The 71,400-nt window shown below is 47.1% G+C and overlaps 2 protein-coding genes and 1 long non-coding RNA gene across 3 annotated transcripts; all 3 read right to left on the bottom strand.

The window, feature by feature from the left end:
* Window positions 1-2,529: 2,529 nt before the first annotated feature.
* LOC112852289 (uncharacterized) lies at window positions 2,530-8,721 on the bottom strand. Its single transcript, XM_086699001.1, has 5 exons — window positions 7,514-8,721; window positions 6,792-6,918; window positions 6,312-6,372; window positions 3,934-5,513; window positions 2,530-3,139 (listed from the first exon to the last, which is right to left on the bottom strand). The coding sequence occupies exons 1-4, from the start codon at window positions 7,514-7,516 to the stop codon at window positions 3,947-3,949; spliced, it is 1,758 nt and encodes a 585-aa protein (XP_086555127.1). The 5' UTR covers window positions 7,517-8,721; the 3' UTR covers window positions 2,530-3,139; window positions 3,934-3,946.
* A 28,945-nt stretch (window positions 8,722-37,666) lies between these two features.
* Window positions 37,667-54,262, bottom strand: LOC147583766 (uncharacterized). The gene is made up of 3 exons (XR_015248522.1): window positions 48,161-54,262; window positions 47,045-47,098; window positions 37,667-40,083 (listed from the first exon to the last, which is right to left on the bottom strand). It is a non-coding gene; the product is annotated as an uncharacterized LOC147583766 (long non-coding RNA).
* Window positions 54,263-54,713: 451 nt separating this feature from the next.
* LOC112852290 (uncharacterized) lies at window positions 54,714-61,051 on the bottom strand. The gene is given in 3 exon segments (XM_086699000.1): window positions 54,714-58,129; window positions 59,063-59,120; window positions 59,343-61,051. Coding segments are annotated over 3 exon segments (1,992 nt in total). The 5' UTR covers window positions 59,488-61,051; the 3' UTR covers window positions 54,714-56,340.
* Between the last annotated feature and the right edge of the window lie 10,349 nt (window positions 61,052-71,400).

Raw genomic sequence — 71,400 nt, 5'->3', positions numbered from 1 at the left:
TGGGGCACCTGGGTGGCTCAGTCGGTTAGGCGTCCGACTCTTGGTTCTGGCTCAGGTCATGATCTCCCGGTTCATGAGATCAAGCCCTGCTCTAGGCTCTGTGCTGACAGTTCTCGCTCTCTCTCTCTCTCTCTACCCCCCTCCCCTGCTTGCGCTCTCTCCCTCTGAAAACATTTTAAAAAAAAAAGCGCCTAGGCGGCTCAGTCGGTTAAGCGTCCAACTTCGGCCCAGGTCGTGATCCTGGGCTTTGTGGGTTCGAGCCCCCCATCGTCGGACTCTGTGCTGATAGCTCAGAGCCTGGAGCCTGCTTCAGAGTCCGTGTCTCCCTCTCTCTCTGCCCCTCCCCTGCTTCCAGTCTGTCTCCCCCAAATAAACAAACATTTAAAAAAGTAATAGAAAAAAAAAAAAAAGATGAGGGATCTTTGAAAAAGCATTGGAATCTAGTCATCCCAAGGTTTTGGGAGAGATCCGGGCATATCAGTAGGCTTCTGGGGCTCTGGTTATTTTAGTAGTGCTGTCGGTTATCGTCATCTGTTGTCTCCTTTGTTGTTATTGGTGGCACTTTGCCAGTGTTGTGTACCCACGTGCAGCAAGCAGCCCCTTCAAGGGAACAGAACTCTCCCTGCCTGGCCAGTAAACCGCCCAAAGCCAAGCAGTCGGCTGCCACAGCTATCAGTTTTCCTCCACCCAAAGCCTCTAAAGCATTAGCTGTCCGCGGTAGGTGCTTAGAGCGTTTGGACACTTTTTCATCGGGACCCGTGATGAGCTTCTGTTGAATGACACCATACGTGCCCCGGACATGGACAGTGACTCCCCTGACAATGACTGCACGAGTGCCGTTGGCATGAAGACATCCCGTCCGTGTTGCGGTGGCCCTGAGGTCGTTGTGGAAAAGGGAGCCCAAAATGTTGACACGCGGGGTACAGAGTGCGGGTGATGCTAGGAGGAAGGTCCCGGGGTGGGATGTGAGAGTGGGCGCTATTGTAACTGCACAGGCCCGTGAAAATGACCATTTTCACATGAAGGTCATGTACCGAAAGGCCTCTAGTCACAAGGTGCCGGCACACATGAGGACAAAAACGAGGTCATGGGCCCCAAAACCGAGGGTGGAGTCTAAGGCCTTGAGCAGCAGGAAGACCCATTTAGAAGACAGCAAGGTTTGTCTAAATGAGCCTTTCTGGCTTCCGTGAGGGCTGTGGCCTGAGCTTATAGGAGGCAAGCCCCACACCTGATGGCTGGAGGGGAGGTGGGCAGGGGGATGGGCAAATAAATAAATAGGCAAGCACCAATGAATGCCTTTTGCAAGGGTCCGGTGGTCCGGGGTTTTTTCCTTCCTCCCCTTTTTTTTTTGAGAAAGGAGTTGATCACATCAGTGCCTGGAGTGAATGAGTCCTTGCGTTTTGGTGTCATCAGTGGCATGTGTGTTAGGGTGAGTGAGTCACGTCTCAATACCTAACACGGTCTGGTCATAGGAAGCAGCCCTGCATAGGAGATAAGGGGCCGCATACAGTCCATTTTCCACTGGCTAAACCCCCTCCTTGGCCTGGGAATTCCGTCCACTGTTTATATTACCAGTGGTGTGATTTTTTTCACAACAGGTGCTCTGGTCGGTCACTGTTTCAGCCATGTCAGAGGAAGTCCTGTGCCTTCTGCCTAGAGCTTTAGGGTAGAGGGGGTCTCCGTGGCTTCATATTTCATGGGCACACGGGGCCAAGTTTAATATTAGTATGCCTGAGATGTCAGCAGGAGCCTCAGAAACTGGAGTTAATTTATTGCCCTGAGTATCGAAAAAGCCTCTGTAGTTTGAAGTTTACGTACAGAGTTAGCAGGGACCCTGACTTGTACTTGCGTCGTTGTGATTCAGGATATTCCTAGCGTTCTTTATCCCAAAGGGGGCAACCTTGGATAAGGAGTGGTTTCTGGTGGTGGGACCAGACAGAAGGTCACTGGCGACGGTCAAAGGATGTATAAAAACGGGCGGGTGAGTTGCGCTCCTGGCCAGCGCGTCCTGTAGCGCTAGCGTGACCGCCTGGAATCGATCTGCGCGGTCTTTGATCAGGGACGGCCTCTCTGATCTGGGGACAAAGTATTTCTGCAGTTGACTTCCTTCATCAGGTGTGATGGCGGCACAAGGTCCATCAAGTACACGAACTCTCCCGGTCATTCACGTGGTCCCAGGGGCCTCCCCAAATGGCCAGTGAGTCTAGAAAAGGGGTGGCCTCCTCGAGAACGATTACATCATTTGGAGCACAGGGGAACACACCTTCTCCCGGAGGTGGGATATGCGAGAAGGCCCATTTCTTCCTGTCCCGTAGGTACCGAGATCTTTTCAACGAGGAGGTCTCTGTGGGAAAGCAGGCCTGGACTCGGGCCCCAAGGCAAAATGAAAGCCTGGCTGCGTGGGACCGTCAGCTCAGGGCCTGCGAGAGCCTCCGTGTCCAGGAAGACTGTGTACTGCCCGCAGGGGCTGTTCTATTCTGTTAGCATATAGACTGTATTAAAACAGTTAATAACACGTTTTCAGAAACATTTCGACAGATGCACTGCTTTTAATCACATACGCCCGAACATACTCGAAACCATACCGAGGAATTACGCACAGCTGCGAGCAAAGGGAACCCTCCTCCATAACCTGCCTGACGGGAGGAAGGCGCCAGTCCTCCAGGGAAGGGCAGGGTCAGGGCAGGTGCAGGAGCAGCGTCACCTGTGGTTCTATGGACTGCGTCACCGTAGTGGAGTCAGGAATACACGGTCACTCGTGGTATTAGCAGAACAAGGTGTTCACTGTGCAAATAAGAGCTTGTATGACTATAATCTGGAGAGGAGAGGAGAGTCTGAGCATCAGAGAATACTCCCAACCACGAAAGTTCAAATTAGTTGCCTGGTGGGCACATCCCCACAGTCCCCTAGACTGTGACGGACCTTTTATGTGGAGCGTGGGGAGGTATCTGTGGAAACCTATACCTCTGGGAAGATGAAGTCAAGCAGTGAACTGGCTCTGAGGGCACTCTCGATCGGCAGGGCAGGGAACCGGGAACACAGGCTGCAAGCGGGTAGCCTCAAAGCTCCTGCGCATCCGTCCGTCTCTCTGTATGGTGGCTCTCAAACCTGATGCCTCCTGTACCACCTTCGAGATCTCCTACAAGTGAGGCGACAGGTGAATTCTGACATGGAATCACAGAGGACACAGATTGTAGAAAATGTCTCATTCCCTAGGTGACAGAACGTGAGAGAGCCATCTCCCAATTCTGCATTTTATTATCCAGTGATAGGTCTGTCTTAATGCAAAGTGGATTATTCAGATTCCAGCCAGAAGGAATGACAAAGGGAACAGACATCAGGCTACAAGATAAACTCTGCAAATTTGCAAACTTATGCCGTCTTTTTACTAACAGGGAAAACGGGATAAGGCTCTTTTGGCCAAAACAAGAATGATGGAATACGTGATGGGTAAGGGATATCTGGCGGCTGACACAGGTGGCCAGCAGGAAAATCCCAACAAATGCCTCAATGTCATTGATCCATGATTCAGTTGAAACATTGTATAACAATTAAACCTGTTTAGAAACCACTTCACTTCACCCTTGGATCAAACAAGCTCAAGAATGGAAAGAGGTAAGTGTTACCGATTTATGGAGAAAACAATCATCTATTGCTTAAAGAAGTGAGTATTTGCAGAATTCTCTCACCTCAGTGTTCATTGCTGGAAGCAAGCAGTAAATACCCGGAGTCCAGAGGTCTGCCGTAAGAATGAGGCGCTGATCAAGACAATATATTTATAGCTTTTATAATGATTCTTTCACGTTACAGTTTTCTGGAACACTATACACGGACTGATTTGTGTCAGGCCTTCTTAGATTTACCGTGTTTCTTTCCAGCGGGGGTTTTCACACGTAAGGATGAAGAGCAAACGTTTCTCCCCGCACGGCTTACCTTCAGGAGGTTTCTACTCGGTGTGAGATCTTTCATGCCTTCGAAAGGAATTGGGACGACTGAAGGCTTTCCCGCATTCTTTACATTTGTAGGGTTTCTCTCCCGTGTGCATTCTCACGTGTCCTCGAAAGGTAGTGCGATAAATGAAGGCTTTCCCGCATTCCTTACACTCATAGGGTTTCTCTCCAGTGTGAGTTTTTTCATGTGTCCGGAAGGACGTGTAACAACTGAAGGCTCTTCCACACTGTTTACACTCGTAGGGCTTCTCTCCCGTGTGAGTCCTTTCATGGATGCGAAAGGAACTGGGGAAATTGAAGGCTTTTCCGCACTCCTTACACTTATAAGGCCCATCTCCCGTGTGCATGATCATGTGCGTTCGAACGCTCGAGGGAGAAATGAAGGCTTTCCCACACTCTTTACACTTATAGGGTTTCTCTCCAGTGTGCTTTCTCACGTGTCCCTGAAAGGTGGTGCGATAAATGAAGGTTTTCCCACACTCCTTACACGCGTAGGGTTTCTCCCCTGTGTGAGTCCTCTCGTGGATTCGAAAGGAACTGGGCCAACTGAAGGTTTTCCCACACTGTTTACACTCATAGGGCTTCTCTCCGGTGTGTGTCCTTTCGTGGGAGCGAAAGGAACTGGGGCAAATGAAGGCCTTCCCGCATTCCTTGCATTTGTAAGGCCCGTCGCCGGTGTGCGTGATCATGTGCGTTCGAATGCTTGACAGAGAGACGAAGGCTTTCCCGCATTCCTTACATTCATACGGTTTCTCCCCGGTGTGAATTCTTTCATGTATTCGCAAACCCAGAGGAGAACTGAAGGTTTTCTCACACTGCTTACATTCGTACTGTTTCTCGGCGGTGTGAGTCCTTTCGTGTCTTCGAAAGGAGCTGGGGCAACTGAGGGCTTTTCCGCACTGCTGACACTCATAGGGCTTCTCCCCGCTGTGATTCCTTTCGTGTATTCGCAAACCTAGCGGGGACCTGAGGGATTTCCCACACTGTTTACACTGATAGGGTTTCTCTCCAGTGTGCGTCCTTCCATGTGTCCGCAATGACGTGGAGCAACTGAAAGCCTTCCCGCAGTCTTTACACTTAAAAGGTCCATCTCCCGTGTGAGTTATCATGTGTCTTCGAAAAGTTGTGAGCCACGTGAAAGCCTTCCCACATTCCTGACACCCGTAGGGTTTCTCTCCAGTGTGAGTCCTTTCGTGTCTGTGAACAGATTTGCGGTAACTGAAGGCTTTCCCACATTCCTTGCACTTATATGGCTTCTCTTCGTACTCATGGTACTCATATGGCCTGTGCCCACTGTGCGATCTGACGTGCCTAGTAAGGGATGAATGAGTCACAAAGACTTTTCCACACACGCCACAGTCACAGGGTTTTACTCCAGAAGGAGTTTTCGTGCTCAGATTAAGATCTGGAGTCTGGCCGGTGGTTTCTCCACACTGAAGACCTTCAGGTGCTTTTACCCCAGACGGAGTTTTCTTGTTCAGATTAACATCTGGAATCTGGCTGGTGGTTTCTTCCCACTGACGACCCTCTTTGCTTTCACAAGGTTTTCCTACTGTAGGACTTCTGCAAAAATCGAGAAGCATATTATTAATGATGTCTTTGTTAATAACTCAGTAGGGTATTGGAATTATTTTTAAAAAACTTATTTCTGAGTGGGAGCGGGAGCAGGGGAGGGGTAAGGAGATGGGGCGACAGGGGTTCTGAAGTAGGCTCTGTGCTGACAGCAGAGAGCCTGACGTGGGGCTCGAACTCACGAACTGTAAGATCATGACCTGAGCTGAAGTCAGACACTTAACCAACTGAGCCACCCAGGTGTCCCTATCGGAATAACATTTTTATAATTTACAGCAAAATGAAGGTTTCCTGCCCTTTCTGAATAGACTGAGAAGTTGATATACTGAATGCTTTGTAAAGAGGACTTGACCACAGCTATTATGTAAACAGTGATTATTAACATACAGGGATTCTTTATGCTGTTTCCAAGTGCACCATTCTGCAAACACTGAACCCCTATGTCACATTTAAGTAAATGTTTTCAGTGAAAAAAAATTTAAGGATAAATCTGAAGCTGAATAATTTGGTTTTTAAAAAACCATGACAGGGGCACCTGAGTGGCTCAGTAGGTTAAGCATATGACTTTGGCTCAGGTCATGATCTCGCGGTTCATGAGTTCGAGCCCCACGTCGGGCTATGTGCTAATAGCTCGGAGCCTGGAATCTGCTTTGGATACTGTGTCTCCCTCTCTATCTTCCCCTCCTCCGCTCATACTCTGTCTCTGTCTCAAACTAAATAAACATTAAAAAAAAATCATGACATAGTAGGATTCTCGTGTGGGACACTGCTGTCTATTGTGCGACTCACCCTGTTTTTCTCCCCTGGGTTTTGCACCTGTATTCAGTGTCATGATCCTTCCATTTTTTCTCTAAAATGCAGACAGAAAAAAAAAGTCCAAATTATTAGAAATTATATAAAAATTACCAGATTTTATATCTATGGTGAGCTTAGCCTGACCAATGTACTCTTTTTCCACATGTCAGAACAAGATTGATAAGCAAGAAATACTTGTTCTCTAATGCTAAAGTTAAGTAAGAAAAAATATCATCAGGGTGCCTGGGCGGCTCAGTCGGTTGAGCGTCCGACTTCGGCTCAGGTCATGATCTCATGGTCTGTGAGTTCAAGCCCCGCTTCGGGCTCTGTGCTGACAGCTCAGAGCCTGGAGCCTACTTCAAATTCTGTGTCTCCCTTTCTCTCTGCCCCTCCCCCACTCATGCTCTGTCTCCCTCTCTCTCTGTCAAAAATAAATAAACATTAAAAAAAAGAAAAAAATATCATCATCTTTACCTACTGAGGCCACGTTTCTGAAGGTTTCCCGCATCACATCTCTATAAAGTTTCTTCTGTGAAGAATCCAGTAAAGCCCACTCTTCCAGGGTGAAGTTCACAGCCACATCCTCAAAGGTCACTGAGTCCTAAAACATCACAAATGTGTTTACAGCAGTATGCGTGGAGTCTGACAGCACTGGGGATTTATACTCAATTTACAGGAAGGTTATGTACGATTCTGCGATCTCCAAACATTTATGTCTTGCTCACGAGACACTTATTCTCTGTTCACACTTCCTCAGGAATTTAACAGCATCATGAACACATGCAAATTAGTTATGCATTTTTACTGTGATCACTTTATTTTTTTTTTAATTTTTTTTTAACCTTTATTTATTTTTTTGAGACAGAGAGAGACGGAGCATGAACGGGGGAGGGTCAGAGAGAGAGGGAGACACAGAATCCGAAACAGGCTCCAGGCTCTGAGCCGTCGGCACAGAGCCCGACGCGGGGCTCGAACTCACAGACCCTGAGATCATGACCTGAGCTGAAGTCGGACGCTCAACCGACTGAGCCACCCAGGTGCCCCTACTGTGATCACTTTAAATGTTACTGTTCTCTAATGGCAGGGTCTAGAAGCACCTTGGAGAAATGAGAGAAAGGCTATACACATGAAACAAGTATTATTTTAAGCACACCAACTCCTTTTGAGAAAAACTCCTCTCCTTCCTTTTTACCTACCATTTAACTCAGCACTCCATGATGCACGGGGTCAGATCTGCAGGAGGTTTTAATGAATAAAACACAGTGAAGAACCGGAAGCTGTTTCTTCTAGTCCCATCACCAAACCTGACAGTCCAGGAGGCCTGTGGAAATCCAACGTGTAATAAGGATCAGTTTGTCACATCGGCCTGAGGCACTCCAGGCCATCAGAAGGAGCCAGAGGTAGCTGGATAAATGAACATATTCTCATCAAGAAGCAGCACTTTTAACTTGCGTAATATTTATTACACTTGGTTTTTCCATTCTCTCCCCGACCCATTTCCTGGAGCCAGTAAGTTACTCAGAAGTTAGGGGCTAGATAACCCAGCACGACAGGACATGCTCAAAAGGCATGACAATTTAGATCTCCCCGAAGACCCTATACACATGAGCCTCGGGGCTGCTTCTCAATTTTTAGGACACATCCTGAGATGAGAAGGTGCCAGAAGAGCTCTTTCTGGCCAAACCATAACCGTGTACTCTGGCCCACGGTGACCTCGAGGAACAGGCTAAGAACTACAGGTCGCGAGGGAGTCCATGGGCGTCCACGATGGTTTGACTGTGAATCTGTTGATGATTATCAAGTAGGTAAAGGATTCTGCGGTGCTTTCCTCCAAAAGAACATAAAATCTCCATTGTCCAACTTCGGGAGGAAGTTTCCCGACCGGCCACACGAGAGGCAGCGCCCGCGGCGTCTCTCATTTATGCGCTCCAGTGTGATGCGCAGAGGCGGAACAGCCCGGACCCAAGCATAGGAGTCCCTACGCTGATGGCAGTACATCCTGCCTATAGGGTATGAAAGAGTCGATTTCATAATTGGCACCTGTGGGGAGGAAGGCAGGCCTCTCAAGCAGGATGAAGTGGCTTGAGGGCGCAAGGAAAGCACGTGGACTTTTTTTTTTTTTTTAATCAGGTTACGGGGGGACTAAAAGTTCACACACAAGGGTAGGGGCTCCTGTGGACTGAATCTCTTGCCATTGCCAAAGCAGGAAGCACTAAGGCTTTCTTACTGCCTTGGATAGATGTGGACCACAAGAGGAAGAAGGAGGGATGAGCTTCCAAGTTGGGAGCAAGCATCAAAAACTGGAGTCAGAATGCAGAAAAATGAACCTGGACCACTTCCTTACACCAGACACAAAAATAAACTCAAAATGGATGAAAGATCTAAATGTAAGACAGGAAGCCATCAAAATCCTCGAGGAGAAAGCAAGCAAAAACCTCTTTGACCTCGGCCACAGCAACTTTTTACTCAACACGTCTCTCGGAGGCAAGGGAAACCAAAGCAAAAATGAACTACTGGGACCTCATCAAAATAAAAATCTGCACGGCAAAGGAAACAATCAGCAAGACTAAAAGGCAACCGATGGAATGGGAGAAGATCTCTGCAAATGACACATCAGATAAAGGGTTAGTATCCAAAATCTATAAAGAACTTCTCAGACTCGGCACCCCCCAAAAAACAAATAATCTAGTGAAGAAATGGGCAAACGACATGAATAGACACTTTTCCAAAGAAGACATCCAGATGGCTAACAGACACATGAAAAACTGTTCAACATCACTATCAGGGAAATACAAATCAAAAGCACAATGAGATACCACCTCATGCCTGTGAGAATGGCTAACGTTAACAACTCAGGCCACAACAGATGTTGGCAAAGATGCGGAGAAAGAGGCTCTCTTTTGCACTGCTGGTGGGAATGCAAGCTGGTGCAGCCACTCTGGAAAACAGCATGGAGGTTCCTCAAAAAGTTAAAAATAGAACTACCCTCGACCCAGCAATTGCACTTCTAGGTATTTATCCAAGGGGATACAGTTGTGCTGTTTTGAAGGGGCACATGCACCCCAGTGTTTAGTGGCAGCACTATCGACAACAGCCAAAGTATGGAAAGAGTCCAAATGTCCAGCAATAGGTGAATGGATTAAGAAGATGTGGTGTGGGGCGCCTTGGTGGCTCAGTCGGTTAAGCGGCCGACTTCGGCTCAGGTCATGATCTCACGGTCTGTGGGTTTGAGCCCCGCGTCGGGCTCTGTGCTGACAGCTCAGAGCCTGGAGCCTGTTTCGGATTCTGTGTCTCCCTCTCTCTGACCCTCCCCTGTTCATGCTCTGTCTCTCCCTGTCTCAAAAATAAATAAAACGTTAAAAAAATTTTTTTTAAAAGAGGATGTGGTGTATATATATACAATGGAGTATTACTCGGCAATCAAAAAGAATGAAATCTTGCCATTTGCAACTATGTGGATGGAACTAGAAGGTGTTATGCTAAAGGAAATTAGAGGAAGACAAATACATGACTTCACACATATGAGGACTTTAAGACACAGAACAGATGAACATAAGGGAAGGGAAGCAAAAATAATACAAAAACAGGGAGGGGGACAAAAACATAAGAGACTCTTAAACATGGAGAACAAACAGAGGGTTGCTGGAGGGGTTGTGGGTAGGGGGATGGGCTAAATGAAATGGGGAAGGGGTATTAAGGAAGACACTTGTTGTGATGAGCACTGGGTGTTATACATAGAGGATGAATCACTGGAATCTACTCCTGAAATCATTATTGCATTATGTGCTAACTAACTTGGATGTAAATTTAAAAATTTTTTAAAAATTGGAGTCATGGGACGCCTGGGTGGCTCAGTCGGTTAAGCGTCTGACTTCGGCTCAGGTCACGATCTCATGGTTCATGAGTTCGAGCCCCGCATCGGGCTCTGTGCTGACAGCTCGGAGCCTGGAGCCTGTTTCGGATTCTGTGTCTCCCTCTCTCTCTGACCCTCCCCCATTCATGCTCTGTCTCTCTCTGTCTCAAAAATAAATAAATGTTAAAAAATACTTAAAAAAATTGGAGTCAGGCTTTTTTTTCATTTTTGGTCATATATGACGAACTAAGAAGCAGTAACTCCCTCACAAGGAAAAAGCAAAAAACTTAAAATGAACAACTCTTCTTAAATCTGTTACAGAACTGAGGACACAGGGCAAACCACTGTCTTCAAAACTGGAGACAGAAAAGAAGCTATTTTCAAATATGCCTGGGATATTCTATCTTTTTTTTTTTTAAGTTTATTTATTTACTTCGAGAGCGAGCGAGTCCGATGCGGTGCTCAAACTCCCGAACCGTGAGACCACGACCTGAGCCGAAATCAAGGGTTGGAGGCTTAACTGACTGAGCCACCCAGGTGCTCCCAGAATATTCTTAATAAGGCCTGTCCTCAAAAGAATCTGTTTCACTGGGGCAGAAAAAACAACAGAGAAAAATAACACAACATCCCAGAACTTTGGGACGACAGGTGTAAAACACACACAATGGAAATAACTGACGGAAAAGAAAGGCAGAAAGGAACAGAAGAAAATCAGTGAAGCAAGAATCACCGGATCTTCCTAACATCCGTGACAGCAAACTGCACACCCAGGAAGCTAAGAGAACACGAGACATCGGGGTGGGGGGGGGAACCCCACAACAAAAATGCACGTTCAAGCATCCTATCCAAACTGGAGAAAAATCAAAGAGAATAGTGAAAGAAGCCAGAGGGAAAAACAAATCAGTTACACTGGAAAAGGGTTAAGAATTAAACTGGACTTCTTTCCAAAACTATTTAAGCAAGAGACGAGTGACAAACACGCCACTGTCCGACAAATGCTGTGTTAGACAAAATTCTTCTTCAAAAACGAGGGAGACATAAAGACTCTGAGATAAAAATGGAGGAATCTGACAGGAGTACACCTGTTCGGCAAGAAACGTCACAAGAAATTCATCTAGGGGGTGCTTGGGTGGCTCGGTCGGGTGCCTGACTTCGGCTCAGGTCACGATCTCCCAGTCCGTGAGTTCGAGCCCCGCGTCAGGCTCTGTGCTGACAGTTCGGAGCCTGGAGCTGCTTCAGATCCTCTATCCCCCTCTCCCTGCCCCTCCCCCGCTTGCACATACTCTCTCTCTCTCAAAAATAAACATTAAAAAAATTATTTAAAGGAAAGGGGAGGGGCGCCTGGGTGGCTCAGTCAGTTAAGCGTTCGACTTCCGCTCAGGCCATGATCTCACAGTCCGTGAGTTCGAGCCCCGCGTCGGGCTCTGGGCTGATGGCTCAGAGCCTGGAGCCTGCTTCCGATTCTGTGTCTCCCTCTCTCTCTGCTCCTCCCCCGTTCATGCTCTGTCTCTGTCTCAAAAATAAATAAAAACGTTAAAAAAAATTAAAAAAAAAAAAAAGAAATAGGTGGATATTTTTAGAAAAGGAAGACCATTCTCTATGATACAGAAAATGATGGACACAGGTCATCATACCTTTAATTGTATAATTAAATTGTATAATTGTATAACCCATTAATTAATTGTATACCATTAACTGTATAACACAAAATATCTATGTTCATATAAAGAATGGACTTCAGTGCCTCACTATTGGTCTATCAATTGTAACAAATATATCACAATAATCAGAGACGTTAAAAATAGTGCAGACTGTGGATGTAGAAGGGTCAAGTGGGAACCCTGTACTTCGTGATCAGTTTTTCTGTAAACATAAAATGCTCTAAAAAAAACCAAACAAACCCTGAACTCTCATCATTTTATCTGAAATTTTTTTTTCTGGGGGCACCTGGGTAGCTCAGTTGGTTATAAGTCTCACTCTTGGTTTTGGCTCAGGTCATGATCTCACAGTTCATGAGATCGAGCCCCATGTCAGGCTCTGTGCTGACAGCTAAACAAACCTAATTTTTTTTCTGAAGTCTACTAGTTTATGAATTTTTATCCTTAGCATGCAATATAAAATAAACTTTTATACACTATATCTCACTACATAGTAGTGTTTTTAACTTTTGCTACTTTAATTTTAAATTAATTTAAACTTTTCTACATAGGAAATCATTTTAAGATTTTTTTTTTTTTAGGTTTATTTATTCTGAGAGAGAGAGCGAGCAAGCAAGCAAGAGTGAGTGCACAAGCTGGGGAGGGGCAGAGAGGAGTAGAGACAGGATCCCAAGCAGGCTCCACACCATCAGCGCAGAGCCCGATGTGGGGCTCAAACTCACAAACCGTGAGATCTGGACCTGAGCCAAGATCAAGAGTACGACGCTTAACGGACCGTGCCACCCAGGCACCCCAAGATTTAACTCTTTAACCACTAATGGATATAAAACCGCAACCCATAAAAAGTGGAAAATTTCATATCTCTAACTAAAAGGGAAAGGGATATCAGAGTTTGTCCCTCCACTATATTTCACACTTGGGGATACTGTCAGGAATGAGTTATGCATGTTGCACTGCATTAGGGGTTGCATTTAATCCCTGAAAACTAAAAACTTTTTAAAAGATTTACACAAGATGAGGGGCACGTGGATGGCTCAGTCGGTTAAGCACCTGACTTCAGCTTAGGTCATGATCTCACTGCTCGTGAGTTCGAGCCCCGCGTCAGGCTCTGTGCTGAAAGCTCGGAGCCTGCTTCCAGTTTTGTGTCTCCCCCTCTCTCTGCCCCTTCTTGGCTCGCACTCTGTGTCGCTCTCTTTCTCAAAAACAAATACACGTTAAAAAAAATTTTTAAGATTTACATAAGATTAGGTAGTTTTTCTCACCTCAATTAAAATAGAAATTCATCTGCCTTAATATAGACTTTTAAATGTCAAAGTTCTCTGGGGACATGCACATGCAAACACTGATCTAAAAATGAAAAATGGGGAACGCCTGGACGGCTCAGTGGGTTAACTGTCTGACTCTTGATTTTGGCTCAGATTATGATCTTACGGTTTGGGAGATCAGGCCCGCATTTGGGCTCTGCACTGGCAGCGAGGAGCCCGCCTGGGATTCTCTCTCTCCCTCTCTTACCCCCCCCCCCCCACCACTCACATTTGCTCTCTCAATATAAATTAAAAATAAAAATGAAAACATGAGGGTGCCTGGGTGGCTCAGTCGGTTAAGCGCCCGACTCTTGATCTCAAGGTCTGGAGTTCAGGGTCCACTTTGGGCTCCGCACTGAGCATGAAGCCTACTTAAATTAAATTAAATTAAATTAAATTAAATTAAATTAAATTAAATTAAATGAAAATGAAAAATAAGGGGCACCTGGCTGGTTCAGTCAGTGGAGCATCTAACTCTTGATCTCAGGGTTGTAAATTGGAGTCCCGTGTTGGGTGTAGAGATTACTTAAAAATAAAATCCTGGGGCGCCTGGGTGGCGCAGTCGGTTAAGCGTCCGACTTCAGCCAGGTCACGATCTCGCGGTCCGTGAGTTCGAGCCCCGCGTCAGGCTCTGGGCTGATGGCTCGGAGCCTGGAGCCTGTTTCCGATTCTGTGTCTCCCTCTCTCTCTGCCCCTCCCCCGTTCATGCTCTGTCTCTCTCTGTCCCCAAAATAAATAAAAAACGTTGAAAAAAAATTAAAAAAAAAATCCTTTTTGTTCGTTTGTTTGCTTTAATTTTAGAATGCACAAAGTGGGGGGAGGGGCAGAGGGAAAGACAGAGAATCCCAAGCAGGCTCCAAAGCTCAGTGCAGAGCCCTACACGGGGCTTGATCCCCCAACCCTGGGATCACGGCCTGAGCCAAAATCAAACCGTCGGACGCTCAACTGAGCCACCCAGGCGCCCTCAAAATAAAATCTTTACAGAAAATAAAAATGAAAACTGTGCCTGAGGACACAAATGTACCCATCTTACCACTTGAGAGTCTGTTGCCTGAAATGAATTAAAAACTGGTTTCAAGATTTTCTTGCCTCATACGTATTTCTCAATCACCTTACATTTTCAAAGCCCAAGAAAGAAAAACATCTTGCCCACTCGGACAGAAATAAAACTGTAAACTGCGAAGGGAAGCCATAGTGGAAGGGCTGAAATAGTCAACAGAGAGAAGAATGCTAAGGAAAGAAATGCAAACACTCACATCCGCTCAGGTAAGCAGCCTGCTAACCCAGAACTCAGGAAAACCCACGTTCAGAAGGTTAAACACGTCCAGGCCGGGGTCCACACATGCCCGTTGAGACAGCAGCCCCACAGCGGGTCAGTCCCCAGGGAGGGAGGGTAGGGACACCTGAGCGGCCACGGACGTGAACTCCGAGAGCCCTGCACACCCTCCCCTCTCCCGGAAGCTTAGAAGAACCCCCCCCTCCAAACTCAAGCAGATTCAGTTTAAACTCCCAAGTTCATCAACATTTTGTCCCGGAGACAGAGCTCTGGACCTTCACAGAGTTTCTCAATACATATATTATACTCTCAGGGCATCCGTATCATGGATGCAAAACACGAACATGTAAAAATATCTAGACCTAAGGAGACTCCCTTGGTCAGCTTTGAGCTGGCCGTAGCTTGGAGTCACTGGCCATGAGCCTCTGCTCCCCAGTCATGCTTTGGACCACCATGAATAATTAAAAAAAAAAAAAAAATTTTTTTAGCGTTTATTTTTGAGAGAAAGAGAGAGAGCGGGAGCAGGAGAGAGCCAGAGAGAGAGGGAGACAGAGAATCCGAAGCAGGCTCCAGAAACTGAGCTGTCAGCACAGAGCCCGATGCGGGGCTCGAACCCGCCAATCGCGAATCACGACCTGAGTGGAAAGTTGGAGCCTCAACCGCCTGAGCCACCTCCCTCCCCCCTTCCCCCCCCATGACAAATTTAAATGACAGAAATCCAGTAATTCCTGAATCCGGTGAAACCACCCCGTGTTTTGTACGTTAAGGAGGAAAGAAAAATTTCAGGAATTTTACCAGTTCAACAAGAAAACCAACAGATTTCTACTATCAGAAGATGAAGATGTGATTAGTCCCAAGAAAAGAAACAGATTTGTATGCAACTGGACTGGAAGGCTTGGAAATGTTACAAGTCCACGCCCTGATAAGCCACTTGAAATCACCTGCAAGAAGGAACACACCTCGGAATATTACTATAGCCACTTGGTAGAAAAAGGGAACAGATTTTAACGAATGGAAAGTAATATTTTTTTTCCCCTGAAATTCACCTTTTTGGAAATACTTTTGGAGTGTCTTCCAAGCCCGAACTAAGTCTCACGTGAAAAAATCTTTTCAAAGTGACAAATGCAAGGAGGGGGTGTGCGGGCAGATCACCCAGCAAAGTTTTAGAGAACTTCCACTCAGAGGGCTTCCCCCCCAGGATGTCTGTGCCCAGGAGAGATCCTGAGCGGGGAGGCGCAGGATTTCATAAAACATAGCTCCGTGGTTATGCTTCGCTTTCTTCTGGTGTAAAATATCCCCCCCCCCCCAATCTTTAAAAAGGGCCATTCGCGGCTCTGTGGATAAACGATAAAATACTGCGTAATTTGAAATGCATCACGGAGAACAAACAGTTAATAATGATGCTGTGAACCGGAGAGGGAAGATGGCGTTTCGGAATGCAGGGAAGGATCTGGAAATTGAGGCATTTATTTCCAGTCTTACGAAGAGCTAGCCTGGGGCACAGGGTCGTGGCTTTGAGACCCCACTCCCCCGACATCTGGAAAAGTGAGGGGAAAACGGGTGCCCCCCCTCCCTCCCGGGAGAGAGGGACTGGGGACCCCACAGACCACAGCTCCTCCCGCGCACGGACCCCGGAGACCGAGGCGTGACCGTCCCCCGATGACCCTCCGGTGGTCATCGCCCAGTCTACGGGAGGCGCGGCCGCGCACAGCGACGGGACAGGACGCCCGGGTCCCGGCTGCCGCCCGGCCCCGCACTGCGTGCCGCGCCGACAGCGGACTCGGGTCCCCACACTCCGGGGGTCACGGCCGCGAGCCCAGGTCCCGCCGCCCCCGGTTCCCGACTCCCGGCCCCGCACACTCACCATCGCTCGGTTTCCGGGGTGCCGGGTCGCCCACCATCCGGCTGCCGCGGCCAGCGCAGGTCGCGGCGACCCAGGACGCGGCGGAACCTCCCGAAGCCCTTAAGGACGGCGCCAGCGGGTGCGAGGCTCGGACGCACAGCAGCCACCGCACACAGCCCTCGCCGTCCACGGCGTCCACGGCGTCCACGGCGCGTCGCCCGCACGTACGGCTCCGGCGGCTCCCCTGATTGGACGGTTCGCACGGCCCCGCCCCCTCCCGCCTGAGCGACAGCGGGCCGGAGGTCACGTCTTTGAGCCGACCTTGCTAGGGCAGGGGGCTGCCGCCTGTTGTCTCCAAGGCCGTCGCTGGGAAGCGCGAGGCCGCCAGGCCACTCACGGAACCGTGACCCTTCCTCACAAGCGCACGCGCAAGTGACCTCACCATTCGTAAGCAGGAGTCCGGTTCCATGTTGGTCTTTCTAGCAAATCCTACCACAAAACATTTTGTACGTTCTTTTCTCAGTATGTTGGATGATCAAAGACTTTAACAAGTTATTAAGGTCGAAAAAGAACAATTTGTAAGTTTGTTTCTTCTGTAACGGGGCAGTGTGAGTTTTCATTCTCGGGTGTGGCAGAAAAGAAATTGGTTAACAACTGGCTGTTTAGAAAGAATTGGTTGGGGTGCCTGGGTGGTCCAGTCGGTTAAACAGCAGCTGACTTGGGGCTCGGGTCATGACCTCCATGCTGGTGAGTTCCAGCCCCGCGTCTAAGCTGTCTAAGCTGACAGTTTGGAACCTAGAGCCTGCTTCAGATTCTGTGTCTCCCTCTCTCTCTCTGACCCTCCCCCGTCCATGCTCTGTCTCTCTCTGTCTCGAAAGTAAATAAACATTAAAGAAAGAAAGAAAGAAAGAAAATCAGCAGGGCTTAACTCCGGGAGCTGTGAAAGGCAGTGGGGCTTACCTCCAGGCAAGCTGGAGGGCTACAGGAAACCGAGACTCTGCTCTTAAAGGACCAATGCCCAGGCTCACTCAGAGACCCAGCACAGCGACGGCAGTTTGAAAGGCACTGAGGTACTGGTGGGGGCAAATTTTCTTGTGCTCCTTCAGCCCAGTTGCCAGGTCTGACACTCTCCATCTACCTTTTGCTAGCACTGTTCACCTCACCCTGGTGTTCCCCTGCAGACCCGCCCTGCTTGAACCTGCCCACCCCAGCAGGTGCCGCTCCAGAGCAGTTCCCACCCTGACACACCTGGCCGGTGGCCTTGGCCAGGACCAGAGCTCCCCCAAAGCAGCTACTGCCCTGTCACATCCAGCAGGTGGCCTTGGCCAGGACCCGCACAAGCCTGGTGGCTCCTGCCCCCATCCCCACCACCACACACGGCAGGCAGCCCTGTCCGGGACTGGTGCCCCTCCAGACACCTCCTATACCAGTGGGGGAGGGAGGCTCCACCCACCAGTGTGCCCACAATTATAGCAGGGCCTTCCCACAAGCGTGCCCGCAGCAGTCGTGGTCCATACACCACAGGAGGACATAGGCAGCCCATCCAAGTAACACCACTGGAATGCCTGGTTCCGGTGACCAGAGGAATTGCACTTCTGGGCCCCAAAGGATGTCTTGTACATAACACCAGGAGACGTAGCTGATCTAACACCTAGACACAAACACAGAGTCGGGCAAAATAAGGAGACAGAAGAACATGTTCTAAATGATAGGACAAGAGAAAACCTCAGAAAAAGAAATAAATGAAATGGAGATAATCTCCCCGACGAAGTAGACCAAATTAAGGGTCATATGCTCATCAAACGCAGGAGAAGAACGTGAATACAGTGAGATCTTCAACAAGGAGAAAGGAAATATTCAGAGCTGAAGAATACAAGTAGGAAATGAAAAATACACTAGAGGGAAATGGCAGCAGATTAGACAATGCAGAAAAATGGATCAGCAATCTGGAGGACAAGGTGGTGAAAATCATCCCGACTGAACAGCAAAAACAAAAAATAATAATAGATTTGAGAGGATAGTTTAAGGGACCCTTAGGACAACATCGAGCATGCTATAGGGGTCCCAGGAAAAGAGAGAGGGAAAGGGACAGAAAACATATTTGAAGAAATAATGGCCGAAAACTTCCCTATCCTGGGGAAGGAAACAGACATTCATGTCTAGGAAGCAAAGAAAGTCCTAAACAAGATAAACCCAAAGTCCACACCAAGACACATATTAATTAAAAGGTTAAGGGGCGCCTGGGTGGCTTGGTCGGTTAAGCGTCCGACTTCGGCTCAGGTCATGATCTCACGGTCTGTGAGTTCCAGCCCCGCATCGGGCTCTGTGCTGACAGCTCAGAGCCTGGAGCCTGTTTCAGATTCTGTGTCTCCCTCTCTCTCTGCCCCTCCCCTGTTCATGCTCTGTCTCTCTGTGTCTCAAAAATAAAAATAAAAAAAACGTTAAAAAAAATTTGTTTTAAAAAGGTTAAAAATTAAAGATAAAATCTTAAAAGCAGCAAGAGAAGAACAGCTAGTTACATATAAGGGAAAACCCATAAGACCATCAGCTGATCTTTTTTAGCAGAAACTTAGGCCAGAAGCAAGTGTCATTATCTGTTCAAAGTGCTAAAAGGAAAAAAGGAAAGAGAAAAAAACTATAACCAAGAATACTCTACCTAGCAAGATTATCATTCAGAACTGAAAGAGAGATAGTTTCCCCAGACAAACAAAAGTGAAAAGACCACTAAACTGGTCTAACAAGAAATGATCAAGGAATTTCTTTTGAGTATGGCCATTTCTTTCCCACTTAAATTTGGAAAATTATGAAAGAAGAAATCTCACTGGTAAAAGCAAACATGTAGTAAAGATAGTGGATCAATTACTTATAAAGCTAGTACAAAGGATAAACTACTAAAATATTAAAACCAACTATATCTACAATAATTAGTTAAGGAGTACCCAAAATAAAAAGAGGTAAAATATGGCATCAAACACATAAAGCATGAGGAGAGGGGGAATATACTTTAGAATGTGTTTGAGGGGCGCCTGGGTGGCTCAGTCGGTTGAGCCTCCGACTTCGGCTCAGGTCCTGATCTCACACTCCGTGAGTTCGAGCCCCACATCGGGCTCCGTGCTGACAGCTCAGAGCCTGGAGCCTGTTTCTGATTCTGTGTCTCCCTCTCTCTCTGACCCTCCCCTGTTCATGCTCTGTCTCTTTCTGTCTCAAAAATAAATAAACGTTAAAAAAAATTTTTTTAAATAAATAAATAAAAAGAAGGTGAAAGGCCTGTATTCTGAAAACTATAAGAAACTGATGAAAGAAGTTTAAGATGATGCAAATAAATGGAATGATATACCATGTTCATGGATTGGAACAATAATATTAAAATGTCTATGCTACCGAAAGCAATCTACAGCTTAAATGCAATTTCTGTCATAATAGCAATAGCATTTTTAGCAGAACTAGAACTAGAACAAATCATCCTAAAATTTGTATGGAACTGAAAAGACTCTGAATAGCCAAGGCAATCTTGAGAAAGAACAAATCTGGAGGTATCATGCTCCCAGATTTCAAATAATACTATAGAGCTATACTAAACAAGACAGTACGGTACCAGCATGAAAACAGACACAGAACTCAATGGAACAGAATACAGCCCAGAAATAAACTCATACTTATATGGTCAATTAATCTATGACAAAGGAAGCAAAAATATACAGCGAGGAAAAGACAATAAATTTTGGGAGAACTGGACAGCAACATGCAAAAGAATGAAACCAGACTACTTTCTTATACCACATACAAAAATAAACCCCAAATGGATTAAAGACCTAAATGTAAGGCCTGAAACTATAAAACTCCTAAAAGAAAACATGGGCAGTAAACCTTGGACATTGGTCTCAGCAATATCTTTTTGGATGTCTTCTCAAATAAAAGCAAAAATCTACAAGTAGGACTATCTGAAACTGAAAACAAGAGATTTTTACAGCAAAGCAAACCGTCAACAAAACAAAAAGGCAAATTATTGAGTTAGAGAAGATATTTGCAAATAACATATCCAAGAAGGAGCTAATATCCAAAATACAAAAAGAACCCATACAACTCAACACTAAAAAAGTCTGATTTAAAAATGGGCAGAGGACCTGAAGAGATATTTGTCCAAAGAAGACATACAGATGGCCAACAGATGCTGGAAGAGATACTCAACATCACTAATCATCAGGGAAATGCAAATCAAAACCACGATGAGATATCACATCACAACTGTCAGAAGGGCCATTATCAAAAAGACGAAAAGGAATATTCCTCAGCCCCCAAAGAGGATAAAATTTCTCCATGTGTGACAACATGAGTGGACCCAGAGCATATTATACTAAGTGAAGTAAGTCCGACAGAGAAAAACAAATACCACGTGATTTCACTTATACGTGGAACCTAAAAAACAAAACAAAGAAAATAAAACAGAATCATACTTAGAAATACAAAGATCAAACCGGTGGTTGACAGAGAAGGGGGTAGGGGGACTCATGAAACAGTAAAGGGGATTAAGAGATACAAACTTCCAGTTATAAAATAAATAAGTCACAGGGATGTAAAGTAAAGCCTAGGGAATGTAGTCATTAATTCTGTAATAATTTTTTAAAGTTTATTTATTTGAGGGAGAGAGAGGGAGGGAGCGAGCACAAGCAGGGGAAGGGGAGAGAGAAGGAGAGACAGATTCCTAAGCAGGCTGTGCGCCATCAGCACAGAGCCCCATGCAGGGCTCCAACTCACGACTGTGAGATCATGGCCTGGGCCTAGATCAAGAGTCAGACGCTTAACCGACTGAGCCAACCAGGCGCCCCATACTGTAATAATTTTGTATGGTGACAGATGGCAACTAGACTCCCATTTTATACCTGTCACATCTTCTTTATCTATTCGTCTATCAATGGATACTTACATTGCTTCCATATCTTGGCTATTGCCCATAATGCTGCAATGAACACAGGAGCACATCTATCTTTCCAAATTAGTGTTTTCATTTCCTTTGGGTAAATACCCAGAAATGAAATTGCTAGATTGTATCGTAGTTCTATTTTCCATTTTTTGAGAAACCTCTACACTATCTTCCAATGGCAGCACCAATTTACATTCCTACCAACAGTGCATGAGGATTCTCTCTTTTTTTTTTTTTTTTAATTTTTTTAAATGTTTGTTTATGTATTGGGGGGGGTGGGGGGACAGACAGAGAGGAGCGAGAGAATACCAAGTAGGATCTGTATTCTCAGCGCAGAGCCCAACACAGGGCTCAGTCCACAAACTGTGAGATCATGACCTGAGCCCAAACCAAGATTGGGATGCTTAACTGACTGAGCCACCCAGGCTCCCCAAGCGTTCTCTTTTCTCCACATCTTACCAACACTTGTTACTTCTCGAAAAGATGTCTGTATTCCCATGCTCACTGCAGTGTTATACACCATAGCCAAGATACGGAAACAACCCGAGTGTTGACAGATGACCGGATAAAGAAAATGGGGCGTCTACAGACAAAGGAATGGTATTCGGTCTCATAGAGCAAGGAAAATTCCGACATTTGTTAAAACCTGAATGAATCTGGAGGACGTTATGCCAGATGAAGTAAGTCAGGCACAGAAATAATACTTCATGAATTCGCTTAATGCAGAATCTATAAACGTTTCTTCAATACTAACTTTATGGAGAATTTTTTTTTTTAATTTTTTTTTCAACGTTTTTATTTATTTTTGAGACAGAGAGAGACAGAGCATGAACGGGGGAGGGGCAGAGAGAGAGGGAGACACAGAATCGGAAACAGGCTCCAGGCTCCGAGCCATCAGCCCAGAGCCCGACGCGGGGCTCGAACTCACGGACCGCGAGATCGTGACCTGGCTGAAGTCGGACGCTTAACCGACTGCGCCACCCAGGCGCCCCTATGGAGAATTTTTAACATGAAAGGGTGTTGAGTTTTGTCAAAGTTTTTTTTTCTCTGCACCTGTTAAGATGATCGTGTGCTTTTCACCCTTTATTCAGTTAATGTGGTGTATCTCATTGATTCGTCCAGCTTTGTCATCAGGGTAATGCTGGCCTGGTAAAAGAACTCTAGGAGGGTTCCCTCTGCTTCAGTTTTTTTTTGTAAGAGTTTACGAAGGATTTGTATTCTTTCGTCTTTGAATGATTACAATTCACCAGTGAGGCCATCCAGTCCTGGGCTTTTCTTTGTTGGGAGGCTTTATTGGGAATTCAATCTCCTTACTCACCATTGGTCGGTTCAGATTTTTCTGTTTCTTCATGATTCAGTCTTGGGAGGTTGTGTGCTTTGAGGAAGTCATCCAATTATTTTAGGTTACCCAATTGGTTTGCGTGTAATTGTTCACAGTAATCTCTAACAATCCCTTTGTATTTCTATGATGTCAGATATAGTTTCTCCTCTTTCATTTCGGATTTCAGTAATCTGAATCTCCTGTGTTTTTTTCTTAGCCTAGCCAAAGTTTTGTCAATTTGGTTTATCTTAAAAACAACAGTAGGGGTGCCTGGGTGGGTCAGTTGGAAGAGTGTGTGACTTGTGATGTCAGGGTTGTGATTTTGAGCCCCCCGTCGGATGTAGAGAGGACTTTAAAATAAAAACAAAGACAGTTTAACCCGTTAGTTTCAAACTTCCACATTTTTTGTCACGTTGTTCATCAGCATCCATTTATTTAAGCTTCCAGAATTCCCTCTTGCATCTCCTCTAAGGCAGGCCTACTGGTGATAAAACTCCCCCAACCAGAGATGCCTGGGTGGCTCAGTCAGTTATGCGTCAGACATCCCGACTTCAGCTCAGGTCATGATCTTACCGCTGGTGGGTTCCAGCCCTGTGTCGGGCTCTGTGCTGACAACCCAGAGCCTGGAGCCTGCTTCGGATTCTGTGTCTCCCTCTCTCTCTTTCCCTCGCCTGCTCATTCTCTGTCTCTCAAAAATAAATAAAAACTTTTTTTAAGGTTTAAAAAAAATAAAAATAAAATAAGAAAATAAACTCCCTCAACAGTTGTTTGTCTGGGGAAGTTTTTATATTTCCTTCGTTTCTGAAGGACAGCTTTACTAGGAAAAGCATTCTTGGTTGACAGTTTCTTCTCTCAGCACTCTGAATATAGGGATCCAATTCTGTTCTGGCTTGTAAGGTTTCTGCTGAGTAATCCACCGATAGTCTAATTGGGATTCCTTTGTGTGTGATGAGTCACTTTCCTCTTGTTACTTTCAGAATTCTTTGTCTTTGATTTTTGGTGACTTGATCATAATGTGTTTGTGAAGTGTTCTTTGGGTTGAACCCATTTGGTGACACTTGATTTCATTTACCTGGGTGTCCCTGCCTCTCCCAAGATTTGGGACGTCTCCAGCCATTATTTCTTTCCCCTCTCTCTCTCTTTTAGCTACAGGATAGATGTGTTAATTTGCTTGATTGTGATAATCATTTCACAATGTATGTATGTATGTATCATCACGTTGTACACCTTAAATATATGCACATTTTATTTGCCAATTATGTCGTAATGAAGCTAGAAGAAAAAGGGAAGCTGCCAAAGGAATATAAGTATATTACTGTTTTTAAGACAATTGAAAGACGTGGAAGCAATTTTTGTAAGGCAATATTCTGTTTCCATGACGACTGTCGTCAAGAGAACAGAACCTCAGAAGGGAACTTCTCTGATCATTATCAAAAAATTTTGGGGGCGCCTGGGTGGCTCAGTTGGTTAAGCATCCAGCTTTTATTCTTTTTAATGTTTATTTATTTTTGAGAGAGAGAGAGAGAGTGCAAGCAGGGGAGGGGCAGAGAGAGAGGGGGAGACCCAGAATCCAAAGCAGGCTGCAGGCTCTGAGCTGTCAGCACAGAGCCCGATGCGGGGCTCGAACCCACAAACCGTAAGATCGTGACCTGAGCCGAAGTCAGACACTTAACTGGCTAAGCCCCCCAGGTGCCCCTCCAATGCTCTTTTCAAAGAATTTCTGATTTTCAACTTAAGAGAGAGGAACAGCTTTTAATTCGCATCCCTTGCGAGCGGGATGTAGGACAGGCTAAACCAGGTCATTGACGAGAACTGCAACATGCAGAATAAGGCCGGTCCCCTCGTGTGCCACCAAAGAGCAGCACACGAGGTAAATATGAAACACAAAAAGCAGAATAATTGTTGCAAAGCCATCTTATTGTTTCAAGCATGTTCTTCAGCTGCTTCAGAGTCCCATTAAAAAGCACACACTGGCCAATGCAGCAACATTCCCAAGGGTATGAAATGCAGGAAAAGGCTTTATGCCGCCTGGAAGGCACAGTAATCCAGTTCCAAGGATAGCGAAGCCTATCACAGATCACTACGACCTGGTGTTGAAACCAGGGAGGAGGCATCAGGACCCACGTGGTCAGGCCCTGGCTCCCGCTTGCCTGCCCCCCCCCACCCCCCCACCCCCCCCACCCCCGGGAACCCGGAACCACCTAAGTGCCCGACTCTTGATTTCGGCTCAGGTCACGGTCTCCCGGTTTGTTGAGTGCAAGCCCCACGCCGGGCTCCATGCTGACAGTGCGGAGTCCGCTTGGGATCCTCTCTCTCTGCCCCTCCCATTCTCTCTCTCTGTCTCAAAATTAAGTAAAATAAAAAAATAAAAATTTCAAAAGCTACCGCAAATAAATCTTCAAAGAAATAAAATAAAATTTGCAAGTGCCGAAGACTTCATTTAAATTTAATTCATTCCTTGCTTGGTCAGAGTTGCTCTGCTTGGTGAAGGATATTTCAGGACACCATGGTATGACCACAGGGAAGTCAGGCGAGACAGTAGTTTTCTGATGATTAAGGTGAGTCATACTCTCTTGTCCTCTGTATGATATTCAGTAACTCCCCAAAGATGATCCGGGTATCTTGCTACAACTTAGTGGGGTCCCCGGGTGTCACTGCGAGTTGACCCTACCACTGATTAGGTGCAGGAGGGTTCCTAAATTAGCAAGATGAATTCAGAACCCACCTCTGAGAGGCCCCGAGGGCCAAGCAGGGTACTTTTCTCCTTTTTATTGCGTAAATTCTTTTATTACACGTTGCCTTTCCGGTTGGGCAAATTTTAGACCTTGGTTTCAACACTTGTTTCTTCTGCTTCCTTCTCTGTCTTGTTTTTTCCCATCGCTGGATATACTTCGGGGGAGGGGAGTGTCCTCTCTACCCGGGTATTTTTAACATTTTCCTCCAGAGAGCCTCAGGGTTCTCCAGAGCCTCTCCCGTGACCACTGGCTGCCCTACAAGGTTTAAGGGCCCTGGACTTAAATCAAGTGGAACCAATCCCTTTGCTGTGCCACAGGGGCACCTGAGTGTCGTGCCCTCTACCTGGAGGCTCAGGATCTTGGCTGCAGTAGAGGCAGGGGCAGCAGAGGTGCTTAAAGGTCCTGGTGAGTCCTCTGGGGTCAAGCAGCGTGGACTCAGGCCCCCATCTACTGGCTGCCTTTGACTCTCCCTTCTCTTTTTCTAGTTAAATGACTGCTGCTTCTGGGGTGCCTGGTTGAGCGTCCAACTTTGGCTCAGGTCATGATCTCACAGTTTGCGGGTTTGGGCCCCGCGCCAGGCTCTGTGCTGACAGCTCAGAGCCAGGAGCCTGCTTCGGATTCTGTGTCTTCCCCTCTCTCTGCCCCTCCCCGACTTATGCTCTGTCTCTCTCTCAAAAAATAAATACACATTAAAAAAAAAAAAAAAAAAGAATGACACCCACGTGGCACACAGGCACACACACAAACACACCCCGAGAGAGTAGGGGAAAGCTCAGGACTCACGTGACAGGCATCCCTGGGGGAGGAAGGGCCGGCCTCGCAGGCAGCTGTGAAATGGCTTCAGAAAGCCAGGAAAGGAGCTGCCTGGTTCGGGCTTTCCCTGGGGGTGGGGTGGGGCCGGAGCAAAGATTCTGCACACAGGCAGGCCGGGGTTTGTGCGATTTTGAGTCTGAAGTCAGCGCCAGAGAAGGGGGCTTCCAGACGTTCTCATCAGCTTTCCCAGTGAGGGGGGCACAGTTCAGAGGCCGGGGGCCGGTGTAAGCAGCCCGCAAACAACAAAAAAATGTCCAACTTCTCATTACAAGGCCAAATGTAGATAAGAAAAATATGCATTTGCAACGGCTGGGTTTTTTTTTTTAAGTTTATTCATTTATTTTGAGAGAGAGTGAGCATGAGTGCATGCAGGTGGGGGAAAGCGGGGAGGGAGAGATTGAGAGAGAGAGAGAGAGAGAGAGAGAGAGAGAGAGAATCCTAAGCAGGCTCCACACTACCAGCACGGAGCCGGACGCAGGACTCGAACCCACAAACTGCGAGATCATGACCTGAGCCGACGACAGACCCTTAACCCACGGAGGCACCCAGGCGCCCCCTGTGATGGCTGTTTTTATATAAAGAAACACTAACCAAAAGTTCAAGAAATGATAAACACCGTGTATTTGGGTGGGGCTGGTGTAACCGTGCTGGAGGGATCCAGGATCTATGGGCAGCAAGTTTTCTTAGGTTAGACTTTGCTATCTACAGATTTATTTAAAATAAACAGAGACATGTGGGGGTGCCTGGGCGGCTCGGTGGGTTAAGCATCTGACTCGGCTTCAGCTCAGGTCATGGTCTCACTGTTCATGATCTGCGCCGGAGGCGTGGAGCCTGCCTGGGATTCTCTTTCTCCCTCTGCCCCTCCCCAATGCTCGCTCGCTCTCCCTGTCTCTCAAAATAAATAAACTTTAAAAATTAAACAAAAACAATTTATAATGTTAAACTCTCTGCCCGAGAAGGAGCGCAAACCTCATTAACAACACGCTGTATGTATAATCACGCGTCCAGATGCATGTGCAACCTTCTGCCCACCTCTACATATGAGGAAAAAATTCCCCTTTCTGGATATTCATCCTAACCCTAAATATTTCAAAAAAAAATTTTTTTTAGTGTTTATTTATTTTTGAGAGAGAGAGAGAGACAGAGACAGAGCGTGAGCTGGGGAGGGGCAGAGAGAGAGGGAGACGCAGAATCGGAAGCAGGCTCCTGGCTCCGAGTTGTCAGCACGGAGCCCGACGCGGGGCTCGAATTCACCAAACCATAACCTGAGCCGAGGTCAGCCGCTTAACCGACTGAGCCACCCATCCTAACTCTAAATAAAAGGAACCCACTCTCACCCTTGCCGGGGAGTCCAGGCTTTGGAAGTTATTCCCTGTGATCTTATTCGCTCCAAATAGTTTCCATTGTGTGACAGCTCCCCCCGGATGAGCCTCTACCCCTATGACCCACCAAAGAGCAAACTCACATTCGTTGGGTTACAGCATTACCGAGGAGAGGGCTAAAAACAAGCTGAGGGCAAGACATGAGCTGACACCCCTTAACCACCACCCCCTCAACACACACACACACTCTCTCTCTCTCTCTCTCTCTCTATATATATATATATATATACACACATATATAGTTTGCAACTGTCTGAATGGTTTACAAGAAAAACACAGTCCTGGGGCGCCTGGGTGGCGCAGTCGGTTGAGCGTCCGACTTCAGCCAGGTCACGATCTCGCGGTCCGTGAGTTCGAGCCCCGCGTCGGGCTCTGGGCTGATGGCTCAGAGCCTGGAGCCTGTTTCCGATTCTGTGTCTCCCTCTCTCTCTGCCCCTCCCCCGTTCATGCTCTGTCTCTCTCTGTCCCAAAACTAAATAAACGTTGAAAAAAAAAAATTTAAATAAAAAAAAAAAGAAAAGAAAAACACAGTCCTAATAATAGACCTCCAAGAACTCCAGGAACCTATAGACCCAATTTCCTGAAGCCCTAACGTCACCTTAACCTGCATAGGATAGAAAGCCTCATATAAGGTGCACATGCACCCCAATGTTTATAGCAGCGCTTCCAACAATAGCCAGACAATGGAAAGAGCCTAAATGTCCATCAACTGATGAATGGATAAAGAAGATGTGGTTTATATATACAACGGAATACGACCTGGCAATCAGAAAGAATGAAACCCTGCCATTTGCAGCAACGTGGATGGAACTGGAAGGTACTATGCTGAGTGAAATAAGTCAATCAGAGAAAGACGGGTATCGTATGTCTGCACTCATATGTGGATCTTGAGAAACTTGACAGAAGACCAGGGAGGACGGGAAGGGGGAAAAAATAGTTACAAACAGAGAGGGAGGCAAACCATAAGAGACTCTTAAATGCAGAACACAAACTGAGGGTGGGGGCGGGGCAATGGGTGATGGGCACTTGAGGAGGGCACTTGTTGCCATGAGCACTGGGTGTTGTACGTAAGCCAATTTGACAATAAATTACATTTTTTTTTAACATTTATTTATTTTTGGGACAGAGAGAGACAGAGCATGAACGGGGGAGGGGCAGAGAGAGAGGGAGACACAGAATCGGAAACAGGCTCCAGGCTCTGAGCCATCAGCCCAGAGCCTGACGCGGGGCTCGAACTCACGGACCGCGAGATGGTGAGCTGGATGGTGACCTGGCTGAAGTCGGACGCTTAACCGACTGCGCCACCCAGGCGCCCCAATAAATTACATTTTTAAAAAACCTATGTAGGGGCGCCTGGGTGGCGCAGTCGGTTAAGCGTCCGACTTCAGCCAGGTCACGATCTCGCGGTCCGTGAGTTCGAGCCCCGCGTCAGGCTCTGGGCTGATGGCTCAGAGCCTGGAGCCTGTTTCCGATTCTGTGTCTCCCTCTCTCTCTGCCCCTCCCCCGTTCATGCTCTGTCTCTCTCTGTCCCTAAAATAAATAAACGTTGAAAAAAAAATTTAAAAAAAAAAAAAAAAAAAAAAAAATAAAAAACCTATGTAATCAGTCCCTGCTCACAACCCCAGTGCGGCTCTTTCTGCCCACAGGTCCTGTCCCCGCACTATAATAAAACCACCTTTTTGCACCACAGAATGTCTCAAGAATTCTTTTTGGGCCATTGTGCTCAAAGATCCCACATCATCAACAATCTGCCCTGCCCCTATGTCACCCTCAGGATATCTCTGGGAATGGGTAGCAGATTCTGATGCGTTAGGGGTTTGAGTTTAGCTCCTTAAATGCATCAGCTTTTCAAAGTTTTATGTAAGCTTTGGCCGGTTTTCCTCGCATCGATTAAAGTAAGAATTCAGTTGCTTTGGCCTGTTGGTGTCAGTGTTCTCCAGGGACTCATACAAACAAAAAGTGACCCAAGAATGAAAAATGACCCAAGAACTTAAACACATTCATCTCACGCCGTGAGGTTGTCTTGAGTAAAACGGAACACAAATCCTACTTGGGTCTCCCACAGTTTCCACCTTGCCTCACACCGTCTCTCTCCACCAGCTTACAGTTCAGGGGCCCAAGTTCCGGGGGGAAACCGGGGCCCAAGGGCTGCGCTGTTCCATCAATAAAGGAATCCAGGAAAGAAACTGGACTCAGCACGGACGAGAAGCCGCGTCCCACAGGACGCGAGGAAAGCCACCTTCAGAAGGTTCCCCAGTCTAGACTGTCCCGGTGGAGACAGAAGCCCTGGAGTGGGTCAGTCCCCGCGGAGGGAAGGGAGGGACACCGGAGCAGCCACAGGAATGCGCTCCGGGAGCCCTGCACACCCTCCCCTCCCCTCCCCTCCCCGGGGCAAAGGGAACCTCTCCCTGCCTCAGGGTTCCAGGCTCCCAAGTGAGGACACTCAGCAGGGTTCAGTTTAAGGTTCTGACCCAGATGACCTCCCCATTCACTGACACGGTTCCAGGACACAGAACTGGACTTTCACAGACTTTCTCAATGTAAACAATTTGCACTCTGGGTACACTTACTCTGTGCACATGCAAAACTCCAGTGTATGCTTAGAAAAGGCCCCGGGGCGGGGGTGGGGCGGGGCACCTGGGTGGCTCAGTCGGTTGAGTGGCCGACTTTGGATCAGATCATGATCTCACAGTCCGTGAGTTCGAGCCCCGCGTCGGGCTCTGTGCTGACAGCTCGGAGGCTGGAGCCTGCTTCGGATTCTGTGTCTCCCTCTCTCTCTGCCCCTCCCCCGCTTGTGCTCTGTCTCTCTCTCTGTCTCTCAAAAATGAATAGAAAGAAAGAAAGAAAGAAAGAAGCCCCAGGGAACAACAGTTATAACTTCAGAAAGAGTGTCACCTCCCCACCTGGTGTACTTCTATCCCCAGCTTTCCAGGGCTCTGTGCTTTCTCTCAGTAGAAAGGGGTACTTCTCAGGTGTGTGTGAGTAGGTAGGACACCTGCAGGAGAGACCCCCAGAAAGATCCGAGCCCCGAGGTACTTTGCAGGTTCCAGGAGGGGATCTTACCTTAAAGACACTGACTGCATGCCTGTGACCCCAGTAGAGTGGCTCTAGACCACCACTGATATATTTTTTTCATGTTTATTTATTTTTGAGAGAGAGAGACAGCACACATGGGTAGGAGCAGAGAGAGGGGGAAACACAGAATCCGAAAACAGGCTCCAGGCTCTGAGCTCTCAGCACAGAGCCTGATGCGGGGCTCGAACCTGTGAACCGTGAGATCATGACCTGAGCCGAAGTGGGATGCCCAGCCGAGTGAGCCACCCAGGCGCCCCCCCCACAGTGATATTTTAAGGGACACAAACCCAGTGTCCGAACACTCCAACAAAATCCCTCAAACCCAGTGATTACGTAAAAGTAGACAAGAAAATTGTAAGGTATTTTTCTAACAAGAAAACCCACAAGTGTCTCCCGCGTTCAGAAACTAATGATATTAATTCATTATTATTTGCACGGCAAGAAACTGTTCAACAGTCATTCTTGAACGCTCTGGTGTTGCCAGTCTAAACTCCCCGCCTAGGGGAAGAAAAAGAGAAAACCAGAAATTCTATTTTTATTATTTTTTTTAGAAAACAAGAAATTTTAACACATGCAATGTAATACTACTTTCGGAAACTCTCCTCTTTCTTGCCTCCTTGGACCTATTTTATACTGTTTTGCAAGACCCGTTGATTAAATACATCGTACATGTATTGTCAAACAGAGACTTTATTATTTTTTTTTTTTAATTTTTTTTTTCAACGTTTATTTTATTTTTGGGACAGAGAGAGACAGAGCATGAACGGGGGAGGGGCAGAGAGAGAGGGAGACACAGAATCGGAAACAGGCTCCAGGCTCTGAGCCATCAGCCCAGAGCCCGACGCGGGGCTCGAACTCACGGACCGCGAGATCGTGACCTGGCTGAAGTCGGACGCTTAACCGACTGCGCCACCCAGGCGCCCCATCAAACAGAGACTTTAAAAGAATGAATGTAATGTTTTCAATGGGACAGACCCAGGAAGGTGCGGGGCTGTGAGGACAGATCGCCCAGGAAAGTTTCAAAGGGTGTTCAAGGTTCCAAAAGATAGCTCAGCTCTGGAAAGATCCGGCCCGGAGGGGCACAAGGATTTCATACAGCTGTAGTTCCAGGTGGATAGACTCTGCTTCCCCTCATGCAAAATATCCATAAACAATAAATAAACCTTTTTCTTTAAAAAATTTTTTTTAATGTTTACTTATTTTTGAGACAGAGAGAGACAGAGCATGAGCAGGGGAGGGGCAGAGAGAGAGGGAGACAGAATCCGAAGCAGTCTCCAGGCTCTGAGCTGTCAGCACAGAGCCCCACGTAGGGCTTGAACCTGTCAACCGCGAGATCATGACCTGAGCGGAAGTCAGACGCTCAACCGACTAAGCCACCCAGGTGCCCCCCGTTAAAAAAAAAAAAAAAAAAAAAAAAAAGCTTATTTATTTATTTTTAGAGAAAGAGTGCGAGTGAGCACGGAGGGGCAGAGAGAGGGAGAGAGAAAATCCCAAGCAGGCTCCGCGCTGTCAGCGCAGAGCCCAACATGGGATTCGAACCTACAAACCATAAGATCATGACCTGAGCTGAAATCAAGAGCCAGTTAACCGACTGAGCCACCCAGGCGCCCCCCAAAATAAACCTTTTAAAAGAAGCCATCCACTGGCTGTGTGAAAACGATAAGCAATTAAAATACTGTTGTCTGTTTGAAATGCACCACGGAGGACACATAGTTGATACTGAGGCTGTGAACTGGAGGGGGGAAGGCGGAGCCGGATTTGGGAAATTAAGCATTTGTTGCCAGTTCAAGGAAAGGACAGGCTGGGGCACAGGGTCGTGGATTTGAGACTGTTTCCCCAACATCTGGAACACTCCGGAGAAAACGGGTGCCCCTGGGGAGACAGGAAGGGCTGGGGACCCCACAGACCACAGCACCTCCCGCGTACGAATCCCGGAGACGGAGTCACGACTGTCCCCTGACGACTCCCCCCCTCCCCCCGTGGTCACCGCACGGATCGGGAGAGACGCGGCCGCGCGCAGTGACGGGACAGGACGCCGCGGGGTCCCGGCTGCCCGCACAGCCCGCAGGCCGCGCGCGGAGGGGGACTGAGGTCGGAGCGGCGCCACCGGGGGCTCGGGGGACTCGGGGACTCCGCCCCGTCCTGGCACACCCGGCCCCGCACACTCACCATCTCCCGGCTTCTCGGGTCGCCCGGCGTCGTGCCCGCTGCTCCCGCGGCAGGTGCAGGTCACTGCGCGATTCACGCTGCGGCAGAGCCACCTGGGACCTTTTAAGCGCAGGTGAGAAGCGAACCGGGGCCAGGCCTCGAGCTTCCAGGGGGCTGCGGGGCGTCGCCACACCCACCTGCCCCTGCCGCGGCCCTCATTGGACCGCTCGCAAGGACCCGCCCCTCCGCTCCTGAGTGACAACAGGGCAGAAGGTCCGCTTGCTTGCGAAAACCAGTCTTTTAGGTGGTCGGGAACCTGTCCCCTCCTGGGACGTTTGCTTTTAAACAAAACTTGGTCCTGGCCCTAGGGGGACCGTGGCGTCTTCCTGCAGCTCCTTGTAAACGTGGGGACACAGGCGTCCAGAGTCCGTTCCGGTGGAGCGACTCCCTTGTTCAGAGGAAGAGGGGCCAGGCCAGGCGGGGTTTACACACAGGGTCTGAGGTCCTCCCTGGGTCGGGGCATTGGCATGAGGCTGCGAACCTACTCATGGACCTGTGACCCTTTCTTTACAAACATACTTTATTATTATTATTTTTATTTTATTTTTGTTTATTTTTGAGAGAGCGGAAGTGGGGGAAGGGGGGAGAGAGAGAGAGACAGACAAACTCAGAATCCGAAGCAGGCTCCAGGCTCTGAGCTGTCAGCACAGAGCCCAACGTGGGGCTCGAACCCACCAGCGGTGAGATCATGACCTGAGCCTAATTAACCGACTGAGCCACCCAGGCGCCCCCAGAAGATTGCCATAGGCTCTATGGGTAAAGGGCTCTAGGGAGAGAGACACGAATGAAATAACTATTATTTGATGCATTCTGGAGCCATTTCTTTCCTCGTTTAAAACTAGTCAATTTGTAAGTGTTGTGTGAATAAGCAAGCCAGCAAATCTCATAAATATGCAACAGCGGAGATGGCTGTGGCTGAGGGGACTCGACCCATGACATCCGTTCTCCCACTGCTCCTGTCACCCTCACAGCTCCCAGCCCCCGGCCTGGTGTTGCCACGGAGAAATTAGCATGAAAATGCAAGTCCACATGACACCATACTTGCCATATGCAAAACTTTATTTCGGCTGTTACCATGGAAAATGAAAAAAAGGCTCCTATATCCATCACCTAAAAAAAGAGCTTTCTCAGCAAGAAAAGTACAGTACACACGTATAATGGAGTAAGGATATTCAGGAACTGCTGCACCCGACCAGTAGAAAATACCAACAAATACCAAATTATTTTCCAATGGCCCTTTCACACACAAACAAAACATTACAAAAAAATTAAACCGAATTACTCATGACCAATAGACTTCAATTCCCCTGTGGATCCAACAGGCTTCTACAGGGAAAGAAAAAATATGAGTGACTGATAAAAGGGGGGAAAAAACTACCTATAATCTCAGGGGCTGTGGTGGAAAGACAACTCAGAATTCCCTCCTCTCCACATTCATTTCTGAGAGTAATTAGGAGAAAGGCACCCTGCGACGGTGTGCTTTAAGGAAGAGGCTCAGTAAACACAATACACATGCAACTTTAATAACAAGTCTTCCGTGTGGAAAGTTTTCTGGAACTCTACAAAGGGATTCCTTTGCATCAAGCTTTGTCATGTTACTTATATGTCTATTTCTTTTCCGGAAGAATTTTCACATCTAAGGGCATGCGCCCGCTGAAGTCTTTCCTACACCGTTTGCAGGAGAGGTTTTTACCTGGTGAGTCCTTTCGTGCCTTTGGTAGGACTAGGATGACAGAAGGCTCTCCTACATCCTGCACAGTCACGTGGTGTCGCTCCCGTGCTCACCCTCACAGGCGCTTTCAAGTTGGCACAGAAATGATGGCTTTCCCACGTTCCGAAGGTTTGTCTCCAGTGTGAGTTCTTTTGTGTGCTTGTCACAAACTGCAATCCCTGTGTAGGCTTTGCCACGCTGCTCAGATTCGTAAGGCTTTCTCTCCAGTGTGAGTCCATGTATGCCTTGGACAGGAAACGTGAAGATGAAATGCTAACCCACTTGCCTGACACTGACATGATCCATTTCCAGTATGTATTCTCCAGTGTGTCTGAAAAACCGATGGATAGATGGGACTTCCCACATTCTTTTTTTTTTTTTTTTTCACTTTAAATGTTTATTTTTTTATTTTTTGAGAGGCGGGGAAGGGCCGAGAGCGGGGGGGACAGAGGGTCCGAAGCGGGCTCTGTTGCTCATAGCAGAGAGCCCAGTGTGGGGCTCGAACGTAGGAACCATGAAATCTTAACCTGAGCCAAAGTCGGATGTTGAACCAACTGAGCCACCCAGGCGCCCCTCTCGTGTAATTCTAAGGCTTGGTGTTGGGAAAAGTCTTTCCCACGTTCTTGGCATTCATAAGGTTTGTCCCCAGAATGAGTTCTTTCGTTTAGTTGCAAGCAAGTGTAGGAACTAAGGGCTTGCCCATGTTGTTTATTTTCTTAGGGTTTCTCTCCTGTGTGAGTCCTTCTATGTGTTCTCAATGAAGTGGAATCGCTTAAATTCCCCCTTCCTTACACTCCTAAGGAGCATCTTCTGTATGCGTTTCCATGTGTCTTTGAAAAGGCTGTGGACCACATAAAGCTTTCCCACATTCCTTACATTCGTAGGGGTTTTTCTCCAGTGTGAACCCTTTGGTGACTTTTAAAGGATCCACAAAAATGGAAGGCTTTCCCACATTCCTAACTTTCTCAGTTTTGCTCTCCCTTGTGATTTCTTCTCCCCCCCCCCCCCCAAAAATACTGGAGAGAACTGAAGGCTTTACCACCTTCCTTACACTCGTATGGCTCCTCTCCATATTTCTGGTACTCATAGGGCTTACGGCCAGTGTGACATCTGATGTGACTATTAAGGGATGAATGACCCAAGAGGACTCTTGCACATGCACTCAGATTGAGATTTGGAATAACACTGAACTTGTCTCCACACTGATCCTCTTGACTTTCACAGACTCTCTCTACTGTATGACTTCTATAAAAAATGAGAAGCACGTTAGTAATGACTTCTTCCTTAACAAATTTTGTATTTATGAGAAGGGTATTTAAACTACATTTTTAAATGTTTATTTTTAAGAGAGAGCGGCAGAGACAGAGCGCGAGCAGGGGAGAAGCAGAGAGAGAGGAAGACACAGAATCCAAAGCCGACTCCAGGGTCTGAGCCGTCAGCACGGAGCCCGACGTGGGGCTCGAACTCACGGACCGCGAGATCATGACCTGAGCCGAAGTCGGAAGCTCGACTGACTGAGCCACCCAGGCACCCCTGGACTACATTTTTATGGTTTATTCCCAAAGGGTAGGTTTTCCCCTTGTCTAGATTGTTTCAAACCACATCGAAGGAATGCTAGAGCATCGTGCTATTATCATCCACCCATCGTGCTATTATCAAAACTGAGTGATATTCACATGTAGGGTTTATTAATACCATTTCCGAGTGAATTATTTTGCAAGCACTGAATAAGTATGTCACATATAAGAAAGTATTCTGGGTGAAAATTTTCTAGGAATCACCAAATTTGAAGCAGGCGTTGCCCTTTTTTCCTTCCCTCCTTTAGTGGGAGAGTGTGAGCTGGGGGAAGGGCAGAGGGAGAGAGGGAGGGAGAGAGAGAGAGAGAGAGAGAGAGAGAGGGAATCTCAAGCAGGCTTTACACCACCAGCACAGAGCCTGACGTGGGGCTTGAACTCACGAACCGCAGGATCATGACCTGAGTTGGACGCTTTTCCAACTGAGCCACCCAGGCACCCCCAGGGAGAGAGAGTCTTAAGCAGGTTCTGTACTACCAGCGAAGAGCCTGACATGGGGCTCGACCTCACAACCATGAGATCATGACTTGATCCAAAATCAAGAGTCAGACACTTGACCAACCGGGCCACCCAGCCGCACCGTTTCCTTCTTCTAAACTATCATCACATGAGACACTGCTATCTCTTGTGAGTTAACTCACCTTAGTTTCCCCCCTGGCTTTTATACTGATCTTCAAAGTCACGCTCTTCCCTTTTTTCCTCCGAAATGCAGAGCCAAACAATTCCAAAAGATTACAAATTCGAGAAAAATTATTAGATTCTCTCTCATCTGTTCGCTGTGACCATGCCTTGTTTAAAAAAAATTTTTAAGTTTATTTCTTTTGAGAAAGAGAGAGAGAGCACGAGCGAGCACAAGCTGGGGAGTGGCAGAGAGAAGGAGAGACAGGATCCCAAGCAGGATGGGAGCCATCAGCACAGAGCCTGAAGTGGGACTCCAACTCATGAACCGTGAGATCATGACCCGAGCCGAGATCAAGAGTTAGACGCTTAACCAACTGAGCCACCCAGGCGCTGTCCCCCCGCCCGCTCCATGCCTCGTTTAGTTACCAACGTCCTCCCTTCCCGCATTCCACATCTTAGAGCAATGTGAAGGGAGAAACACCTGTCCGCGGATTGACAAGGTAAAGTTAAGTCGTTGCCCTTACCTACTCTGACAACGTTCCCGAAGGTTCCTCGCATCACATCTCTGTAGAGTTTCTTCTGTGAAGGATCCAGTAAAGCCCATTCCTCCAGGGTGAAGTTCACAGCCACATCTTTACCGGCCAGTGGGACCCATGTATATGTTCAGTGGATGGGGGAGACCGACAGCCCTGGGGAACTACCCTCCACTTATAGGAAGGTTACATATGATTCTGTCTTCTCCAAACATTTATTTTAGGACTCGGTCATCAGAAACTTACTCTCTCTGCACACTTCCTCGAAACTGTGGCAGCATGACAAACACATGGAAGTTGTGTGCCCACTTTCACTGTGATCACATTCCACCTTATTTCTAACAGCAGGATCCACAGGGCGCCGGAAAATGACAGAAATGCAGTGCAGATGACACAAATATTGCAATTTGAAGACCCTCAACTCCTTGGGAGAAACATTTTTTTCACCTTCTTATTACCCACCACTTACAGCACCCCATGAGGCAGAAGGCCAAGTCTGCAGGAGTTTTTCATAATAAAAACAGCGAAGAACTAACTTTTTTCTTCTAAGCCAACCACCAAACATGAGAGGCTGGGAGGCCTGTGGAAATCAAACTTTTAACAAAGCCCAGTTGGTCATAGGATTCTAAAGTATTCCATGCCATTATAAGTCATCGGATTCAGCTGTCTGGATAGGAATATTCTTGAACTTGGGTGGCTCAGCCAGTGAAGCGTCCAACGTGGGCTCGGGTCATGATCTCGCGGTTTGTGAGTTCGAGCCCCACTTCGGGCTCTGTACTGACAGCTCGGAGCCTGGAGCCTGCTTCGGATTCTGTGTCTCTCTCTCTCTCTGCCCCTCCCCCGCTCATGCTCTGTCTCTCCCTCTCAAAAATAAACATTAAAAAAAGGTACAGTGTACTAGGGGAAAAAAGGTGAAGACAGACACATTTAATATTCACACCTGATGACTGACTCATGACAGGCATAGACCATCTTTCGTAAATTAATCTGAATTTATTTCAATAAGTCATAATGGTGCTTTATGAGGCCTGCACCCTGAGACTTAGAAGGGATGGAGAAACTTCCATTGAATGCCTCGTTGGAGAGGCCAGCACTGTATGTTCTGGGAAGTGAAGTGAGTGCCCTTGTGACTATCCGTAGTGTCTGGAACCCTGACAAAGATAAGGAGTCTCCTGGCGAGGCCTTGGATTATGGCCTTAGGATATGTAGAGACAAGAGCTACTTTGAATTTTTTTTTTTAACGTTTATTTATTATTGAGAGACAGAGAGAGACAGAGCATGAGCAGGGGAGGGGTCAAGAGACAGGGAGACACAGAATCCAAAGCAGGCCCCAGGCTCCGAGCCATCAGCACAGAGCCCAACGCAGGGCTCGAGCTCACAAACCGCGATATTCTGATCTGAGCGGAGGTCAAGAGTCGGACGCTTAACCGACCATGCCACCCAGACGCCGCCTCGTCTCTCTCTTTTTAAACAGCAGCTGTTTCAGGAGCAGCCCCCGTTGGGTCCTCCTCTCACACAGGGTGGAGTCTCAGCTGCTACACCCAGTCCCCGGGGTATACCCGGGGCCAACCCAGCCTCTGTCGGTTCTTGCTAAGACCCAGACAGACACTGGCAAAGACATCCACCTAGGAGCACTTTGAGGAGAGCCCCAACTCCATATTCCTGCTCCCAAATTCCCAGGAACTCTCAAAACTGCCAACTGGGATAGGCCTAAAACTAGAACTGAGGCTTGATGGGGTCGCCAACGCAACACAGGGCAGCATAGGTCACGGCACGGGCTCCCCGGCACCCGGCAGCCCACGGTACGTGCCCTTGTCAGCCAGCAGAGCAGGTGAGCAAGTCAGGGCAAGAAGAGACAGAACCACCGGTCATGGTCATGGCTGGACATGCTGCTCCCCGCGGCAACTATTATGGTCACCTGCAGACATGTGGCTCAGATTGATAGCGGGGGTCCCATGCACGCACTCACCCATACAGAAAGGAGACGAGAAGGCTCATGACTCCCCAAACAGAGATCTCCGCTCTGAAATGGCTTCAGAGAACAAGGAAAAGAGGGGCACCTGGGTGGCTCAGTCGGTTAAGTGTCGGGCTCCTGGTGTCGGTGCAGGTCATGATCTCACAGTTCGTGAGTTCGAGCCCCACATCAGGCTCTGTGCTGACAGCATGGAGCCTGCCCGGGATTCTCTCTCTCTCCCTCTCTCTCTGCCCCTCCCCTGCTTGTTCTCTCTCTCTCTCAAAATAAATAAATAAACTTACAAGGAAGGAAGGAAAGAGCCTGGCCTGTGTTTTCACTGGGGTTGGGGAGTAGAGCAGGGGTAAGAATTCGGCACACAGACAGGGGCTTTTCTGCTTGGAATCTCCTGCCTGCTCTCGCGAGACCACTCAGGCCTTCTCATCAGCTCGTCCAGCCAGAAGCACAGGCAGCAGAAGGTGGGGTGAGGTGTAAGCTCTCGGCACTCAAACATCCAAAAATGCGGAGCCCGCCCACTGGCTGCAAGAAGGAACACAGCAAAGAATTTGCAATTGCTTGTCTTGATGATATTAAGCAACACTGGGCATCTGACTGGCTCAGTCGGTGGAGAGCGCGACTCTTGATCTCGGGGTCGTGAGTTCGAGCCCCACATCGGGCTCTCATGGCAGAGCCTGCTTTGAGTCCTCTTTCTCTGCACCTTCCTTGCTATCTCTCTCTCAAAAATAAAGAAATAGACATTAACAAAATAAAATAAAGATATATTTCTATTCTTTATTTTTAACATTTTTTTTTAGAGAGAGAGAGAGAGAATCCTACGAGGGGCAGAGAGAGAGAGAGAGAAGAGGGGCTCACCCAGGGCTCTTGTTTTTACCTGATGCGGGACTCGAACTCACGAATTATGAGATCATGGCCTGAGCCGAAGTCAGATGCTTAATGACTCAGCCACCCAGGGGCTCTATTTTTAGCCTGCATACATAAGAAGCCATTCTAAGATTCAATTCCTTATAACACTGACAGTTACAAAAGCACAAACCATCCAAGATGAAAATTCTCAAGTCTCTTTCTTATTTTTTTTTAATTTTTTTTTCAACATTTATTTATTTTTGGGACAGAGAGAGACAGAGCATGAACGGGGGAGGGGCAGAGAGAGAGGGAGACACAGAATCGGAAACAGGCTCCAGGCTCCGAGCCGTCAGCCCAGAGCCCGACGCGGGGCTCGAACCCACGGACCGCGAGATCGTGACCTGGCCGAAGTCGGACGCTCAACCGACTGCGCCACCCAGGCGCCCCTCAAGTCTCTTTCTAACACGACATGGGTGGGGCATGTAGTTTGCCCCTCCCCTATACCACACCTGGGATATTTCCAGGAATGAATAGCATTTTCTAATGCTTTAAAAACTTTCAGTTTAGCTCCTGACATGCATTGGATTTTCAAAGATTTACATAAGCTTTGGGTGGGTTTCCTCACATTAATTAAAATAGAAATTCGGTTGCTCTAGCCTGTTGAATGTCAGTGTTCTCTAAGAATGCAAACAGATAAAAACTGACCCAAAAATGAAAAATGAGGGGTGCCTGGGTGGCTCGGCCAGGTAAGCGTCCACTCTTGCTTTCAGCTCAGATCATGGTCTCATGGTTCATGAGTTCAAGTTCATGAGTTGGGCTCTGCACTGGCAGCACGGAGCCTGCTTGGGATCCTCTCTCTCCCTCTCTGTCCGCCCCTTCCCTGTTCGTGATCTCTCTTCAGAATAAATAAATAAAAACTTAAAAAGGGCGGGGAGCACCTGGGTGGCTCGGTCAGTTAAGAGTCCGACTCCAGCTCAGGTCATGATCTCATGGTTCACGGGTTGGAGCCCCGCATCGGGCTCTGTGCCGACAGCTCGGAGCCTGGAGCCTGCTTCGGATTCTGTGTCTCCCTCTTTCTCTGCCCCTCCCCTGCTCACACTCTGTCTCTCTCTCTCTCTCTCTCTCTCTCAAAAATAAATAAACATTAAAAAAAAAAGAAAAAAGAAAGAAAAATGACCTGAGAACTTAAACACATTCATCTCACGCCGTGAGGTTGTCTTGAGTAAAACAGAACACAAATCCTACTTGGGTTTCCTGCAGTTTCCACCTTGCCTCACACCGTCTCTCTCCACCAGCTTACAGTTCAGGGGCCCAAGTTCTGGGGGGAAACCGGGGCCCAAGGGCTGCGCTGTTCCATCAATAAAGGAATCCAGGAAAGAAACTGGACTCAGCAGGGACGGGAAGCCGCGTCCCACAGGACACGAGGAAAGCCACCTTCAGAAGGTTCCCCAGTCTAGACTGTCCCGGTGGAGACAGAAGCCCTGGAGTGGGTCAGTCCCCGCCAGTCCTCCACCCGCGGAGGGAAGGGAGGGACACCCGAGCAGCCACAGGAATGCGCTCAGGGAGCCCTGCACACCCTCCCCTCCCCTCCCCTCCCCTCCCCTCCCCTCCCCTCCCCGGGGCAAAGGGAACCTCTCCCTGCCTCAGGGTTCCAGGCTCCCAAGTGAGGACACTCAGCAGGGTTCAGTTTAAGGTTCTGACCCAGATGACCTCCCCATTCACTGACACGGTTCCAGGACACAGAACTGGACTTTCACAGACTTCTCGACGGACGTGATTTATACTGAGTGCACCTCCGTAGGGCGTGCAAGACCAGGCCTATGAACAGGCCCAAGGCCATGAGAGCTACAACTCCAGAAAGGCCTCGACTGCCTCATCACCCCACCCACCCCGAGTGCCATCCCAGATTTCCACCAGCCTGCAGCTTCTCTCAGAATAAAGGGCTCTCTCTCTTTCTCAAAATAAATAAACGTTTAAAAAAAATCATTAAAAAAAAAAAACAAAAGAATGTTACTACCAATGCTGAGAGGAAAAAGGGGGAACGAGAATTTTTAATACAAGCAGGCGCATCTGTCAGCTCACTGCGTAGAGCATACAACTTTTCATCTTGGGGGCCGTGAGTTCAAGCCCCACGTTGGGTGTAGAGCTTACATAAAATAAATAAAATGAAGAAAGGCTTTTTTTTTTTTTCCAACTAAAAAATAAATAATTAAATAAAATTATATTTTAAAAGAATTTATTTTATTTCTTTAAAGAATTTCTAATACAAGCAATGTAGTACTGGAATTTTTTTTTTCTGAAACACACCCTTTCCTTACCTCCTCGTTAATATTCTATATTGTTTGAAGTTGTATTGATGAAATAAATTTTCATTCATTAAAAAACTGATACTAGGGGCGCCTGGGTGGCGCAGTCGGTTAAGCGTCCGACTTCAGCCAGGTCACGATCTCGCGGTCCGTGAGTTCGAGCCCCGCGTCGGGCTCTGGGCTGATGGCTCAGAGCCTGGAGCCTGTTTCTGATTCTGTGTCTCCCTCTCTCTCTGCCCCTCCCCCGTTCATGCTCTGTCTCTCTCTGTCCCAAAAAAATAAATAAACGTTAAAAAAAAAAAACTGATACTAAAAATGAGTAAATTTTTTAAATTATTTTTTTTAATGTTTATCTACTTTTAAGAGAGGGAGAGAGAGAGAGAGTGTGTGTGTGCCCAAGTGGGGGAGGAAGAGAGAGAGAGGGAGACACAGAATCCAAAGCAGGCTCCAGGCTCTGAGCTGTCAGTACAGAGCCTGATACAGGGCTCAAACTCAGGAACCCCGAGATCATGACCTGAGCCGAAGTCGGACACTTAACCGACTGAGCCACCCAGGCGCCCAAAAATGAGTAAAATTTAAAGGTGACTAACTTAGTTTGGGGCAGTCCCACTGTGGAACCCTGATGACTGGGCAGATCATTCGGGAAAATTCTCCCAAGAAGGACCGCCACCCAAAGGACTTCCCACAGGATGTCCGTGCCCAGGAAAGATCCTGGGAGAAGTGCAAGAATTTTCCAAACGTAGTTCCAAGCAGTTATTCTCTGCTTTCTTCGGATGTAAATATCTACGGACAAAAATAAACCATTTAAAATGAGCCATCCATTCACTGTGGGAAAATGATGGACAATTAAAACTTTGGGACCGTTTGAATTGCACCACCGAGAACAAATAGTTGGTAATGATGGGAATCTGGCATTTGGGCAGGCCGGGAGGTAATTGAAAGAGGCATTTACTGCCAGGCGTCGGAGAGCTTGGCTGGCGAAACAGGCTGGTGGATTTCAGACCCTGCTTCCCAAACATCTGGAACACACAGGAGAAAATGGGCTCACGGTGGGGACAAAGGAGGGACCGGGGACCCCACAGACCACAGCTCCTCCCACACACGAACGCAAAAGAGTCACGCTTGTCCCATGGAGACTCTCCCCGTGAGACGAAGCGGGCGCAGAGCTGATCAAATGCTTCAGGGCCGAAATCGTGGCGCGCAGGGACCGAGTGCGGTCCCCACGCCCCTCGCCGGAGGCGACCGAGGTCCCAGCGGCGCCATGGGGGACTCGGGTCCGCAGACTCCGGAGGTGACCAAGGGGAGGATTTCGACCACGGCTGGTTGGCGCCTGTTTCGAGCGACACTTTCTACCCGGTCATCAGACTCCGCGGGCGCAACCACCATTTCTACGTTTCCTGGATTACCCAATGGCCTTCCTTCAACTCCCGCGGGCACACGAATCACAGCGGAACACAAACAAGGCCACGGCAATGCGTCCCCTGAAAGAAGGGGACCTGGGCTACCCAGCAAGGCTGAAATAAGCGAGGACCTCTGCAGAGGCTGCGGAGCGATGCCCCACCCACCGCACCGCCGCCGCCCCTGATTGGACAGTTCTTAAGGCCTCGCCCCTCCACGCCTGGGTGACAGCCCGGCCAAGGGTTACGTGTCTGCGCCTAAGGCGGACTGGATCCCGCCGGGTCCAGAACAGTTGCCTTGTAACCAGTGCTGTCAGTCCACTCCTGGATCTCTGATCCTTCTTTACAAACACAGACACTTAAAAGTCCCCTCTCCATACGCAATACTTAGTCGAGCTCTGAAACCGTGCCCCATAGCGTTCATGAGGTTGAAACTAGCGGGATGTTTAAGCTTGTTTTTCGAGAACTCCGACCCCCTCCCCCCCCCCCCCCCCCCCCCGCCAATCTCCTATTGTGTCTCCTGAGACCTTAGTAACAAATCCACTAGCTATCTCGGCAGAAGCCTGGATTCAAAGTCATCTGATACAGTTCTAGCCTGTGAATGTATCTTAGCCCAGCCTAAGACCCCATCCAGTTGATACTGGCTCTCAGAGAATGCCCAAAGCCCTTTTCCTAGTCCTAAAATAACCTCTTCGCCTCAGGGGTGGAATTTTGTCTCCTTTTGGTGGTGTTTCCATCCTAACGTGAACAAGGGTTAAGTTCCGTATGTTTGCTCATCGCGCATGCTCCATCTTTCGTTAGGCGTAGTTAAGTTTTCCCCACCCTTTTCATCAAATTGTATGCAACACAACCCTTCTGATTATAAAACACTTGTTCTCTCCTCCTTTGGGGAGATGAATTTGAGGCTAGTCCTCCAGAAGCATTTTTCCTTTGGCTGCCGATCAAATCTCTCCTTGCTGCAAACCTGATGTCTCTGTGATGGGTTTTGTTGTGCATCCGCATTCTTGGGTTTGTTTCCAGCTCCATTTTGATCTTGATTGTTGACCACTGGTGTCTGTCACGGTTTTGCCAAAAAGGTGCACAAACACAGATACCAGAGATGCATTTGGTGGGCATCCTTCCAGAACTTAGGTTCCGAAAAAGAGCATTGGAACCAGAAGAAATCGGCACTTCATAAGAAAAATAACTTCTGGGTCATTAGAATGGTTAACTTCAGAAAATGTTTCCGACGTGAAAACTTTAGATCCCATGGAAAATATATATGAGCAGGGACTCTTTCTCACCAGTGAGTCAATCATTCATTCCCTGTGGTCATGATCCATTTCTTTCTTGAGACTGCATGATTTCATCAATCCATGATGAGACTTGGGTATTTGTGCTAAATTGGCTATTTTTCAGTCCATACTGTCTGGCATAGGACGTATCTCGAAAAATTAGTTCTAAGACCATAGTCCCTGAGCATGACTTCATTGTCGAAGAGATCCTGACTTTGTCTCTTGCTTGGTTCGTGTTCTTTGGCAATTTACCTAAGCTTCTAAACCTCATCTGACTCATAAAAGAGATAACAAAGACCAGACAGTTTGCTAAGTAATGTGTGATTAGGAAAATATGCATTTTATGGGGTGCCTGGGTGGCTCAGTTGCTTGAGCATCCGGCTCTTGACTTGGGCTCAGGTCATGATCTCATGGTTGGTGGGTTCAAGCCCCGTGTCGGGCTCTGAGCTGGCAATGCAGAGCCTGCTTGAGATTCTCTCCCCCTCTCTCTGCCCCTCCCCTGCTCACGTGCTTGCTCTCTTGAAATAAATAAACTTAAAAAAAAAAACATACATTTTAAGTGAGGTACTTTCCGGAAAGCATCCAATAATACACTATACGAAATTATTTCAGTATCTAGATAACAGGAAAAGCAAAATTGTTCCAGAGGACTGGGAGCTGACCTCACACTGCCTCAAGGGCCTAGATAAACCCTGTGGAAGAGAAAAATGTCACACATGTCCATCACCAGACAAAGCTACTCTTTGACCAAGATAGATCAAGATAAACAGACATGCCTTCTGTAACTATGTGTCTATAAATGGTAACAGAGAACATTCCAAAGAATGAAAATGACCCAAATTCTCCTCTTCTAATGTAAACGGTGCTTCTCGCAAATTAGGTTTAGCATCAAAACCATTCTTTCTGCCTTATAGATAAAAACTATTATAATTGCCCATTATAGAATTAATCTCACTTCCTCAGAGCAACCCAATACAAAACCTTCCTTGAACAGCAATCATCTAACACAAAATCCAACCAAGAAGTCCTTCTGAGTGTAGTTACTGATACACCCTACAGTGTTTTATGCTTTGGGTCACTCTTACAACTAGAAATTATTTATATTACTGACTACAGATTTGACCACGGTGGTCTTTGGGAAGAGGGTGCTGGAAAAAAAAATGACATACGTTTTTGGTTTTATGAATGAATGAGAACCTAGTCTCATGACCAAAGTGAGTATAAAAGAGAAAAAAATAAAATTTGCCTGAGGGGAAAAAAATACCTGAACTTGGGCCCACAATACAGTTGAGTCAGAATGCATAATAAATGTAGAAAATCACAAAGTTTGATCTGAAAATCCTTAAATCAATGGGACCTTTTAATAAAATATTTCAAAGGAAAACTATAGAAGCATTCATTAGGGGGGAAAAATGCATGTACTTTTAATCACATAGAATTCAACTTAACTGAAAGCCTACTGAGGGATTACGCGAGAAGCGACACAAAACACCCGGAATCTGCCGGTAACAAGGAACGTGCCAGGTTTCAGAGGGAAGAGCTGGGTCACAGCGGTCGCTGCACAGAGCAGAAGGATAAAGTCTCACGTAATTCTTCTGGACTGCACCCGTGTGGCCGTCATACTGCAATCAGGAACACACAGACGGACACTCGCAGTATTAACACAACAGGTGTTTACTACACAAATTCGACCTTGTATGAACAGGATCTAGGGAAGAGGAGAGTAGAACACGCAACCCGTGATGGCAGAAATCTGTTTCCAGGTGGACACATGACGGATCGCAGGAAATCTCGACTCTGCTGGTTCTTCAAAGTCGGACAGTGGAGACAACTGGAGAAGCCTACTGCTCGGGGTCAGATGGAAGTCTAGCAGTTGGTGGCGGGTCGGGAATACTGATGGGCATCACAAAGAATGAGGAAAACAGGCTGGAAACATGCATCCGGAAAGCCCTATCCTTCTGTCTCCTTCTACACAGATGACTCCAAAACCTGACTGAATCCTATTTCGCTTCTGCATTCCAAGTTTCGTGGATGTTAGGCTTTGGTAAGTTCTAACATGAAACCATAAAGGCCACAGATCCTAGAAAATACAGTTCGCATTACTTACTCGGACACGGTCAAGGAGAGTCGTTCCCAGCTAGGTCTCTATTCGCAATGCATACTTTATAGTCCAAATTCCAAGAAGAAGGAGGGACAAAGATCAAAAGACAAAAGATGAAATTAGTACTTCATAGGAGACTGTACTCTATGAATAATTTTGCATACGTACAAATATATGGTCAATATTTATTAGCAAGGAGAACAGAGGAAGTCTCTTCAGGCCAACGAAAAGGTTTTTGATCAAAAAAGGTAAAGTGTAGGGGTGCCCGGCTGGCTCAGTCGGTAGAGCACGCGACTCGTGATCTCAGGGTTGTAAGTTCGAGTCCCACGCTGGATGTGGAGATTACTTACAAATAAAATCTTAGGGGCAGCCTGGCTGGCTCAGTTGGTGGGGCACATGACTCTTGATCTCGTGGTCGTGAGTTTAAGCCCACGTTGGGTGTGGAGCCCACTTTAAAAAACAATAAGAGGGGCGCCTGGGTGGCTCAGTCGGTTAAGCGTCCGACTTCGGCTCAGGTCGTGATCTCGCGGTCCGTGAGTTCAAGCCCCGCGTCGGGCTCCCTGCCGACAGCTCAGAGCCTGGAGCCTGTTTCGGATTCTGTGTCTCCCTCTCTCTCTGACCCTCCCCCATTCATGCTCTGTCTCTGTCTCAAAAATAAATAAATGTTAAAAAAAAATTAAAAAAAAATGAGAAGAAAAATAATAATTTAAATTTTTTTAATAAAAAAATCTTAAAAAAAAAAGGTAAAATATATACACAGGATGGGTAAGGCATATTTAGTACTTGCCGCAGTAAGACAGTAGGAAAGAACCAAGAAATACCAATGTGGAAATTAGAATGAGTCAGGAGGCCAGCAGGGGGAGCTCGAACAGTCTATCACTCACTGTCCCTTGCAGGCCCAACGGGAAGAGACACAACTTCCAAGTACCTAGTACCTCAGCTACTACTTCTACTACCCCCAGAGGAAGATTTTCTACTCCCCTGGCAACAGCCCAGCCAATGGGACTCACAACTCAGCCAATAAAAGGCCACTATACTTCACCCTCCCAGCTTACTCCAATATCCTTTACAAGCGCACTTCCGGTTCCCCCATTTCCTCTGCCCTTTGTTCTCCAGACTTACCCGTGGCTTTGCCGGAGCGTGCTTCTCCCGAATTCTCTAGTCTCAGATAAATCCTTTCTTGCTGGTAAGATAGCTGGCCGTTTTATAGTCGAGGTTAATATTATCTGGTGTCAGAAGTCAGATCCTGAGACCGCCTCAACAATTCTGAGGCTGGTGAGCAAATATGCCAATACCCACGGAAACCACCGAGCCCACGGCTTTCTTGCTGCTCCTGGAGTTTGAAGCTATGCTTTCTCCTCGATTTCGAGCCCCAGCTTCCTGAGGTCTCCAGGCTTTCTTCAGGATGGGTTTAAAGGCTTTGTCCTTTCTGCAAGTGTCCCTTGGGCCTTCGGTTCCACTCGTGTTTGGAATTGGGACTGTTCCCATTAAGACTGTGTTAGCCTTTGGGCTGACTCACTTTCAGAACTAGACGGTCCCTCTTGAAACAGTGGCCTCAAGTCTAATTCTTTTGAAACTGGGCTGTCCTATTGGAACTGTGCAGGCCTTTACACCGATTCCTCCTGGAAGTAGGCCTTTCCTGTTGAAACTGTTAATTTTTTTTTTTTTCTTTCTGCTCTAAAGAAAAAAAAAACTCAGAAACGGGATCTCAGTCATCAAAGTGCCTTGAGGGTGCCCGGCCCTACTGGGGTCCCTCCTCATACGCATTTCTAACAAAGTGGATGGACTCCATCTAAAGCAACTTAGGGGCACCTGGGTGGCTCAGTGTGTCAGGCATCCGACTCAACTTTGGCTCAGGCATGATCTCAGTCAGGGTCATGAGATCGAGCCCCAAGTGGGGCTCCATGCTGGGCATGGTGCCTGCTTAAGATTCACTCCCTCTGTTCCTCCCCCCAACCGCACAAGAGCGGTTGTCAAAAACTAAAAAGGTAATTTAGAACTTCAATGGGCATTATGGGTAACCTTTGTTCTCCCCAAACTTGTTTCTCTCAAAATTAAATTGAAAAAACATGGCTTATAGAAAACAAAACAAAACAAAACAACCCTATTTTAATCAGTACCTTTGGGCTTAGCCCTTTGTCAGGTTCCAAGCCAAGCACGGAGCCTCTCCCTCCCCCTCTGCTCTCTCCCCTGCTCATGCTTTTACTCTCTCTCTCTCTCTCAAAAAAAAAAAAAAAAAAAAAGTTTCCGGTCTTTAAATGTTGAATCCACCAGGCTAGCACCGAACTCTATGTTTATCAACCAGGATCTTTCTCCTTTAGTTAAAAGGACCATGACGGGATGGGAAACTATGTCCCCTCCAGATTTAATCTGACAAATCGGCACACTTGCTACCTGCAAGGAAGACCGTAAAATTCTCAATGCTCAACTCCAACAACTGAAGGAACAAAACCAAAAACCTTCTAGTTTCTGCTATGGTTGCAAAGAGCCAGGTCACTGGAAAAAAGACTGTCACTAATCAAAGTGCCCCATGCACCCCTAGCCCGCCAGTCAGTCTTTCCAATGTCTTCCAAATTCCCAATGACCGGGCTCTGAGAAGTTACCAAGGCTCTTTCCAATCACCTCTCCTAATCGCCACGGAGGAACCACTCTCCCTACTGGGACCACGGAGCTACTCTTAAACTCTGCTGCTAGGAGGCAGCCCCGGCCTCAGAGCAAGAAAACAGCTTGAGTAGCGTATCTAATAATGACCCCAACAGGTTCCCGCCTCTGAACCTATTCCCTTTTCTCTAGGCCCTTTGAGAGATGCACACTCTTTTCTCCTGAGTTCCTTGCTCCCGTCTGTGTAGTGCCAAGATTTCTCACAGAAGTATCGCCTGTAATTTCTTTCTCCCAAATGCAGAAATAATTCTAGAATTTGACTTCTAGTAATCGAAATAGCCAACCTGATGAGTTATAAGATCTTTAAATGCCCATCAAAACCCCTCACTAGAATTAATCCATACCCTCTAAATAAAGAAGCCCTTTAAGAAGTGTGAAGCCCACAGCAATCCCAAGGCCCACAGCCTCATTGTCCCCTGTGTTAGTAGTAACATCGTTATCCTTCAGCCCTCCATGGTCCCTAACTCCCGTGTATGTTCCTGACGGCCCTCCCCAACGAAAGCTAGTTTTTCACTGGAATCCATCTGTGCAGGGTATTTTTAGTATTCCAGGTGATACAGAGAGCCAGTATCTTTTTTTGCTTTATCTTGAGAACTGAAATACATCCAGTCAGTCATGCCTCAGGGTTTCATAGTCTCTCTTAACCTTTCATAAACCTTCTAGGCGGATTTGGAGGATATAAAGTTGTCTACAGGCTCTACTTTCTGACTAATGGAGACGGCTTAGCTTCTCTGCTCCCCTTTCACAGGACAGACAGCACTCCTGTGTTAAACCGTGTGGCCTTAAAGGGCTGCCTTGGTGCTCAGTTGTTTAAGTGCCCAACTCCTGATCCCAGCTCGTGAGTTCGAGCCCCGAATTGGGCTCCGTGCTGGGCATGAAGCCTACTTAAACAAAAACTTTTCGCCTTAAAGAAACATAAAGCCTCCCAGAAAACTTGCAGTTTGCTCGTTCAAGTTTGATATTTAGGGACCTGATCTCAAAACAAGGACTACATTTGGACCCAGTCAAAATCCCTCATGACTGCCTAATGCTTGACAAATTACCTTTTGACTCCACATAGAAAAAGGTACAGGAAACTCCTCTAACGAATGCACATTTTTTTGTGATTTACTGATGGTTCCTATTTAAAAGATGAAACAGGGGCACCTGGGTGGCTCAGTTGGTTAAGCGGCCGACTTCGGCTCAGGTCATGATCTCGCGGTCCGTGGGTTCGAGCCCCACGTCGGGCTCTGTGCTGACAGCTCAGAGCCTGGAGCCTGTTTCAGATTCTGTGTCTCCCTCTCTCTGACCCTCCCCCATTCATGCTCTGTCTCTCTCTGTCTCAAAAATAAATAAACTTTAAAAATTTTTTTTTTTTTTTAATAAAAGATGAAACAACTGTGCTGGGTATACTATTACAACACCTTTTGGGGGCGCCTGGGTGGCTCAGTGGGTTAAGGGTCTGACTCTTGGTTTTGGCTCAGGTCATGATCTCAGAGTTTGTGGGATCGAGCCCTGCATCGGGTTCCGTGTTGGCAGCCCCAAGCCTGCTTGGGAGTCTCTCTCCCTCTCTTAATAGAAGAAAATAATCATTAAAGAAAGCAAACAAAACTTTTTTTAAAAACTTTTTAATGTTTATTTTTGAGAGAGAGAGAGACAGAACGTGAGTAGAGGGAAACACAGAATCTGAAACAGGCTCCAGGCTCTGAGCTGTCAGCACAGAGCCCGACGTGGGGCTTGAACTCACAGAGATCATGAGCTGAGCCGAAGCCGGACACTTAACCAACTGAGCCACCCAGGCGCCCCACAGAACTCTTTTTGAAACCACTGAGGCAGCACCTTTACCTTTGGCTATTCCAGCCAAATAGGCTGAGTTATAGAAGCCCTTACACGAGCTTGTACCTTATCCAAAGATAAAAGCACATTTATACAGTCAGTATGCCCTTGGGATAGCTCATGACCTTGCAATATTAGGGAGACGAGGTGTCCCTACCTCCAATAAAAAACTAAAAATGTCTATACCCCAAATTTATTAGATGCCACATATTAGCCAGCTACTATGGCAATTATTAAGGTTCCCGGGCATTCCGGATTCAACTCCCTGGAGGCCAAAGGAAACCACCTTGCTAATACTGCCCCCCAAAAAATGCTGCTCTAGGAAAGCAATACTCAAACATGCATCATGTTCCAAAGGGAGATTCTCCCAAATGATAATCAGAAAAGTTAAACAGAGACACCCAATATTGGCCCCAGGAAATTAAAAAAAAAAAAAAAAATCAGAAGTCTAATAATTGTTGGTCTGATAAAAGAACTCTGGTTTGGGCCAAAAAACCACTCAGTCTTCCCAGAAATTCTAAAACCCCCACTACTTACCGCTGCACGTGTATTAAACGATGGGTCTACTGACAAGATGAGAGCACTCATGAACAAATACCGGTGGGAAAAGGTTAATAGGACCATGAAAACTGCCTACCCCGCTTACCCGTACCGTTCAATGTATAACCCAGGGAAACCAGTTGGCGCAAATTTAGTTCATACAACTTTCCCGTAACGTAGGTATAAATACGCTTTAGGCATGGTTTGTGTACTTTCTCTCTCGTCTGAGACTCTCCCCTAGGGACAGGCCAATGCTTTCACCGTCACTGAAATTCTGTGACAGATGATCCTACCTGAGGAAGCCCTCTTGAACTTCACAGCAATCAGGGAACCAATTTTAACAGTCAGGTGCTTCCACAAGCGACAACTGTTGCGACGTTTACCATCCTCCATCTGGAGGGTTAGTGGAACACGCTAAGGACACTATTAAGGCTCAGTAGGCATATCTCTAGACACCCTTCCAAATACCAGGGCTGTTAACACTGCCAACAATAGTTGATAGGCTGATAGTCCTGCCGCAAGTCAGATCCACTCTCTCTGGAACTCACGGACTCTCACCCTTTGAATCGGTCACAGGACGTCCAATGCACTTGGCCCCTGCCTCCTCGGGCCCACAGCTGATAAAAAGAGATATACTTCCATGGTGAAAAGGCCTAATCGCTTTTATTAAAAAATAACCATGCCTTGGTAAGTACAATCTTTTTACGCCGCACTTCTGAGAGATGACAACCTTAAGCATTAAACCTTGCAATGCGGAGGTTCCGTGTGTTGGAGAAGATAACTCCAGACTCTTCAACCTCGTTGGAAAGGTCCTTTTCAGGAACTGCTAACCAACCCTTGGGTTGCCCAACTTCAGGAAGAGACTCTCGGATTCGCAGGATACCTGTCGAGAAAGCACCACACCCTGACTGGACCTGCTCGCTCCGTGGTGAACGGAAGGTAAGGATTTCCCAGAATTGAAGGGGCCAACATCTGACCACACAAGCGTTCCCAAGAGATCCAGACTAGGCCAACACACCCTTTTCTCATTGCTGCTTCTTCTCCCCGTCTTGTGGAAACACAAAGCCCTTGCCTGCATTTCCCAGACCCTTGCACAAAGGGGGCAATCGCTTCTTTTGATTATGACCTTTCAGCAATAGCCTGACCGTGACCCTGTGAGAAATTAATTTTTCAATCCCTTTTTGTGAAGCGTTAGAAGGTTCAAAATTCAGGGGCGCCTGGGTGGCTCAGTCGGTTGAGCGTCTGGCTTCAGCTCAGGTCACGATCTTACGGTTCGTGAGTTTGAGCCCCGCGTCGGGCATGCTGCTGTCAGCACGGAGCCCGCTTTGGATCCTCTGTCTCCCTCTCCCTCTCTGCCCTTCCCCTGCCTGCGCTTTCTCTCTCAAAAATAAACATTAAAAGAATTAAAAAAAAAAAAAAAAAGACGACGATTCGAAATTCACAAGTCTTTCTTTCATCGGAAAGGGTAACTGACTGGATTCTCCTCCAAATTCACCGTCTCTGAATTAGCGACCTTACAGGATGTAATCCATTTGGTCACCAACAGCTCTTTTGAGAGAACACTCTTTAAAAAGCCTTTGAAGGTTTGTTCTACGAAAAACTCATCAGCTGTTGCTTCATATTTATACCTGTACTGTATGTATCTTCCCAAATGCAGGTGGTTGATTATAACCACGTGTTTTTGCAATACTTTCTCATTCTTCGCCTATGGCTGCTTTACGCAGCGACTTCCAAGAGGGATACCGGATTCGGAGGTCTGCATTCAGCGAGTGCACCTTCCTCCTCTAAGTTGGACCAACTTAGTTGTCCCAACTGAGTTGGACAGTGCACCCAACTAGGGCGCCTGGGTGGTTCAGTCGGTTGAGCGGCCGACTTCGGCTCAGGTCATGATCTCGCAGTTTGTGAGTTCGAGCCCCGCGTCGGGGTCTGTGCCGACAGCTCGGAGCCCGGAGCCTGCTTCGGATTCTGTGTCTCCCCCTCTCTCTGCCCCTCCCCCGCTCATGCTCTGTCTCTCCTTCAAAAATAAACATTAATTAAAAAAAAAAAAAATGTACCCAATAAGGTGATGCTGCCTCAACACTCCCGAGATGATCTCCAACACCTCTGACCTTGAGAAGACACAGACCTTGGTTGGGAAATGCCTAGGAGTTCTCCCTCTAACCCAGATTAGTTACTCAAATGTGGCTAACGGGGGCTCCAACGGCTCTGCGCTTTGCGCTTTTTTTTTTTTCCCCCCAACTTTTTTTTTTATTTATTTTTGGGACAGAGAGAGACAGAGCATGAACGGGGGAGGGGCAGAGAGAGAGGGAGACACAGAATCGGAAACAGGCTCCAGGCTCCGAGCCATCAGCCCAGAGCCTGACGCGGGGCTCGAACTCGCGGACCGCGAGATCGTGACCCGGCTGAAGTCGGACGCTTAACCGACTGCGCCCCCTGCGCTTTCTTTCTAATGGAGGCCCTGAAAGAGAAAACCACTCAACGTGGAAAGCCTGACTCTTCAGCAGCAACGCGTTCAAAGAAAGATCTCGACCAAAGGACGAAATGTAAAAGTTGACAAAAGGAAACCTGTTGAAAATGTCAGGAGTCAGGAGCTCAGCAGAAGTTCCCAGCCCTATGGCTCCTCAGGTGCGCACTCAACGGGACGGGACGTACCCTGAAATACCACTTTGGCGACTACTTTATTACCTCTGCAGGAGAAGAAAGGGTTCCTCCTCACCCCACAACAGGCCAGTCAATGACACAGTCACGACTCGGCCAATGAAAAGCCGCTGTATTTTGAACCCCCGGTGTGCTCGGATCAAACTTTTGTTCAGAACAGCCCCTCCTAAGTCCCCCGCTTTCTTCTATAGGAGGAGCACTCCTCTCCTTTGTCCTCCGGTTGCCGATGGCCATGGCCATGCATGGCTTCCTTGTCCGGAACTGCACTTCTCTATTGCTGCAAAACTCATTTTTGCTGAAGAATTGGCAGTTTATTTTTAAGGATAACACGTCATTACTCAATAGCCCTATCCTTACAGAAAAAGGAAAAAATTATGTAAAAATTAAACCTACTTGCATGTTGGAAATAGACTTTGGTTCGTCCACGGATAAAAGTCGTCCAAATAGAAACACTAGCCTTTTACCAAGTGGAAAATTTTACCTGTTAAACTCAGAATCTGCTGCTTCGTGAGTACCTGTAATATTTTCCCACCTCAATGTTTACTTGCAAAACTAAAGTAGAAATCCAAACTACAGAGAATTCTTTTAAGAATGAGCCACTGTAGGGGCACCTGGGTGGCTCAGTCGGTTAAGCATCTGACTTCAGCTCAGGTCACGATCTCATGGTTTGTGAGTTCGAGCCCACTGTCAGTGCAGAGCTTGCTTGAGATTTTCTCTCTCTCCCTTCCCCTCACCCACTCTCACGCAAAATAAATAAATTTAAAAATAAAAAACAAAAGGGGGGCCCCCTGGGTGGCTCAGTTGGTTGGGCGTCCGACTTTGGCTCAGGTCATGATGTCACAGTTTGTGAGTTCGAGCCCCGCATCAGGCTCTGTGCTGACAGCTCGGAGCCTGGAGCCTGCTTCGGATTCTGTAGCTCCCTCTCTCTCTCTCTCTCTGTCTCTCTGTCTCAAAAATAAACATTAAACAAAACAAAAACGAGCCATTGTACCTTTTCCACAAAATATGTAAATCACACCATCAGGCTACATGCCTTAAACTTATGCAGTAATATGTTAATTTTTCCCAATAAAACTGGAAAAAAAAAGCCGCTGATGAAGACAATATTATGTATACTGTTAATAACGTTTCTTTCGTGTTGTGAATTTGGGGGAGTGTCATACACTAATTAATTTGCAGCAGGCTTACCCATATTACTTACAAAAATAGGATTTCCTTCCAGTGCAGTTTTCAAAGGACTTTGAAAACATTTGTTAAAATCAGAAGGTGTTCCTTTATAAAGTATCTATCCATTACACATTCTCTTGTGGCTTTGCAAGGAGGTGGGGCAAGTGAATTTTCCTACAATGTTTACATTCAAGACTACCCTCTCCAGTGTGGGTTCTTCCGTGGCTTCTCACGGACATGCACGGATGGCCTTCCCACGTCCCTTACATTCATATGGTTTCTCCCCCGCGTGCACCCGTGCGTCCTCGGAAGACTGTGATAAAGGAAGGCTTTCGCCACTTTCCTTCCGTTCGGTTTCTCTCTAGTAGGAGTTCCGTGTATATGAAGGTAACAGCGAGTAGGACTGGACCGTATTATTTGTGCACAGAGCGTTTCTCTCCAGTGTGAGTGATCTCGTGTGTTCAGAAAGAACTGGAACCGAAGGCTTTCGCACGTTCCTTACATTCATACGGCTCCGCTCCGCTATGAGTTCTCGCGTGGTTTCGTAGAGAACTGGAACGAGTAAAGGCTTTACCACAATGTTTACACTGATAGGGTTTCTCCCCGGTGTGAGTCCGTTCGTGTGTTCGCAACGAACTAGGACAGTCGAAGGCCTTCCCACACTCCTTACATTTACAAGGTCCATCTCCGGTGTGCTTTATCATGTGCCTTTGAACGTTTGAGAGAGTGATGAAGGCTTTCCCGCACTGCTTACATTCGTACGGCTTCTCTCCACTGTGGGTCCTTTCGTGCTTTTGCATAGAACTGAGATAAATGAAGGCTTTCCCACACTGCTTACATTCATACGGTTTCTCTCCACTGTGAGTTCTTTCGTGTTTTTGCATAGAACTGAGGTAAGTGAAGGCTTTCCCACACTGTTTACATTCATAGGGTTTCTCCCCGGTGTGGCTTCTTTCGTGTTTCTGGAGGGAACAGGGAAAACTGAAGGCTTTGCCACATTCCTTACATTCATGAGGTTTTTTCCTACTATGACTTCTTTCGTGGTTTTGAAGGGACATGGAGGAACTGAAGGCTTTGCCACACTCCTTACATCCGTATGGCTTTTCTCCACTGTGGATCTTTTCGTGACATCGAAAGTAATTGGGGCAGTCGAAGACCTTCCCGCACTCCTTACACTTGTAAGGTCCGTCTCCGGTGGCCTTCATCACGTGTCTTTGAAATATCGCGAGAGGACTCACGGGAACGTTCTCACAGTCGTTACATTCACAGGGTTCCTCGCCCGTGTGACTTCTCTCGTGTTTTCGAAAATACTTGGGACAACTGAAGGACTTCCCACAGATTTTGCATTCATAGGACTTCTCCCCGCTGTGTCTCCTTTCATGGTTTCGAAAGTACACGGGGCAGCTGTAGGTTTTACCGCATATCTTACATTCGTACGGCTTCTCGCCCCGGTGTCTCTTCTCGTGACTGCGGAAGGATCTAGGGCAGCTGAAGCCTTTACCGCACTGCTTACACTCGTAGGGTTTCTCCCCGGTGTGCGTTTTCTCATGTTTTCGAAAGTAATTTGGGCAACTAAAGGCTTTCCCACACTTCTTGCACTCATAGGGCTTCTCTCCGGTGTGAGTTCTCTCGTGTATTCGGATGTAACTGGCGTAACTGAAGGCTTTCCCACATTGCTTACACTCGTACGGTTTCTCGCCGGTGTGAGTTCGCTCGTGAACCCGGCAGTAGCTGAGACAACTGAGGGCTTTCCCACAGTGCTTACACCTGTAGGGCTGCTCTCCGGTGTGCGTCCGCTCGTGTTTCTGGAAGTTGTGGCGATACCGGAACGTTTCTCCGCACTGTTTGCACGCGTAGGGCTTTTCGCCGGTGTGGATCCTTTCATGCTTGCGAATGGACTGGCAGTGCTTGAAGGCTTTCCCACAGTGCTGGCACTTGTAAGGTTTCTCGCCGGTGTGAGTCCTGACGTGTACGCGGATGGACTGGCGATGTTTGAAGGCCTTCCCACACTCCTTACACTTATAAGGCTTCTCTTCGTATTCCTGGTACTCGTACAGTTTGTGGCCAGTGTGGGAGAGCATGTGCCTGCTGAAGGATGAATGATGCCTGAACGCCTGTCCACAGAAACTGCATTTACGGAGTTTGATTCCGGTAGAAATCTTCTTTATCTGCTTAGGACTTGGATTCTGGCGGCGGGGGTCTCCGCGCTGACTACCTTCTTTACTTTGACAGGGACTCTCTACCACGCGCCTGCCGGAGAAAGGAGAAGCAGGTTATTAACGGTTTATTAGGAATTTCGCATTCACTGTATTATTGCAATGAGACTTTTTTTTTTCCGCCATTTTCCCAAAAACACCGTGTATGTGTTTCGTGCTGGTCGTCTGGAAGTGAACGTGTGCTGGGCATTCTGCGAGAGGACTCGATCGCAGCTCTTATCAAAAGAGATGGTCATCAATGGGGTTTCTGAAGACATTTTTCCACGTGTACTATTTTTCACACGTTGAACATCTGGGTCACATTACAGCAAAAATTCTAGATGAAAATATCCGAAAAACGAACAGACTTGAAAACTGGTCTGATTTGTTTTATTTGCTTGTTTGTTTTAATTTCATGACAAACATGCTCTCATGGGACACTTTTTTTTATTTTAATTTATTTATTTACTTTTAAGTAAACATTAAAAAGGTGGGGGGTGGGCACCTGGGTGGCTCAGTCAGTTGGGCGTCTGACTTCGGCTCAGGTCAAGGTCTCCCAGTTCATGAGCCTGCAGCTTGCTCTGGATTCTGTGTCTCCCTCTTTTTCTCTGCCCCTCCCCGCACCTCTCTCTCTCTCTCTCAAAAATAAACATTAAACAGTTTTTTAAAAAAATAACATAAAAGAGGGGCGCCTGAGTGGCTCAGTCGGTTAGGCGTCCGACTTCAGCTCAGGTCACGATCTCGCGGTCCGTGAGTTCGAGCCCCGTGTCGGGCTCTGGGCTGATGGCTCGGAGCCTGGAGCCTGATTCTGTGTCTCCCCCTCTCTCTGCCCCTCCCCCGTTCATGCTCTGTCTCTCTCTGTCTCAAAAATAAATAAAACGTTAAAAAAAATGTTAAAAAAAAATAACATAAAAGAGTTGCATGCTCTCTACTAACTGAGTTGGCCAGGCACCCCCAGGGACACTGCTCTCATATGAGTGGGACTCACCTTCGATTTGTCTCATGTTCATACAGACTTTTACTGTTACGATCTTCCCATTTGTCTCCTACAACGCAGACCAGGAAAAATCAATTATAAAAAAATACTAAAATTATTTTAGTTTCTATGTCCCTGATGAACCGTCACCATGGCTGCTTCATTTACCAACGTATCTGCTTTCCGCACTTAACCTCTCGAAACAGCACCGATAAACAAGCAACACTGGCTCCCTAGTTGATTAAGTGAATAAGAATATTGACCAAGCAAATAAGAATATCGTCATCCCTACCTACTGAGGCCAGGTTCCTGAAGGTTTCCTGCATCACATCTCTGTAGAGTTTCTTCTGGGAAGGATTCAGAAGAGCCCACTCCTCCAGGGTGAAGTTCACAGTCACATCCTCAAAGGCCACTGAGTCCTAAAACATCCCATACATGTGTACAGGGGGATGGGTAAGACGGGCAGAACTGGCGATCTATACTCAATTCGTAAGAAATTCACATACGACCCTGACTTCTCAACATTTATTCTACGACTTGGTTCTCAGACTCCTCCTCTCTGGCCACACTCACGTCCTCATGAATTTAACAGCATCACGAACACACGGAATTTACTGCTACATTTTTACGGTGATCACTTCAAATCTTCATTGCTCTCTACTGTCAGGGAACAGAACACCTTGGAGAAACGCTACAGAATCGGAAGAAATATTTCCATCTTAAGACCATCAATTCTTTGTGAGAAAAACTTTCATCTCCTTAAATAACCACATCAGGTACTACTCCATGAAGCCTGGGGTCATAAGTGCACGATGTTTTATGAACAAAAACAGGAAAAAAAAAAATGGAAGCTTTTTCTCCTATTCCCATCCCCAAACATGAGGAGCCAGGAGGATCCAAACTATCGAAAGATCGAGCTGGCCATAATGTCCTAACGTCCTGCAGGCCATTGCAGTCATATCCAGCTAGATGAACAACAATACTCTCATAGAAGAGTACAATTCTCATTTGTATAATATTTATCACGGAAATCAGTTTTGCCTTCCATGCTCTGTCTCATTTCACGGACCATGATGATATTCGGAGGACTCAACTCAGACGGGAGTAAAAGACATGACAACTTAGACATCCCCAAAATCCATATACTAACGAGTCTCAGGGTTGCCTCCCATTAATTTTTAGGACACAAAGGCACACAGACCAGAAGAGATTTTCTGACAGAATCATAACTGACCAGGGCCTTGTGACCTTGAGGAACACGTGAAGGCCTGGAGTTTGCAAGGGACTTCGCCGAATTCCACACCAGTACTGAAGATGTATGTGTACGGGATATGACACAGAGTCCAAAAATCTCATCAAATCCCCTTTTTCTGATTCCTGGTGCAACGGATACCCAACCAGCCATTTGAGAGGCTTTCCTCCCAACTTCTCTCATTTCCGAGTTCCTCTGTTGGGAAGGCAGGACAACAGTCTATCCAAGCACAGGAATCCCTCAATGGATTAATTCCCCTAAATGCTGGTCCGTGAAAGAGATCAGTAATTCAATGATGTCCATGTCTAGGGAACAGCGAAAACGTCCCACCCAGCAATTCTAATGCTAGAATGGACGGATTCAGTAGAGTGACAGCAAATGAGGAACATTTCTCAGGGATTAATGAGGTGCCTCATGACCAGTAATGAACTGGTCAGTCATAATTATTCTTTCCACCATGGAACTGCAGAGCACGTTCATAAAAAGTCCTATTATCTAGTGTGCAGAAGAGAATGAACATTAGGAAGCCAGAGATTGCTTAGAAAGCCTTAGAGTGGCGCCTGTGTGGCTCAGTCAGTTAAGCACCTGACTTCAGCTCAGGTCATGATCTCCTGGTTTGTGAGTTCGAGCCCCGTGTCGGGCTCTGTGCTGACAGCTCAGAGCCCGGAGTCTGGAGCCTGCTTCGGATTCTGTGTTTTCCTCTCTCTCAAATTACAGAGATAAAAAGTAGTCATTTAAAGATAGGTACAGGGGCACCTGGGTGGCTCAGTTAACTGACTCTTGATCTCAGCTAAGGTCTTGATCTCAGGGTGGTGAGTTTAAGCCCCAAGTGGGTGTAAAGCCTACTTTAAAAAAAAAAAAAAAAAAAGGGAAAAAGGTCCATAATATTCTATGCTTCTCAACAAGGCCCATCCTCAAGACAATCTATTTCACAAGAGTATAAGTGACCAGGACCGTCCCAAGGCCTATTCGACCTGGGAGGAGGGAAACAGCCAACTTAAGTCCCTTCTAGCCTTATCATCTCCAGAAGGTGGAGTGCTTCTTCTGAGGATGACGAGGTTTTTTTCCCCCTCGTGACACCAAATATGTGATGTCTGTCCCAACACCACTTCTCCAATTCTATGTCACCAAACGGGTGTCTAACAGTTCAATTCACTTACAACACTAACACCCAGAGTCCACATCAGACTCCATAGGTGAAGAGTTCAGTCCCACACACTGCCCCTACTTCGGACGCTGGCTGTGACACTTCTGCTCGGCCGCCCACACATTTGGATCCCCTCCATGTGCCATCATGTGCGGTAACTTACATGACACAGACAAGAGGTAGTGATGCCAAGTCAGGTGGTCATACGCCTAAGGGGAGTGGGGGGGGGGGTTTGTAGAGCTGCCCCCTCCTCTCCGGACACGCCAACCTTCTAGCACCTGGATGTAGGTGTTCACCCACCTGGACACCCCCCGAATTGGGTCTTCAAGGGTTTTCGTGGAGATTTCATTCAATGGACACAATTTATGAAATCTCTGGCCACTGGTGATTAACTCACTCTCCATAGCCCGTCTTCTCTCTCCAGATGCTGGGAGCTGGGGCTCAAAGTCCCAAGCCCTTAATCAAGGCTTGGTGTTCATGGTGTGTTCAACCCTCACCCTGCTATGTAGTAGCAGTATATATTTGTATTTACATTATATATATATATATATATATATATATATATATACACATATATATATATATACGCATCATATACATGTAATATATATAATATATACATATATATATATATATATATATATATATATATATATATATATAAAGGGGCGGCGCCTGAGTGGCTCAGTCTGTTGAGCATTTGACTTCAGCTCCGGTCATATCACAGTTCATGAGTTCGAGGCCTGCAGGGGGCTCTCTGCTGTCAGCACGGAGCCCACTGCAGATCCTCAGTCTCCCTCTCTCTGCTCCTCCCCCGCTCGCACTCTTCTCTTTCAAAAATAAACACTAAAAAAAATGTTTTTAAAAGACACGATCGGGGCGCCTGGGTGGCTCAGTCGGTGAAGCGTCCGACTTCAGCTCAGGTCATGATCTCGCGGTCCGTGAGTTCAAGCCCCGCATCGGGCTCTGTGCTGACCGCTCAGAGCCTGGAGCCTGTTTCGGATTCTGTGTCTCCCTCTCTCTCTGACCCTCCCCCGTTCATGCTCTGTCTCTCTCTGTCTCAAAAATAAATAAATGTGAAAAAAAATTTTTTTTTTAATTAAAAACAAAAAAAGACACGATCACCCCCTTATCACTTAGGTAATTCCAAGGGCTTCAAGAGGTTTTGTGGTTACCGGTGGGTAATGGCTGCGGGCCTGGCCCCAGGATGGCCACGGTCCATCGCCTGGTAGCTTCAGCTCGGCCAGGCCTCAGGGTGGCGACAGCAGCCTGGAGGCTGGTGGAGCTGCCTCGCCCGCTGGAAGCTGCACCCCAGGCCCACGCCCCTCAGCAGCTGTGGCCACACCTAAGCGCTCCCACCTCCAGGAGGACTGGGGTGCCGTCCCCGCTGGCCTGGGAGGGACCCGACGACCGTAGCTGTCCCAAATGCAGCGCCAGAGGCCAACCTGCTTGCATAGGACTCAGTGGGTGTGGCCTCCTTGTGCATCGCTGATGAGTTTCCCCACTTCAGCCCAGCCTCCTGAAGACCAGCACTAGATACGCCACCTGACCACCCCGTCAGTACACGGGTGACCTGCAGCCCTGCCCCGTGCCAGCACCTCCACGGGTACTCAGGAGGCAGCAAGCACCACCTCTGGGCCCGTCACTTTTGATTCAGTCCAGGGAAGGCCGGCCGGGGGGTGGGGGCGGGGGTAGCTGTAAATAAATGCCTTGTCGGGGCGCCTGCGTGACTCAGTCCGTTAAGCGTCTGACTTCGGCTCAGGTCATGATGTCATGGTCCAGGAGTTCCAACCCCGTATCAGGCTCTGTGCTGACAGCTTGGGAGCCAGGAGCCTCCTTTGGATTCTGTGTCTCCCTCTCTCTCTCTCTCTCTCTCTCTGCCCCGCCCCAGCTCACATCCTGTCTCTCTCAAAAATAAACAAACATTAAGGGGCGCCTGGGTGGCGCAGTCGGTTGAGCGTCCGACTTCAGCCAGGTCACCATCTCGCGGTCCGGGAGTTCGAGCCCCGCGTCGGGCTCTGGGCTGATGGCTCAGAGCCTGGAGCCTGTTTCCGATTCTGTGTCTCCCTCTCTCTCTGCCCCTCCCCCGTTCATGCTCTGTCTCTCTCTGTCCCAAAAATAAATAAACGTTGGAAAAAAAAAATTTAAACAAACATTAAAAAAAATTTTAAATAAAAAATACCTTGTGGCTTTTGCTATCATCTCCTTAAAAACTTTTTTACACCCGCGTACCCACAGAGTTCAAACCTGTGTTAAAAGGTCATCTATACCAAGAGAGTAAGGAAAGCTGAAGGACAAAATGTTAATTTACAAAAGTCAATTACTACTTTTTTTTTTAAGTTTATTTACTTATTTTGAGAGAGAGAGAGAGAGAGAGAGAGAGAGAGACCGCGTGCGCGCGCAAGCACACGGGAGGGGCAGAGAGAGAGGATCGTAAGCAGGCTCCGCACTGTCAGCAAGGAGCCCGATGCAGGGCTTGAACCCACGAGCGGTGAGATCATGACCTGAGCTGAAATCAAGAGTCAGACACTGAATCGACTGAGCCAACCAGGCACCCTTCACTTTCTAAAGATCCACACAAGAATACAGAACTCATCTTTGAGAAAGGACTAAAGGCAATTCAATAGAAAATGTAGCCTTTAGCGTTAATAGTGCAGGAAGAACTAGACATCCATAAACATACACACAAAGAATCCGTACACAGATTTTACACCTCTCACAAAAATTAAACAATGGATCCTAGCCCTGCTACGGAGTGTGACAGGGGGCATGCATGGGCTTGGACTATCCCAGGGACTTGGTGAGGGGGCGGGGGGGGGGGGGGTCCAAGCGCCACGACGCTGTGACCAAAGCGCAGCAAAGTGAGCACACTGGGTCAGTGGTGATGTCGACCACCCACCCGACCAGTCTTGAAACAGGGACCAAGGAGTCTAATACGTGTGAGTCGGGGGCTGGCAGGAAGGTGGGTGGGGGTGGGGGTGAAGGATCATAGATTTAGTGTAAAATGTTAAACTACAAAACTCCTAAAAGAGAACAGAGGAGAAAATCTAGGCGGCCCTGGGTTTGGTGAATGCTTTGGGGACACAATGACGAAAGCAAGATCCAAGAAAGAAAAAATAAGTATGTTTTCATCAAGATGAAGAACTCCTGCCCAGAGAAAGACAGTGTTAATTAAGGAGATGAAAACACAAGCCACAGACTGGCAGAAAATCTTTATAAATCACTTACCTGATAAAGGACTGGTATCTAAAACATCCAAAGAACTCTTAAAACTCGTAGAAGACGAACAACCCAATTAAAAATGGGAAATAGATCTGAACACGCAGGTCAAGGAACAAAAGCAATTTGAAAGTGCTGGGTCTTTGGAAAATTGCAAATAAAAGAGTTATCACCAGCCTCTAGGTGTAAACCCTGACAATTGTTTTTTTTGGTTGGTTGGTTGGTTGGTTGTAATGCAAGGGCCTGAATTAAGCTTTGATTGCTAAGACATTCACTTCAAAGATGGCCATTTCAAATAAACACACAGCCAGCCTGCAGGAAGAATAAGGCCCCGGCCCCTCACTGAGCCATCTTTTTTGTTAAACATCTTGATTGATTTCAATAACTATCTGGGCCGCTTGTTTTTCCTCCTCCTCCACTTGAAATGCCCGCTCTTGTGTTTTAAATTCACCAAAGAGGGGTGCCCGGCTGGCTCAGTCGGTTGGGTGGCCGACTTTGGCTCAGGTCATGATCTCACGGTCCGTGGGTTCGAGCCCCGCGTCGGGCTCTGTGCTGACAGTGCGGAGCCTGCTTGGAATTCTGTCTCCCTCTCTGCCCCTCTCCCGCTCAAGCTCTGTTTCTCTCAAAATAAATAAACTTAATAAAAAAAAATTTTAATTTAAATTCACCAACAAAAGGCCTTAATTGACTATTAACATGCATAAGGGTCCTCCATACCTCAAGGCAAGGAGAGCTAAGGAGGGTGAAAGTGCGATCACAAGGCTACTGTCATATCCCAAGGGCAGGCTCTAGGCTAAAGGCATGAGGAAAACAGTCCCACATTTGAGCAGTCTGGGAGAACTCCGCCTGTGACCACAGAGTCAGTGACTCATGTCCGGACTACAAGCCCGAACCCAGAAGAGTGAAGCAGCCTTGCAACCAGAAACCAACGGCACCACCAGAGGAAAAAAAATGTAACAAAGGCCAATGGTCTCTGTGTCACTCTTCACACCTGACTCGATGGGATATGGGTCCGATTCCGGGCATGATGGTGCTTAAAAAAAAAAAAAAAAAAATGAAAGGACAGATATAAATGTCATCAACATCCGGGGTGCCTGGGTGGCTCGGTCAATTAAGCGTCCCACTTCAGCTCAGGTCATGATCTCACAGTGCGAGAGTTCGAGCCCCGCGTCGGGCTCTGTGCTGACCACTCAGACCCTGGAGCCGGCTTGGGATTCTGTGTCTCCCTCTCTCTCTGCCCCTCCCCTGCTCACGCTCTGTCTCTCTCTCAAAAAATAAATGTTAAAAATTTTTTTCAATAAATAAATGTCACTGACATCCGGTGTAGGCACCCAAGATCCCAGAGGACAAACACCTGCTCCTTGACAAATGCAAAAGCCCAAGGCACGTCCTGGGTGTTCCTCAATGCTATCATACCAGCATGCCAAGAGGTCTCCGGCTCTAGAGGGTTCGCCTAAGGGGTTTTCTCAAAGACCCTGTGCATATCACACTAGTGGAGGCAGACCTCAAGCCAGAAGTCTCTTGGGACTCCCTGGAAAGGAAAATTGCTAACTACGAGGGTCACCGTGCCATCATCCAAAAGTATCTGGTAACAGGGACACCTGGGTGGTTCAGTCGGTTAAGTGTCTGACTTCAGCTCAGGCCATGATCTCACGGTTCATGACTTCAGGCCCCGCGTCGGGCTGTGTGCTGACAGCTCAGAGCCTGGAGCCGGCTTCCGATTCTGTGTCTCCCACTCTCCTTGCCCCTCCCCCACTCAGATTGTGTGTGTGTGTGTGTGTGTGTGTGTGTGTGTGTGTGTGTGCGCGCGCGCGCACGTGTCTCTCTCAAAAATAAATAAAAGTTTTTTTAATTAAACACACACACACACACACACACACAAAGTATACCTTAACTAAAAAATCAAACCTTCCTTGAAGATTTTATGCAGGAAGGAGAGAGGGGAATCAATTGGCTAATTGTGAGTTTTTGATGGTTTGGAACAGGCTCTGAATTGTCACTCACAGCTGCCAAATACATCAACCGGCTGGTATCTCTCAAGACCCTACAATCCATTAAATTTCTTAAAGATCCATCCAGGCCTCTATGCTTGTTTCCGCCCAGATACCACAGACCCTAAGCTCCCTCAACTTTCCCCTGAACAGGGCAGAACCAAGAAATACAGCCCCTGCCACCAGTGGAATCCCCTGAGAGGATTACCAGGGCCGCTAACGAGGAGGAAGAGGGAACTGGGAAGGCAAAGGTTCCCAGAGCTACCAACTTATACTAGGACCTCCTTCCAGACTTGGAGATTTGCTGCCTGGCTCTATGCCCATCGTGACATCACAGTGATCACAGCTAAGGCTCCTGGGGAATGGAAAACATTAAGATGAGCCCATCTCCTGATAGGCGAAACTGGGAAGGTCCAATGGGTTTACTAATTCCTCGACCCCAACCCTTCTTTTTTCCTACCCTGAAGAGGCCCCCGTTTGACCCACGCCCAGAGAAGGAGTCCTTGCAAGGCGCTCCCCCTAATCACAGCATGGCACTACCACATCTTGATTGGAACGGTCAAAACCATCCAAAAGGCAAGAAACTCCTAGGGAAAAGCTTGTGTTCCCTTTCTCGGTCCCCTGAAGATGCAAATCTTACCGTGCCTTTGAAATGCAAACACCCCAGCAGGTAACTAAAACTGCCCGCAACAGCTGGCCGACAGAAGGAACAAAGAGAGGCTACACGAATTAGGCTTTTCATGGGGTATGTTAAATTACGTGGGAGGCACCGTCGAATCAGTGATGATAAACTCTCAGGTCATAAGTTATGGGTGAATGTTATTAAAAGAAGCGTTCTAGAAATTGCACGAAATTCCCGAGACTCCCCCATGTCCTGGTATAACGTTATCACTTGTAATTCTAGTTATTATCTTGGAATGTTACCTGCCGCAGAAATAAACAAATTGTCCTGGCAACGGCCTCACGATGAACTCTCATCGGATCTTTAACCATGGCCATTTTTAAGTCCTTTGTCAGTCAATAGACAGGTGTTTTACTCTGATGCTCTTGCGAGTGACATTCAGAGATGTTCGTGGAGATATTCTCAGAGATATTCGTGGAGAGGGCTATGACAAGCCCTCTCGAATTCAGGTTTCTGGTAACTTTCAGATCATTCCACTGAACTGGGTAAGAATTTACAGTGCTCTCAGGAAAAACCGCATCCATAAAACTGCTAACCAAAGATCAAGAGAAAGGATTAATTACATAGGACTGAGTGAACTGATAAGGATAATTTTTATGACTTTTTGCTTAAAATTTTCGGACTCTTTAATCTTTTGCTTCCTAGATCTAAGAAAACCCTTTCTCTTAAGCTAGCTATAGACTTACACCAATTTATGATAAAGTATACCTTTGTGAACAAAGGTGAAACTATCACTTTTCCTCCCTACCTGATCTCTCCAGAATTCAGAAACTTTTAATGAGTATTCGCAGTATACAGTTACATAAAATCAGTAAGAATCTAGTCTCCTTGCAGAAGGACACAATTGAAAACATTAGCTGTATTACCAAGGCTTTGACTGAAATGTTATGTTTAACAGAGACACACGTAGATTCAAATATGAACAGACAGCTTTTTAAGGAACTAAGGCTGACTTTACGGAGCCAATAAAGCCCTGTGGAAAAATCAAGCCTGATACCTAGTTAATAGGGCTCCCAGCAGCCTTACCAGGTGACTAGGGAAGGTCACTTTCTGTAGGTGCAGGAACCTCAGGATATTTTGAGGACCCCGAGAACAGAGGAATTAAACCCAAACCAGTAGGTGTTGCAGGCAAAGTCTGATGGTTAAGTCCTTGGCTTGGCTTCCTAGCCACAAGAAATTTTTAAAAGTCCAACCTGGGGCACCTGAGTGGCTCAGTCAGTTAGGCGTCAGCTCAGGTCATGATCTCAGTCTGTGAGTTCAAGCCCCGTGTCGGGCTCTGTGCCGATAGCTCAGAGCCTGGAGCCTGCTTCAGATTCTGTGTCTTTCCCTCTCTCTGCCCCTCTGAGCTCATGCTCTGTCTCTCTCTGTCTCAAAAATAAATAAAAACATTAAAAAAAAAAAAAAGTCCAACCTGAGATTCCTTATGAAAAGTTCCAACAAAGCAGACTATGTGGTCAATCACTATTCTTACTGCACTTACGTAAATTACCAGGCCAAATTTATTAAAACTAGACTCAATTTGCAAACCAATTCGTTTTACCATGGTTATCTTAGATAGAAATGGGGGTGGCTATACAGAGAAAAATTAAGTCCTTCATACACCTTTATAAATATTAGATTCTAGCGGCACCATGAGATCAGGACCCGAGCCCAAGTAGGATGTTTACAACCCGCTGAGCCACCCAGGTGCCCCTCACGGATTTAGTTTTATTGCGGGACTCTTCAAATTTGGGACAACGGTTATGGACTGGACTTCAGACTACTGCCCGTTCAACTATCACAGAATTTGCTACCATAATCCGACCTACTTTCTGGGTTTGGACAAACCCTACTCCTGGACTTTCAGCAGATTAACTAACCAGGCAGTTAATGTCCTCACCATCGACTCTGATTCGTCTGCATCACAAGGGTGGATTGTAGTGTAAACCCTGACAGTTTCGGGTTTTTTTTTTCTTTTTTGCGAGGCATGGGGCCTGACTTAAGCTTTGCTTGCTGAGGCATTCACTTCAAAGAGGCATACGCTTCAAAGACAGTATCTAGAATAAACACACTGCCCACCACGTGACTAGATAAAGAGCCAAACCACCTCCTTTGTTTTGGAGATCTTGGTTAATTCTAACTGACCACTCGGACCATTTGTTGTGTCTCTCGTGATTTAAACGTCTGCTCTTAAGTTTTAAATTCACCCATAATGAGTGTGAGCCAGTAAAATCACAGACCCCCACCCTTACCTCAATAAAATAAGAACCCAAGCCTGGGTGTTGTCTCTCTCTACCGAGGATGTGTGACCCCCCAGTGCGCTGTATAATTTCCAGCTCTTTTGGTTATAAATTTCCTCCCCCCCCCCCCCAAGTTTCCTGGTGGTTACTGCTGAAAGGGAGTCTTACAGTCATAATAACATCATCCACAAAGGCCAGTCCAACCACAACCGGTACTAAGACCCAGCACAAAACGTAGGCGAATGGGGAGCCTGGCTGGCTCAGTGGGTAAAACACTTAACTCGATCTCGAGATCAACTTGTGAGTTCCAGCCCAACTAGTTTACTTGAACAAACACACCAAATACAGGCAAATGGAGAAACAATCACTGGTAAATCCACAGGATGAAAGTCTTCAGTTACAAAAAAAAAAAAAAAAGAGATTCCCAAGCCAAAACCACATGGAGAAAACTTAAAATCCTATTCCTAAGTGAAAGAAGCCACCATGACAACACTGTCTGGCTCCAAGCATAGGACATTCTGGAAAAGATAAACGTAAAAGACAGTAGAAGATCCTCGGTTGCTAGGGAATGAACAAGGGGGGCGCGAGCACGTGAGATGTTCAGGACAATGACAATATTCTGTACGACGCAGAAATGATGAAGACATGTGTTTTCATATTAGCTGAAGACCTGACATTGTGTAAGAGTCAACCCTACTGTAAACTACTCCAAAGTTGGCTCATCAAAATAACAAATGCACCAGAGTAATAGGAGGTAAAAACATATAGGACAGGGGCGCCCGGCTGGCTTGGCTGGAGAAGTGTGCAACTCTTGATCTCAGGGTCGTGAGTTCGAGCCCCTCGTTGGGCGTAGAGATTCCTAAAAAAAAGAAACAAACCTTAAAAAAAAAAAAACCCTCTGCTAAAAACTATATGTATATATTTATATATCATGATATAGCATGATATATATCATGATATAGCATGATATATATCATGATATATAAATATATGACAGTGTCCAGACAGAGGGGTTATGTGGGAAATCTCTGTACTTTACGATCAAGTTTTCTGTACAATGTAAATGCTCTTTAAAAAGACAAGTCTAGGGGCACCTGCATAGCTCAGTCAGCTAAGCATCTTGGTTTCCGCTCGGGTCATTATGTCATGGTTCATGAATTCAAGCCCAGCGTCTGGGTCTGCACTGACAGGGCAGAGCCTGCCTAGGATTCTCTCTCTCCCACTTTCTCTCTGCTCCTCCCCCACTTGTGCTCTCACCACTCTCTCTCTCTCTCTCAAAATAAACACGTAAAAAACTAAAATCAGAAAGGAAAGTCTCCAAGGCAAAAAAAAAAAAAAACAAAGATAATGAACACGGATGCGTTCATATTCATCCCTGATGCTAGAAAACAGAACATCTTTAATTAATCCGAACTTATTTCAATAACCCACTATGCTGCTCCTGGAGGCCCGCAGCCTGAGACTTAGACGAGAAACTTCCACTCCATGCCTTGTTCCACAGCCCGGCTTTACAAATTCTGAGAAGGGGGGCACCTGGGTGGCTCAGTCCACTGAGCGTGGGACTTCGGCCCAGGTCATGATCTCCAGGTTTGGGAGTTCAAGCCCCGCCTTGGACTCTGTGCTGACAGCTCAGAGCCTGGAGCCTGCTTTAGAGTCTGTGTGTGTGTCTCACTCTCTCTCTCAAAAATAAACATTAAAAAAAATTTTTTTCAATTCTGGGAAGGTATGAAAAGCAACGTGAGTTCCACCATGAATGGAAGTGATGCCGTGAGGTTGTCTTGAGTAAAACCGAACACAAATCTTAACATGCATTTCCCGCATTTTCCACCTTGCCTCACAC

Source organism: Puma concolor, chromosome A2 (assembly GCF_028749965.1).
Source record: "Puma concolor isolate L17-30 chromosome A2, mPumCon1.1.hap2, whole genome shotgun sequence".
Lineage (NCBI taxonomy): Eukaryota > Metazoa > Chordata > Mammalia > Carnivora > Felidae > Puma > Puma concolor.
This window is presented reverse-complemented; position numbering and strand designations above follow the sequence as displayed.

Coding starts and splice junctions, on each gene's coding strand:
- LOC112852289 (XM_086699001.1), bottom strand. Junction 6,373..6,791: donor CAGAAACGTGGCCTCAGTAG/GTAAAGATGATG, acceptor TCTGCATTTTAG/AGAAAAAATGGAAGGATCAT. Junction 5,514..6,311: donor ACCCAGGGGAGAAAAACAGG/GTGAGTCGCACA, acceptor CGATTTTTGCAG/AAGTCCTACAGTAGGAAAAC.